The 72089-nt window shown below is 35.8% G+C and overlaps 4 protein-coding genes across 5 annotated transcripts; 2 read left to right on the top strand and 2 right to left on the bottom strand.

Annotated features, from left to right (window-relative positions):
- Positions 1-15215: 15215 nt before the first annotated feature.
- baalcb (BAALC binder of MAP3K1 and KLF4 b) lies at positions 15216-20617 on the top strand. Its single transcript, XM_067382945.1, has 3 exons — positions 15216-15399; positions 19605-19795; positions 20444-20617. Exons 1-3 carry the CDS (start codon positions 15216-15218, stop codon positions 20615-20617), a joined length of 549 nt encoding a protein of 182 aa, XP_067239046.1.
- Positions 20618-23101: 2484 nt separating this feature from the next.
- Positions 23102-33418, bottom strand: nme6 (NME/NM23 nucleoside diphosphate kinase 6). Its single transcript, XM_067382944.1, has 5 exons — positions 33025-33418; positions 28194-28293; positions 27722-27761; positions 25802-25962; positions 23102-23531 (listed from the first exon to the last, which is right to left on the bottom strand). The coding sequence occupies exons 1-5, from the start codon at positions 33100-33102 to the stop codon at positions 23383-23385; spliced, it is 528 nt and encodes a 175-aa protein (XP_067239045.1). The 5' UTR covers positions 33103-33418; the 3' UTR covers positions 23102-23382.
- Positions 33419-42479: 9061 nt separating this feature from the next.
- On the bottom strand, positions 42480-50597 carry nup43 (nucleoporin 43). Its single transcript, XM_067383573.1, has 8 exons — positions 50458-50597; positions 50247-50369; positions 49002-49079; positions 48733-48895; positions 46222-46357; positions 45609-45760; positions 44824-44940; positions 42480-43790 (listed from the first exon to the last, which is right to left on the bottom strand). Exons 1-8 carry the CDS (start codon positions 50575-50577, stop codon positions 43561-43563), a joined length of 1119 nt encoding a protein of 372 aa, XP_067239674.1. The 5' UTR covers positions 50578-50597; the 3' UTR covers positions 42480-43560.
- Positions 50598-51347: 750 nt separating this feature from the next.
- On the top strand, positions 51348-67788 carry pcmt (protein-L-isoaspartate (D-aspartate) O-methyltransferase). Of its 2 annotated transcripts, none has more exons than XM_067383574.1 (8): positions 51348-51529; positions 54181-54285; positions 54658-54689; positions 54770-54874; positions 56758-56878; positions 60470-60555; positions 62722-62891; positions 65316-67788. In XM_067383574.1, the coding sequence occupies exons 1-8, from the start codon at positions 51364-51366 to the stop codon at positions 65326-65328; spliced, it is 798 nt and encodes a 265-aa protein (XP_067239675.1). In that variant the 5' UTR covers positions 51348-51363; the 3' UTR covers positions 65329-67788. The 2 variants fall into 2 exon arrangements, with proteins under 2 accessions (XP_067239675.1, XP_067239678.1); XM_067383577.1 differs by having other exon boundaries at positions 62722-62939.
- Positions 67789-72089: the final 4301 nt, after the last annotated feature.

The raw sequence follows: 72089 nt of genomic DNA, 5'->3' as shown, positions 1-72089 counted from the left end.
CACCATCTGTTCTCTTGAACATAGACAATTGGAAACATATTGATTTTCGCGCTCTCCTGCTATGTCCAGTAATGTTTTATGATTGGAATAATTTACAGATTCAAATGAGTGATGCAGTAATCCAGCAAAGTACATGACTAGTAATAAGACACAACTAAAAGGTAATCTGTTCTTTTAATTTCTTCAAAGGGCAATACATTTTCTAAAAGATATGGCACTGTTTTGCAACAACATCTGCATTTCTATTCTGCGTGTGGTTTAAAGCTTGAGACCCTGAAACATAACAAGAAGCATTGGCTTACCAGGCCAAAGATGTTAGATATGGTTCAAAGATATGGTTGTTCACCTTTTGGCGTTTTATGTACCAGGGGTTAATTTCTGTTAAAACTAAGAGATTTACATTTTTAATTAGATTGACTACTTTGGTATGTTTCAAATGCCTTTTTCTAACCCTTTAAATCATAAATGTACAAACGTTCTGCAGTTGTGGCATCATTTCCGCCACACCAAACATTATTGACCCTAAAAAGAGGTTAGTGCTTACCAAGGAGACAACAGTGAAGATTCATTGCTTCAGATGAAATATGAGATATGATGTGTGAAGAGAAAAATCAAGGTTAATATCATTTGAGCATCATTTCCAAATCCAATTATGCAAAAAGTGTGTAAATATTTACATTATTTTTATATTTATGTATGTATTTGGGATACATAAAATGCTAGCTATGAAATTAGCCTTAGCGAGGTGGTCATTTTTATTCTAAAAAAGTTCAAAATGTCTTTTCCGCCACTCATTTCCATTACAGTATGCTAGAATGCAGAAACTGTGAGAAAAAGAAGTATTACTGGTAGCACTTTAATGTGGGGAACAATTCTCACTTTTAGTTTCTTATTGTAGCTTGCATATTGGCTGTTTATTAGTACTTATAAAGTACATATTAATGCTTTATTCTGCATGACCATATTCTATACCCCTTAATCCAACACCATACCTAAACTTAAATAATACAACTACCTTACTAACTATTAATAAGCAGTAAATTAGGAACTTATTGAGGCAAAGATCGTAGTTAATAGTGAATGTGTTCCCCATACTAAAGTGTTACCAGTATTACTTGGGTGGAAAAAAAATTAAAAAATGACACGTTCTCCGGTATATTCACCATTAGATAGGCTATTATAAGTAGATAAATTAAACTAGTGAAAGTGTGAAAAGTTTGTTTTAAGATATTTTTTCAAGTGATTCTATCACCAAAAGGCTCCAGATTTCTTCTCTTCCTATATCTATAGGAGCAGAGAACTGTAGATTCCAACTTTCCCAGTCACATAAATCAGCACTGACTTGTACTAAACTTGTACTAAACTCCCAGGCTGAGATAATAAAGGGCAAATAGAAGAGGAGGTCCACCAATGTCCCCATGAGCATTAAATCATCTCTGTCTGTCAGATCTCACTGATGACACTGCATATCAAGTTTAGCGAGGATCATTCACCCGTCAACCACGGCCGTCTCATCAGAGAATGGGCTTACCCTTCTTTACTGGATCATCGCACTCATTCTTCTTTCTTTCATTCTCAGTCTCTCTATCTGTCCCTATTCACAGTTTTTATTTTACACAAAACCTCATACTACATTTTCTAAGGTTTGCAGCCAAAACAAGACGAAAATAAGGCATGTGCTAAAGCTATTGTGGAAGAGGAGGTTAGCTAACTGGAGTGCTGCTGTCGTCAGCTGGCCTGTCTGTTCTAGTTTGGTCAAGCATTTATCAGCAAAATAGTCGCTATGTTGGCAAAACACCTGAAGAGCTCAGTGAAACAAACAATACTCTCTCATTTATTGCAAATACTTAATTTTGTCAAAAGTGTGGATTTTAAGGAATAGTTCATCAAAAAAGGCAAATACTGTCAATCTCATCTAAACGTGTATGATTTTCGTTCTTCTGTGGAACAAAGAAATATATTTTAAAGAATGTTTAAGGTCCATATTATTAAAGTGAATGGGGTCCAAAATTTTAGTTGAGCTCTTTATACATAAGTTGATCAATGATTTGATTTGATATGAAAGTGAATAATAATGTCTTACTTAAATTTCACTTGAAATGTATAGATTACCTTTACCAAATTGTTATGTCCATTTGAAATTTTTGGACCCCATTGACATTCATTGTATGGCTGAAAATATCTTTTTTGTTTTCCACAGATGAAAGAACTACATTATAGTGTTCAAATGATGACATAGTATTTAAAGAAACCATTAACATCATCTCCAACCTCTTTAAGAAAGTTCGAGAGCTAAAAGTGCAATTAAATATCTGATCATATTTTAGTTTTGTGCAAGCTAAGAAATCACGCTAATATTGCCATTTTAGCACCCAAGACAATGCAATGTTTTGGTTTTTTTTTACGCAGTTTTGCATAGTTTCATTAAGTGCATTGTTATCACCATGAGGACACATATAATTATAGTGTGTAAAACCTGTGGGTAAAGTAGAGCTCCAACACCACTAAAACATAATGATGAAATTGTAATAATAAACATGTATTAATTTCACTTTGGCTCTCGGGACTACAACTTTTTCCACGACCTTGTAATTAAAAATTACAGCAACACCTGCAGTTTTGCAAGAGTAGTTTGCAGCTTATTCCCAAAACCTGCCTTTCTGAATTCAGGTACAACATCTGGTTGAATAAGATCCCCCAGGGGAAAAAAAAAATAAAAAATTAGAAGATCATTTTAAATAGTCTAAAGATCATGATGAATGAGTTGTCATTCAGGATGCTGTGCTGTCCATTAAGGACTCAAATGTGTTAAGCTGCTACTGTTCTCCATTTATCCAGCATGATGTGATTGCCCTGCAGCAGGCTGCTTTTAGACATGCATTTTACTCTTTAATTCACACATGCTACTGATTCAATACATGTAATCCAATACATTCAGCACAGCTGACAAGCTTTAGAAAGATTGATTTCAGGCTGTATATAGGACCTTATACTGTCACTTATTTTAGGTTAATTTATCATGCAAAGGAGAGATCTTATTCATTACGTTTTCTGCTCCTTATACTGGATGAACACATTTATCACTGCTGATTCTAGATTTCATCTGCCAGTACTACAGTCTCACACTTACTTCTATACAACAAAATAGGCCCAAAACAGGCAAAAATTATGTGGAAAAAAGTGCTTCATTATAGTCTTTACTGAACAACTCTTAATATGATATATTGCAGACTAATTTTAAAGGGTTAGTTCACCCAAAAATGAAAATTCTGTCTTTAATTACTCACCCTCATGTTGTTTCTCACCTGTAAGACCTTTGTTTATCTTCGGAATACTTTTTTGTGTGCCACAAAAACAAATAACGTCTTTATTCAACAATATCTAGTGATGGGCGATTTCAAAATACTGCTTCATGAAGCTTCGAAGCTTTACGAATCTTTTGATTCAAATCAGTGGTTCGGAGCGTGTATCAAACTGCCAAAGTCATGTGATTTCAGTAAACAAGGCTTCGTAACATCATAAGTGTTTCGAAATTTCAATGGTTCACCACTGGGGGACACGCTCCGAACCACTGATTCTAAACAAAAGATTCATAAAGCTTCGAAGCTTCATGAAGCAGTGTGTTTTGAAATCACCCATCACTAAATATTGTTGAATAAAGTAGTAATTTGTTTTAGTGGTGCACAAAAAGTATTCTCGTCGCTTCATAACATTAAGCTTGAACCACTGTAGTCACATGAACTGTTTCAAATACGTCTTTAGTAGCTTTCTGGGCATTGAAAGTGTTAATTGTCTTGCTGGCAATGCAGGCCTCACTGAACCATTTTAACACCTATTTACCACCTGTTTGCCACCTGATGTCACCTGTTTGAGTATGGGTTCCTTGCCGCTGTTGCCTTTGGCTTGCTTAGTTGGGGACACTTGACATTTGACTTGACATTTGATATTCAAAAGTGCTTTGATCTGCCTGCATTGACACTATTCTTTAAGAGCTTCTGTGCAGCCAAAATTATATATCACTGTAAAGCTGCTTTGACACAATCTGCATTGTAAAAAGCGCTATATAAATAAAGGTGACTTGACTTGACTGAGCCATCGGATTTCATCAAAAATATCTTAATTTGTGTTATGAAGATGAACGAAGGTCTTACGGGTGTGGAATGACATTAGGGTGAGTAATAAATGACAGAATTTTCATTTTTGGCAGAACTAACCCTTTAACTGTGCAGCTGAGCATTATGTGCTACTCGTAGAGGAAATCATGTCACTAAGGCACAAAGAGAGCTAAACCAATATTGTCATGCCAAATCTGCAGCACATTTATTCAGTGAACTACTGTGAATCACTCTAAATGTTCATGTAATGAAAGGCTTTGTCTGGCCTTTTGTTTATAAGTTTTTTCTCTCAAAAATGTTCAAATGAATCTAATGGAAACAGACTTTTCTTTTATCGTTGCCTAACAAGCTATTGATAATGCTCAATTTGGAACATTCCTGGACTCTAAACCATTCACTATCTATTGTCTGTTGGAAATTGAAGCGCCACAAAGCTGAGAATGCAAAAGCCGAAAAATGTTATGGCTGTCGAACAAAAAAATCAGAAAGTTCCAGAAATATCAGGAAGGGCCAGCTGGCTTGTTGACATCCACAGGCTGCTTCCTTCTGTCAACATGTGAGCTCTTATTATGCTAATATGCTTGAGCTCTCTAAATTAAACATTACTTTTTATGCCAAGTCCTTTTATTCTGCTCAAAACCTTAGTCAGCGCAGGTGTCAGCATTTTTAAGTAAGCTGCCCACATTTCATTTACTGTAGTAAAATGAACCAGACGAAAGGTCCATCAACAAGAGGCCATCAAGGTTTAATGAATTCCATTGATTCGTCTACCCTAGTTAGATTCTACTGACAGGAATTTAACAACCGATGGTTCAGCGGACTGCTGATTTACATGTGCTGAAAGGTATACAATGAACATCTATTCATTAGTTATGTAGTGCCCAAATGAATAGTGAAAAATAAGTTCTTTATATTTTCGAGGTCCCTTTTGTCAAAATTAAATGGCATGTTTTTGCATGTTGTTTTTTGTAATTAAAGTAATAATGTTAGGGAGCCACTGATCTTAAAATTCTGGCCGATATCGATAAGCCAATGATTAAATAAACTGATGAACAGATTTAAAGGGATAGTTCACCCAAAAATGAAAATTTGATGTTTATCTGCTTACCCTAAGCGCATCCAAGATGTAGGTTACTTTTATTCTTCAGTAGAACACAAATGATGATTTTTAACTCCAACCGTTGCCATCTGTCAGTTGAATAATGGGAGTGAATGGGAACTTGGATCAATAAGAGTCGAAAAACCCTGCGGCTCGTGACAACACATTGATGTCCTAAGACACGAATCACGACATCACAACAGTGATGTCTAGCAATCATTGAAGTATATGCGCGAGACATCACTGCCGTTGTCAGAGCACGATCAGACCTCACTAAGCGAGTGCTGAACGCAGTTGGACATAGTGGTGTTTTAGAGGTAAAAAAATGATATAAAGACTGTTCGGTTTCTCGCACAAACCGATCGTTTTGTGTCTTAGGACATCAATGTGTTGTCACGAGCCACAGGGTTTAATTTGGATTTGTCTTTGCAAGGTTTTTCGACTCTTATTGATCCAAGTTCCCATTCACTCCCATTATTTGACTGACAGACAGCAGCGGTTGGAGTTAAAAAACATCATTTGTGTTCTACTGAAGAATAAAAGTAACCTACATCTTGGATGCGCTGGGGGTAAGCAGATAAACATCAAATTTTCATTTTTGGGTGAACTATCCCTTTAAACATCCCATACTATTTTGCCTAAATAGATTTAAAATAAAATCACTAAAACCAATCATTTAAATGCTACAAGTTAATTTAATATCATAACTTTCTAGCGTATGAAAAAATGAAAATTCATCTTGAGATTCGATAAATATTACATAATATTACATGTTTTAAAATATTGAATTTAGATGACAGTCAAGGTAATTTAAATGTAAAAGGAGGAAATGAGTATTCACAATTAAATATTCATTATCTATAAACACTAATGCAACAAAAAAATCAGCCAAGAACCAATGTATTTTACATCCCTAAAGATTGTTCACATCTAATCCTGTTTTATGTTCGTGAGATCATTTAGTTTGGGTCCTCCTCCTATATCCTATATGTGTGTGTGCCAACGGCATCAGGTCTGGCTGTGATGGATGAGGTGGATTTAGCTCCCAGCGTTATGTGGACTGAGCTTGGCTCGACTGAGCGAAAAATTGTGGGATCAGAAGAGTGGAGTATATTCTGCCAGGAGACGTTAGTCTTGATGGGAATCTTAGCTGACACAGGGACCTTGACAAAGCAAAATATAGAGTGGGCAAGTAAAGTTACTCTCACTGCATATAAAGTGGGCAACTGTGATTGTAAGAGCAGTAGATCTGGCCAGATGAAAAAAAAGAGAGCTTGTTTAAAATGCCATTGGCATGGTTTTCTCTTTCGTTTAGCAAGAAGTTTCCTATTCTTTTCAAAGTTAACTGCACCACTGCACTGAGTACAATGAAAGTGCTTTGAAAAGAGGGGGCTGCATTTGGAGGGATAACAACAAGCATAAAACAAGTCAGGAAAAAATACAATACAGGATGTCTGTGGGTAGTAGATATGAGCTTGAGTAATGATTTGTTGCTATTAAAGACACCAAAATGAGTTTTGTGGCTTGTAGTCCATGTGTGTGAGCTCTTCTAGTGCACTCTAAAACTTTGAAAAAAAAAAAATCAATTGGGAAATCAATCCAAAAATATTGATGACACATACGCACTACACAGATTTTTGTCCAATCAAATTATTTCTAGAATGAGAATGCCCCTCCCCCTATAACATCAACTAACAAGTAGCAAATTATGTTTACGTCTTGTGACATAAGCTAAAAACTACAAAATGTGTGGAATCAGTAAGTTTTTTTTTTTAAGAATTCGTACTTTTATTAAAGGGGTCATGAAATGGATTTTTTTATTATTTTATAATGTTTCCTGAGGTGCACTTATAATGTTAATATGATTTTTACATGAAATAATTGTCATAATTTATAAATAAATGGCTATTTTCTACCCTGATTTTAGTCCGATTTGAACGCTCTGTTTGAAGGGACGTGTCTTCTGTAAGACTTCAGTGTAAACACCCACTGCTGTGATTGGCTGACATCTTTGCAGTTGAAATAAGTATTACATGTTGAATCCTTTCTAATACTTTTACTATTTTATAGGTCTAAATAGCTCCACAGTATTTGGCAGATCTTTTAACATCTTACAAGCCAACTCACAATTTACAATCTTCTCAGCACGGTCTCTTAGCTGTTCCCAAAACATGGTTACATCCAAGGGTGACAGGGCCGTGCTGAGAAGTTTTTTTTTTTTTTTTTTTTTTTTTAAGAATTCATACTTTTATTAAAGGGGTCATGAAATCAATTTTTTTTAAATGATTTCATAATGTTTCCTGAGGTGCACTTATAAAGTTAATATGATTTTTACATGAAATAATTGTCATAATTTATAAATAAATGGCTATTTTCTACCCTGATTTTAGTCTGATTTGAACGCTCTGTTTGAAGGGACGTGTCTTCTGTAAGACTTCAGTGTAAACACCCACTGCTGTGATTGGCTGACATCTTTGCAGTTGAAATAAGTATTACATGTTGAATCCTTTCTAATACTTTTACTATTTTTACTATTACAGCCATCAAGATTAACAAATCGTGAAAAGTTTTGATTATTGCGTCATATTTATTAATAATAATAATAATAATAATACATTTATTTTGTATAGCGCCTTTAAAAGTTGCTTTCTCAAGGCGCTTTCCATGAAAGCTTACATAAAAGAAAAACACAACAATATAAGACAATATATTATACAAATCAAAAAGAAATAAATCACAAAGCAATACAATAAAAAAACTAATCAAATAAAAGCTTTAAAAAAAAAGCTAAAGAATTAGCATCCCTAATGTCAGTTGGGAGAGAGTTCCACAGTTTTGGAGCATACGATGAAAAGGCCCTGTCACCCTTGGACGTAACCATGTTTTGGGAACAGCTAAGAGACCGTGCTGAGAAGATCGTAAATTGTGAGTTGACTTGTAAGATGTTAAAAGATCTGCCAAATACTGTGGAGCTATTTAGACCTATTTCTATCACGAAGGTTGCAGTGATTAACATTGCATTCACATGATCAACAGACTGTGTCATCTGCTCAGTGATCTCTGCACTTTCACAAAATACTTTTACCCCACCACAACAAAGAGTGTCACTATAACGGGAGTTTTTTCAAGTGTCCAGATCAACTCGCGCTGCGTGATTGACAGCTTCAACCATTATAAAGAGAGCGTTCTTTGAAGTAAAAAGTACTAGAATTATTCATTATGAATTTAACTGTCATTATCGGTTTTAAAATGAAATATGTTACAGTTTGCGGGGTCCTTGCTGATTCCAGAACAGTTGATTCCTGACCTCTGAGCAATAGGTTTTGGGCAAAGCCACTATTGTGATTAGTTCTCAAACAGCTGCTGGTCAAATGTACAGTACAAAACATAGACTGTAAAAAAAGATGGACCTCACTCTCTTTTCCATTGTAGTAAGTGAAGCTGCCATTGTGTCAATATGGCGCTGACATCTTGAGTCTCGAGTCTGCGCATAATGAACTTGGGGCCAGAGTTTGCGCAGTAGTGAGCACGAAGTGGAGCAGCGATATCAAGGTCCCGCCCACACTCCCGCAGAATCCTGCAGAAAAAACTCATGTCGGTGTGAAATAATCAGTTCTGGAAATGTAGAAATTAAAGTTAAAGCTCCGATCTCCTCCCAAAGATTCAGAAAAAAGCCCATTGGTGCTTCAGTGACTACTTCGCTTAGAGAAGCTGTCAATCTCAGCTTCCAATCATGACGTCAAAACCTGTACTTTTATAGCATCAAATAACTAACTTAAAACAAACTTATTTAAAGAACGAACACTTTAACTAACATCAGCGTGATAAAAACTGGCTAAAATGACAGAAACCTTTGGAAATCTTTGGAAAAAAAATATTTGACATGTAATTTGACTATTTATTTTGTCTCATGTCCCATTACATTACATGGAGAGGGCGTGGTTTATGACCTATACTGCATCCAGCCACCAGGGGGTGATCGAGATGCTTTGGCTTCACTTTTCAGGACTCGTGTGGGACGCTTGGTACAAACATGCAAGTCAGTACTGACGTGACTAGGACATTCGTTAAAAATAAACTGTGATGTCACAAACAAAGGTTTTTTACAGCTTGATTATATAAATGCTTTTTATTGATGATGAGGACGTTTTAATTAATGGAACTGGCAGGATGTAATAATGATACAAAGACCTCTTATAGCACATCACATTATATCTGACATATCTCACCTTCCCCTCAGGATTTTCTATAGGGTCCCTTTAGCTAAGACAAATAGATTTAAATTTTCGTTTGTACCATGTGCCATTAATTTGCTTAATTCAAACAGGAAGAGGTCGTTTTTAAATTTTGTTTTTCTTAATGTGCTATTAATGATGTGTATTTGTCTGTCTTGTATGTGGTGTAAAAAATCTATATGCTGCAGAACAAATTGCCCCTAATGGGGACAGTAGAGTTTTTACAATACAATACAACACAAAATATGCCAAAAGACCAAAGAAAATTTGATTTCTCATGACCCCTTTAATCAAGGATGCATTAAACTGATCAAATCAGATCAAAGTCAGTAAAGAAAATGTGTCTATTTCTAATAAATGCTGTTCTTTTAAACTTTCTATTCATCAAAGAATACTGAAAACAAAATATCACAATTGCCACAAAAATAAGAAGCACCACTCTTTTCAACATAATGTATGATAATAATAATAAGAAATGTTTCTTGAGCACCTAAAAGATCAAAACTAGAGAGCTAAAACAATATTTGGATATTATAATAACAATGTCTGCACTGCCCCCATCTGGTGAAAGATGCCTAATATAACCAGGACCCGTAGTTTAACTGCTATGCTCACTTGCACCTTTTACTGGCTGTGTGGTGGATTTTAAAACCCAATTAAATTGCTTCCCATCAGCATTTTATGGCATCTTTTAGTGTTGCAGGTTACAGTGATTAATAAATGGTTTAGCACATTTTGCCCTTTATTATTCACAGTTATGATATGCAGTTCAGTGTAGAAGTGAAGTGAAGTGAAGAACATTCAGTGATTTGAATCACATACCCATAAAAGAGCTAAAAGAGAGATATGCATGTAATATACTTTCAGACAGATATTTCATGAATATAACATTGTAGCTAACTTTTATCCTTTAGTTTTTTATTTTGCACAATCGTTTTGAAAGCACATATACGTTTTTATGATTATTTTTTTTATATCCATGGTGCATTCACACAAATATTTGCTACTAGTGAATGGGTCTGGAACAAACAAAAACACAGTAATCATCTGAATCAACGAAACACACACAAAAATGGTGTAAGGATGGACCCTCTGCTGATTGGGGCATAATAAAGGGAGATGTCTTTTCTTAGAAGTTTCTCAACAGGGAAAAAGATCTAACCAGCTAAAGATAATTTAGCTATTAAAGCTGGTGTGGAATGGATTGAACCTTGTCTAAATGAGTGGAAACCCTTCATGTGGAGATATGGGCAACCGGAAATGGCTGATAGTGTTTGTAATGGTTGTTATTATTATTATTAAAACTGGCACATATCAGCTTTTTGTCCTTATTTTCTCTTTGGCTACTGAAGGAAAAAAAACACTGTCAGCTGTCAAATTTCTACTGCAGCATTCAACTAGTCTGTCTTCATTTTTTCTCCCTCATTTTTGTCACGTACAAGAGAAGGAAGATGAAGGAGCAGGGAAAGGTTGATCTTAATATCAGCCATTTTATTATTAATCTCAAAAAAGGGGGCATAAAAAAGGGTCCTTTGGAGGAGAGGCAGGAGGAAGAGTCTGTGGAGGAGCGGGAAGAAGAGGCCATGGAGGAATGGGAGGAAGAGTCCACAGCGGAGTCGGCAGAGGGAGGACCCACAGAGCAACCCAGATAAGGACTGAGGAAGACCCACAGTGGAAATGATGGAGGGAGGAGCCAGGAAGAGACCCAGATCCAAGTCATGAGGAGGAAAGCCCACAGTGAAACCAATGGAGGGAGAAGCCAGGGTGAAGCCTCTGAGGTGAGTCCGGGCGGAACCAAAGGGATTCCAATGGAGGTGGAGCCACGAGAGGTGGAGACCAGGGCTGAGCTGAAGGGCTGAAGACACAGGGATTCACTGCAGGTCTGGAGCCAATGGCTCATGGGACTGAGGTGGAAACAGGGGCTTAGAAAACCATGGTGGAGGCAGAGCAAAGCCTGGGAATGTGGAGCCCATTTGAGCCAGAGGGGTGGAGGGTTGAGGCGTACCCAGAGGCCTGGAAGGGACAAGGGACAAGCCGGATGGACGAAGGAGCCCGGCAAAGCTAATGGAATGAAGGTCCATTGTGGAAATGAGGGACTGTGGCGCTAAGGTGGATCCGGGGGGTTAACAGGCCGTAGTCGTGTTTGGAGGCCTGAGGTGGAGCCAGGAGGTCCTTACACCAAGGTGAAAAACACAGGAAACAAGGGAAAGCAAACTAAAAGTCTATGAATACAAACATAAACCTGACAATTTTGTTCCAAACCTATTTCACTCCTTTATTTTGTGGAACACAGAAGAAGATATTCTGAACCAAATGGTTACCATTGACTCACATTGTAAGAATGAACAAACTAGCAAAAAAACAAAGACATTTTTCAAAATATCTTTTTTTATGTCCCACAGAAGTTGCGCAGTCATACAGATTTGGAACAACATGAGATTGCGTAAATGAGAGAATTTTAATTTTTGGGTGGAATATCATGCTAATTTAAAAAGCTAAATGAATCATTTCTATCATTATTATTTAGTTATAGATGTATATAATTAAATATTTAAAAGGGAACCTATTATGTCCCTTTTTTTCCAAGATTTTCCAAGTAATTTAACTCTCAGGTGTCCCCAGAATGTGTCTGTGAAGTTTAAAAATACCTCACAGATCATTTATTATACTTTGTTGAAAATACCCATTTTTGAGTGCATGCAAAAATATGCTGTTTTCGTGTATGTGTCTTTAAATGTAAATGAGCTGCTGCTCTCCACCCCCTATCTATGAAAGCACTTCCTTCAACAGATACTCTGCCAAATACAAGACTGCTTGCTTTTGATTATCATCTATATCACGATGACGCTCACGGACATTGCAGTTCTTCATCATGAAAGTTTATTATCTGCATGCTTTTTAAAGCCATATCAGTTTAAACTTCTAATTTATTGTTTTCTGAGTGCACACACAGAAAGCTGGCTGTCAGATGGCACATCTTGTAAGTATTAAACTAACTCTTCTTTCATGTCTTACTGTGTTTAAACTGTCAAATACACACAAGTTTATGTAAAAAACAAAGTTCACAAACATAGTCGGTTATGTCTGTGAAAGTAAATAGCAGGGAAAGTAATCGCATGTGTATATTAGATCTGTGGCGCATTCCCTTCAAACACAAAACTAATCCACTGTGTCTTCAGACTCAGATGGCTCAGATGTCGGGAGTAAATGAAGACTGTTATGTTCACTTCACTCTTACATCCAACAACAAAACTTCAATCACAGCTGCTCCGGCATCAAGACAATGGCAGACTGTGAGCGACTCCCTCAGGGCGGAAACTATGCTAATACAGTGTAGTAACAAACTGGGTCCCCCCTGAAATCGGGTCTCCTTTAGTACCCCAAGCGATCCCATTGGTTCAGATTGCTTTTAATAGGTATTCTCTTTAGCAACTAATTATAATTCCTACAAAATCATGTTATGATAAATGCTGTTTCAACTACGTTATAATGACTGTTTATATCTGTGTTAGTTAGCTTATATACTAGCATAGCATACAGAAGCGATTAGCCTGATAGCATGGTTTACACACATTTGCACTTATCCTATATTCTCAATCATCTTTTATGTAATTATGTGTTAAATTAAGTGTTAAATGTCCAAATATGTAAGTTATAAATACAAATGTTCAGTTATTCACTTATTATTAGGCTATTTGTTAATTAACAGTTAATCAAGTGAAAGAAATTACATTCAATTGGTTTTATTATGCACTAATGTGTTTTTGCACACATTATGTAGTAAGCTATTCATACTTTAAATTAATATTATGCATATATACTTAGAATAATCATTTTCTGACAGTTTGGGGAGACCTGATTTCGAGGGAGGACCTGATTTGTCATGACAACGCAGTGTCCATCAGCAGTCATGGGCGGGGCCTGTACAATTTGACATCACATTGTACAGAAAATGAAAACACTTATTTTTTGACACTGTTTATTGGGATTAAAACAGGGGTGGGTGGATTTTTGGATCATTATAAGGTGGTTGTGTACACACTGCCAACACACATTTATGTTCAAACACTATGTAAAAGTGTATTTTTAATAGGTCCCCTTTAATGGCAATTTTTTTTATATTTTCATGATGGGTATTGTCATATTTTGATCACTTTATTTAAATAGGTGAAAGCAAAAACTTTTTTTTTTTTTTACTTTTCTGTACAAGCTGAAAAAGCTAAGCTATGAACAAATAACTGAGACCTCCATTGTTGCACATTACAGTCATAACCATTATCTATCTAAATCACATTATGAGGGCACTTGCCATTATCAAAAAGGCAGATCCTTTAGAAATGGAATCAAATGTTGATTCACTGTGTGTAATTTCCTGTAAATGTCATCGTGTTATACAGTAACAGCAAGCAAAGAGCTGTTTACAAACCTATTTTATTTCATGAGCAAACCCATGGTGCAAATGTGCAATTTTCTTCTTGATTTTAGAACAGCAGACTGCAGAAGAGCTGTACTATTTTGTTCAATAACAAACACACAGCTATGTCTTCAGTCTGCAGAGAGGAAGGAATATCACAGTACTGTTTAAACTGATAGGGTTAACAACAGGGGTGGATTTTTAAATGTACAAAATCACTTGTACCACATAGTACCTCGTTAATCTTAGCCAAAAGATGGGAGGGTCAGCATCATTCACATCGAGAGAGAGATAGAGAGAGAGAGAGAGAGAGAGAGAGAGAGAGAGAGAGAGAGAGAGAGAGAGAGAGAGAGAGAGATTCAGTGTTATCATTCAGTGTTTGTTTTTTTTCCCCCGTCGCGGTAGAGCTCCTCTACGAATCCTGGAAATTATGTTTTGAAAAGAGTAATACAGTGAACGGATACCGAAGAAAACTGTTCGACTCATGGAACTGATTCCTCTGTCGACTTATAAGGTAATATCAAAAATCTTTGTCGCGTTAAAAAGACCACAAGCAAGGCATTCAGCACATTTGGAGGTCTGAATACATTTCAGCCTACTGCATAAAAATGCATGTTTCTGCACATAATTATGTTCTCTAAATCTGTATGAGAGCAGCGCGCCGTCACCACAGTAAATACGACACGATGTGCTCGTATAATGAATTATCAATCGATTAATGATGGCATACTAGGGAAAACTAACTGTATATCGCTTTATTTAAATTAGGAATCTATTCTGAAAATATATTTTTATTTCTTTATTTTTTTGGACCATAGGAAATTTTAAACTCGTCTTTGTTTACATCATGTGCCTATTGCGAGTGCTGACTACTCAAATTGGAAACGGGTTTTCTTATTTCCCATTCAGATATCACTCATTAAGGTTATATGACGTGTTATGCGTAATTACAAACACAATTATATAACTACAAGCAAAAAAAAAAAAAAAAAGATAAATTTGAAAATATTCCTTACTTCCAATACTTTCAAATTTAAATAATATTTTAAATCACACTTCAGTCTTTATTAGGATCACAACAAACAGGCTATTCTTTCTCTTCCACAGAATTAGTCCCAGATCTCCATGTTTGCTCCATGTGTGCCTGACCAGCGGGAGACTACTGATATTTGCTACAAAATGATGGTGATATGGGTTGTTGATACTAAATGACATAACATTTATGGCTTGAAAGAAGATGGCAATGCCTCATGCAGTGAACAACATTTTTTATTTTTCCATTTGCCATTCGGGAGGTATTCTAATGAACCTAGAATCCAAGGCTGTGTAGGTGTGGATTTGTCTTTGACATCATGGGTTGTGGAGGCTCCAGGACAGATGTATTGGAGCCAAGATATATGGAGAGCTGGACCAAAGAGACAGAGTCCACTTGGCTGACCAGTACAGATACAGATATACCCCTGTCCTCCATCCAGAGCATCCCCTCAGAAAACTCTTCAGAGGTGGGCTTCCCATCAGAGAAAACCGCCAACCTTGGTGAGAATGGACTGAGATCATACTTTGAGGCATACTTCTCATTTTTGAAAAGCTTTTGAAATTTCAAAAATCTGTATTATGTCTTCATATTTAAGTAGTCAAAATTCCAGTTTAACCAGTCAAAACCTTCATATGACATCTCCTTGCCAAATGGACAGGTCAGCATTGCGAGTCTGCTGTACAATTCATTCAAGTAGGCCTCTTGTTGCCATGGCGATGGTTAAATCCCTTCAATACTTCAGTAGGACAGTATGAGCAAGGATGAACACAATAAGCACTCCTTACCTCTTTGTGCAGGAGTGTTACACTTGGTGTAGCTACAGTGATTAAATGATAATATTAAAATAAACTGAAAGCAGATTATTAAAATAGATAAACAACATGGTATTGACTATGACTACTAGAGTGATTTTTCTAGGTCTTGTTATGTTTCAAAATGTTTAGCCCTGTTAGCAAGACATCAGTATATACACCGATCAGGCATAACATTATGACCACCTTCCTAATATTGTGTTGGTTCCCCTTTTGCTGCTAAAACAGCCCTGACCCGTCGAGGCATGGACTCCACTAGACCCCTGAAGGTGTGCTGTGGTATCTGGCACCAAGATGTTAGCAGCAGATCCTTTAAGTCCTGTAAGTTGCGAGGTGGGGCCTCCATGGATCGGACTTGTTTGTTCAGCGCATCCCACAGATGCTCGATTGGATTGAGATCTGGGGAATTTGGAGGCCAAGTCAACACCTCAAACTCGTTGTGCTCCTCAAACCATTCCTGAACCATTTTTGCTTTGTGGCAGGACGCATTATCCTGCAGAAAGAGGCCACAGCCACCAAGGAAAACTGTTTCCATGAAAGGGTGTACATGGACTGCAACAGTGCTTAGGTAGGTGGTACGTGTCAAAATAAGGTTTCAAGGTACCAAGGTTTCCCAGGAGAACATTGCCCAAAGCATCATACTGCCTCCGCTGGCTTCTTCCCATAGTGCATCCTGGTGCCATGTGTTCCCCAGGTAAGCAATGCACACGCACCCAGCCATCCACGTGATGTAAAAGAAAACATGATTCTTCCATTGCTCGGTGGTCCAGTTCTGATGCTCACATGTTGGCGCTTTCGGCTGTGGACAGGGGTCAGCAATGGCATCCTGACTAGTCTGTGGCTATGTAGCCTCATACACAACAAACTGTGATGCACTGTGAATTCTGACACCTTTCTATCAGAACCAGCATTAACTTCTTGAGCAATTTGAGCTACAGTAGCTCGTCTGTTGGCTCGGTCCAGCCTTCGTTCCCCACGTGCATCAATTAGCCTTGGCCGCCCATGACCCTGATGCCGGTTCACTGACCACTGCAGATCGGGAACACCACAAAAGAGCTGCAGTTTTGGAGATGCTCTGACCCAGTTGTCTAGCCATCCTTAAGGCCTTTGCACACTGAGTCCAAATTTTTTGTATTCGTGATCCTAAAAATTCGTCACACACAGAGACCTTGCACACTGGTCCAGGCTCTGGTCATTTCTAGGCTTGATTACTGCAATGCACTTCTGGCTGGACTGCCATCATGCACAATCAAGCCTCTACAAATGATTCAGAACGCAGCAGCACGTCTCGTCTTCATCTCTCTTCACTGGCTACCACTTGCTGCTCGCATCAAATTCAAGGTGTTGACGCTTGCTTACAGATCTACCACAGGCTCAGCACCCTCCTACTTCCGCTCACTCTTACGAGTCTACACTCCTACCAGAAACCTGCGCTCATTAAAGGAGCGAAGGCTTATGGTACCATCACAGAGAGGCACGAAATCACTTTCCAGAACATTCTCATTCACTGTCCCTTGCTGGTGGAATGATCTTCCTGCCTTCATCCGGAATGCGGAATCCCTGGCAATATTCAAAAGACAGCTGAAAACCCATCTCTTCGTGAGCACTTAACCTCATCTAAAAAAAAAAAAAAAAAAAAAAAAAATCTTATTCCTATCCTTTCACTTCCTCTAATCCCTCTCTATTGTATCTTAGGATAATCTGAGCACTGCCTATAACTTGTATTATGAGCACTTCTTATCTATTTGCCTCGTCATGACGACTCGCTTGTTGTATTTCCTCACTTGTAAGTCGCTTTGGATAAAAGCGTCTGCCAAATGAATAAATGTAAATGTAAATGTAAATGTGAGTCCGATGCGTATTAATGAATCTGTTGTGAATAAATTCGCAAAACAATACACAATGGAGTCTTCAAGCAGTGAGCATGATTTATAGCCGTCCTTTCTATTCTTAAAAAGAGAGAGGAAAAAAAAGAGGAAATATTGGATCCATCCAAACCCGAGATTGCATAGAGAGGAAGGAGAGTTCCACCTCATCAAGGAGCTGAGTGATTATCCCGAGAATTTCAAAGTTTACTTCAGGATGTCTTTGCTAGCGATACTGGCACAATCAGTCTCTTTGTATTCCGCACTTTGTTTGTCATACCGTGCTACTGCTTTGTGCTGTAGATCAGTGGTTCTCAACTCCAGTCCTCGAGACCCACTGCTCTGCACATTTTGTATGTCTCTCTTATCTGACACACTCAATTCAGTTCATGCAGACTCTCCTAATGAGCTGATGATCTAAATCAGGTGTGTTAAATAAGGGATACATACAAAATGTGCAGAGCAGTGGGTCCCGAGGACTGGAGTTGAGAAACACTGCTGTAGATGACGTGGATCAACTCAGATGACATTCGGGATTTTGGCGTTCGCTTGTGCGGTGGCTCTGAATTGTCAAAACGTCTCCCAAAATGCATACCACAGATGCGAAAAACGCAGAAAATCGAACCTGGTCCGGAATTTTTTCTGACGGCCGAAAGTTCCGCAGGCAGTGTGTAAACGTGATTGACACAATGTGAGGTCGTATTTATTTTTTAACATGAAATTTTCACACGTTAAAAAATTAATACGCCCTCATGTTTACACACTGCCTCTCTACGCAATCTCGGGTTTGGATGGACCCAATATTTCCTCTTTCTTTTTACCTTTTTAAGAATAGAGAGGACGACCATAAATCATGCTCACTGCTTGAAGACTCCATTGTGTATGGTTTTGCGAATTTATTTGCAACAGACTCATTAAAGCGGAGCTCAGTAAGATTTGCGAAGCTCCCCCTACAGGTTCCTTCAGTGAATCGCACTGTCATAAATACTCCAAGTGACTACAACGCTCACCAGTGCAGTAGTTTTGCAAATACAGTACAAGAAATCTCGATGGAGGTGGGTAATTTTTGAAATTGTCTTATAAAGTCATAATATATACATTGTTTTTAAATTACCTTAAAGCATTTTGTCACTCTCGCGTGAACGTGAACATGAGGCGAGATTGTGTCGGGTCGGCGAAGCTCAACTTGCAAGTGCTGTTTTCTGGCGTAGACGTGCCAGAGGGGGTTTATGCACGCCTCAAACACACCACTACAAGTCAGTTAACCATCGTAAGGACTTAGAAAACTATTTATGAAGGTAAAAAAAGTTACTTAGTTCTGCTTTAATACGCATCGGACTCTCTGTGCATGACAAATTTTTAGGATCACGAATACAAAAAAATTTCAGGCCTTTACGCTTGCCCATTTTTCTTGCTTCCAACACATTAACTTTGAAGACAAAATGTTCACTTGCCCAATTTATCCCACCCACTAACAGCTGCCGTGATGAAGAGACAATCCGTGTTATTCACTTCACCTGTCAGTGGTCATAATGTTATGCCCGATCGGTGTATATACATTTATTTAAACTTATTTGAAAGAAAAATCTTGTTATTTTTCAGATTTTGATCAGATTAATACATTCCTGCTGAATAAAAGTATTAATTTCTTTACTTTTTTTCAAATCTTACTTATACCAAACTTTTGAATGGTTGTGTATCACTGTTTCCACAAATATATTATTCCGCCAAACTGTTTTAACAATATAAGAAATGATTTCTGAAGGATCATGTGGCACTGAAGACTGGAGTAATGATTCTGAAAATTCAGCTTTACTATCACAGGAATAAATTACATTTGAAAATATATTCAAATAGAAAACATTTCTTTTAAATTCTAATGATGGATGGATGGATATTTTATGGGTACCAGTATTTATATGTACCTCCTTCCAACTGATTGTGTAATATTTCTGGTATGATGATCACCATTACAGTGATTTTGTTAACAAAAGAATTAACTTCTATATTTCTATCTCATTTCATTAGATCTCTTTGATGATGGCTTGCCTGCTCCAGCTCAGGCATATCTGAAAGTGTGTTCTGCCATGTCTGAGGTGGGACTGAATGACATGAAAACTGGCACCACTCCTGCAATACTCTCTTCTCAAGAGCAGGAAGTGTTATCTTCTTCTGCTACCACAGTGCAGAGGAGAAGTGTGTTGCGAACTGAGGAAATTGTAAGTATTTTAATCCAAAGTAATGGTTGTATTTAGTACAATCTTCTGCACGTAGCATGTGTGAACAAGACACTGTAATATAAATCAGTGTTTCCAACCCTTTCTGTTTTATGTAGCCCTTCATCTACACCACACCTGAAATTATCGTTCATTTGATTAAAGTATAGCCTTTATTACAGCATTTGACTTTATTAAAGTAATTGACTATAAACAATTGATTATCGCATGAAAACAGACACGTAGTTCCGCTCACATTAATCAGACACTTGAGCTTGGCTTTCACATTTTTTGACTGTTTGGGGAACATTTTAGAGAAACTTTCTCTGAAATAAAACGTTTATATGACCTTTTGTTTAGGAAGAAATGTGATTGACACTTAAAAATAAAGGTTCTTTTTGGCATCTATGGTTCAATAAAGAACCTTTAACATCAATTGAACCTTTCTTTGGCATAAAATGTTCTTTATAGTCGAAATAATCTTCACACTAAGAAAAACATGGTTCTTTTTAAAAATTGTCCACTGAAAGGTTCATTGGGGAGAGTGTAGGTTTCATGAAATGTGTTAGCAATTGAGGGTAAACTATAATAAAATGTTAAAAAGACTGGTAATTGTCTTGTCTGATAAGCTTTAAATGCCATCTTTATTAGACCAAATGGCAGGACAACAGGATGTCCACCAAACAAGTGACCATCACTGTGACTCAAAGTATACGGCAGGTGGAAAAGAGCGGGAAGATCAAGGAGACATCGCAAACCACCTACGAGGTCATGAAACCGGCGGAAGGTCTGATGGACTCAGCACTTGACTTAGTGCCTCAATGAGGTGGATAAGCAAAAAACTCGTGAAGATGTCATGGACCAAAGAAGTAAAAAGCAGGGATGACCTAAATGAAGAAGTTCATCAGTGCTTAATCAGTGATTAACTGCTTTTATTCAAGGGTCAATGAATTGTTTGTTTCATCATTCAGTTACATTCGACTTCTTTAATAATGTCAATTTTTATGTACATCTTTCCTCTGTCATTGTCATAATGTTCTTTAATGTTTTTCATTTACTGATGCCAACAAATATAATCTTAGTAAAAGCATCTGCTGTACATACACCCAAAGCACAGGATAGATCAGGAAGAGCAATTGAGAGGTCGGCCTATTGAATGATTTTGTGAAATGTTTAAATCATTTAAAAACATAGGAACAACAAATGTTTTTAAAGAAGTTTTTCAAAGTTGATGGATTGTTTCAATGCTGATTTTGGATTTGAAAATCAGGGCTCTTTTGTACATCCCATACACTTACTACCACACTAATGTTGCCTTTTTATGACAGTTATGCTTTTTTTTTTTTTTTTTTTTTTTTTTAGGCACAAGTGCAAACATGTGTTCAAAACCTAATTACAGTTTCTGTAGCAAGCTAGCACTACTGTGAAACAGGTAAGAAGCTCTGTTCCATTATTCCAATACTGTTTGATACATCACTGCTTTACTGACTGGAAGATGCTATTTATTATTATTAAATATTTATTGTGGTAAATTGGAAGAGCATAACTTCTACTGTATTCTAACCTATTTCTGGGTGCAGTCTCAGAATTAATTGTTAACACTTTACAATACAAGGGTATATTAACATTAATGCATTAGGTAAGATACCTTACAATGAATACTATTACATATACTATTACAAGTCAAACTATTGCTGTATTCTCATCAATTTGATTTTATTTAATCATATTTTCAAAATGTATTTATTTAAATTCTTTAGAATCTGCATTAATTTGGTTAATTTTGAAAAATTTAATCAGGTAAAAAGTATGAACAGTTAAAATACGGCTAGTTGCAGAACAAGCAAGCTTCAGTTAAAATGTATGAGATTGGTTTACATTTTAAAAATGGATTTGTTAATGATAAATGTATGAATCTGGTTATTGTGTATTTAAAACATATTTGGTTTAGTTTTATTAGTAACGTTTCATAAATCTCATTCTTAATCGTTTCATTAATGTTTGACTGACAAATATGCATTACATTAGGTTTATTATATTAAAACGGTTTAATCCAAATCGTTGGAAATTTTATATGCATTTAAATTTTGAATATATTTTGGCCTAAAGTAGTTTATTCAAATTAACCTAAACTATCAATGTTATAAATTAAAGGGGTAGTTCAACAAAAAATAAAAATTATCCCATAATTTACTCACCCTCAAACCATACTGTGAGTATATTCTTCTTTCAGCTAAACACAATCTGAGTTATATTTAAAAATATCCTGGCTCTTCCAAACTTTATAATGGGAATGAATAGTACCCAAGATTTTGAAGCTCAAAAAAAAAAAAAAAACATCCATCCATCATAAAAGCAATCCATATAACTCCAGTGGGTTAATAAATGCCTTCTGAAGTGAAGTGATGTTTTTTTGTAAGAAAAATATCCATATTTAAAACTTAGTAATCTATAATCCCTGGCTTCCTGGAAATGGACGTACTTGTGTTAAAGAGAGAGTCGAGTTCTGGTGGAAGGGTGACCTTTGACCCAACATATGACGTAGCTCCTCTTATATTGAAATCCTCCAACATTTTTCTTTAAAACTTCTTGTTTTAGACTTCTAATTCGTGACCGGCATTTTGGTTTGCTTTATCCTCTGCGCTTCCATGTTCGTCACTGAGCTTATGCTACGCCATACGTCAGAACTCAACTCTCTCGTGAATGCGCGGACGACCGTTACAGGAATGATTACAGTTAAGTTATAAATATGGATATTTTTTTCTTACAAAAATGCATCGCTTCACTTAAGAAGGAAGGATGGATGGATGTGATTTTGGGTACCATTCACTCACATTATAAAGCTTGGAAGAGCCAAAATATGTTTTAATATAACTCTGATTGTGTTTGGCTGAAAGAAGAAAGTCATATATACCTAGGATGGCTTGAGGGTAAATAAATTATGGGATCATTTTCATTTTTGGGTGAACTACCCCTTTAACATTTGTTTTAAAATGCATTGTTTATTGAGCTCTAATAAATACCAAATCCATTAACTTTTGTTAATGAATTGAACCTTACTGTAAAGTATTAGCAGTTAATCTACAGAATAATGTGGTTGTCATTATATTTTTCATTTATTTTTGGGGTTAACAACATAAATAGGAATTTCATAAAGTTGAAATCAAAACCACCCACTGTAAAGGAATCTTTTGACAGTGTCCACTGAACAATCATTACAGAATTATATAGCTCTTGTTTGGATTCCATCTTTTTTTTTTTCCAAAGGAATGTTTCAAAACCTTTTATTTATTGTTTGTTTGTTTGTTTTATTGTTACCTAAAAAGTCCAAAGAATTGAGCTTAGAGTTTGCTATGCTGAGGAAAACATTTATTGACCTTTACTGCAAAGCTAGTACATATATTCATATATACATAAATATATAAAACACATACAGTACAAATGAATATATTGTTGGCAGAGCTGAGGTACAGATATTTAGTAGTCACAAAAGAGTAACGTCAAAATAAATATCACATGCAGCAGAAGAGAAACAGTGGGTGAAATCATATTCACGTAGCACTGCAGAAGTACCATCAGCCTAGTGATCATCACGTGTCCTGAAGAGTATGAATTTGTCTCTCCTCGTTATATTCAGTAAATCCTAACCTAAAACGTGGCTCCTCCCTCGCCATCCACTCATCTGCATTGAATTCTGGAAAGAAAAATGAAATCTCTCTCTTGGCTGATTCAACAGAATCTGAAAGAAAGAATAAGGCGATGTTGAATTTATATTTAGAATTGTTAAAAATTAGTCTTTATTTTATGGAGATTTAGGACAGGAATGGGCAAACTGGCTAGTCACTGGGCACATAAAACTACATTTATGATTACACTAAAATCTTAATTGTAATGTAATACATATTTAATTAATTAAAATATGTATTTATTTACCTTAATTCATTAAAAGGCATTATATTATCATCATTAGGCACACAGCAGTTAAAAATCATTACAATACAAGTCTAACCTGGCAGCAATAGAAAAAACACTTTTTATTTTCATTAAAGGGATAATTCACCCAAAAATGAAAATTTGATGTTTATCTGTTTACCCCCAGGGCATCCAAGGTGTAGGTGACTTTGTTTCTTCAAATGAATATTTTTAAGTCCAATCTTTGTGGTCTGTCAGTCGTATAACGCATGGCAGTGGTAATAAAATCTATGAAAGTAAAAAAACATGCACAGACGAATCCAAATTAAACCGTGCGGCTCGTGACAACACATTGATGTCCTAAGACACGAAACGATTGGTTTGTGCGAAAAACCGAACAGTATTTATATCGTTTTTTACTTCTAATACACCACTATGTCCAACTGCCTTGAGCGCGCGCACGACATCCGGTGCGCGAGGTGTTACGTGCTCTGGCGTAGTTTAAACATGGAGCCTGTAGTACAACAGTTGTTATACAAAAGTAAACCACTAAAAAACATGGATTTATTACATCAAAACGTTTTATTTTGTTACTTTTCATAAGGGCAGCTTTACAAATAAAAAGGACAAGTACAAAGATCTTGTTCACATATCTCAGTTGGATGTGGAAAAACCATAGGCACAGCTGACGGTTTAAGTTAGGGCTGGAAATGCGCATGACAATCGCATACGATATATCGCCTAGCCCTAGTTTAAGTCGTACGTGATCCTCTCCTGGGTATGTAAAATTACCAGGGAAAAAATGATCGCTGCAGACCCTCAACAACTTTAGTACGTTAAAGGAAGTGTTGACATCCAGCCGAAGAGCAATCAACCTTAACTTCAGGCAAGCAGGCTCAGAAGTTGGGAATAAGTGGAAAGTCATCACTCCCGAATGAGTTTGCGCGAGAGAACGTAATCTTTTAGTTTTAAGTCGGTTTGAACAATCCAGATAAGCGCAAGCAAGTATGATTTTGATTAGCTGTCGTACCTACAATGTTTGTGCACTGTGTAAACAATGAGTGACGTATACACGCGAGAGATCACTTCCGGCGTTTGCGTAAACTACGCCAGAGCGCATACACACCTCACGCACCGGATGCCGTGCGCACGCTCAAGGCAGTTGGACATAGTGGTGTTTTAGAGGTAAAAAATTATATAAATACTGTTCGGTTTCTCGCACAAACCGATCGTTTCGTGTCTTAGGACATCAATGTGTCATCACGAGCTGCAGGGTTAATTTGGATTTGTCTGTGCATGTTTTTTTACTCTCATAGATTTTGTTACCATTGCCATGCGTTATACGACTGACAGACTGCAACTATTGGAGTTAAAAATCATCATTTGTGTTCTACTGAAGAAACAAAGACACCTACATCTGAGATTCCCTGGGGGTAAGCAGATAAACATCAAATTTTCATTTTTGGGTGAACTATTCCCTTAAATAGCATACAATGTAACACAATATATAATTAAATTATTTGTTTTCTCTTTATTGATTAGCATGCATAATATCAGCATCATATGCATACATACATGCATGTCATTACAATTCAAGTCTAATCATAGCTGGTAAAACCTGAAAGCCAAAGAAAGAAAACATCTATATTTTTTACTCAATATTACTTTTAAATACTATGGTAATGCGTAAATGAGTCCTACCTGTTGTGACATTCCCTTCTCTGCCTTCTCTTATAAAATAACCCTTTTATCATAGTAAAATCTACATATCGTTCCCATCAAATGTATTGTTTAGCGAAGATTAGCGTACAGGCAGTCGATTCATTAAATGATAAGCTGTTTCCTCACAAAAGTGGTTTATTCAACGTAGCTAAGCCTCTTCTCCATTGACATCCATTTAAAAAGAAATGGCCTCTTGTCTCTTTCCCTGCATACCTCAGAGTTTGCAAGCATTATTCTTTTTTTTTTGCTAACCTTGCCTTGCCTTAAAGTGGCTTTGTTTGTGAAACAGGATTGGGCACCCCAGATCTAGTTTATTCAGCTAGTTAACTATTCGGTTCTGAAAATCTTCATCATAACAGGTCAGTGTAACTCTACCTGAACCATGAGTGGTGTTTCTGGTGTCAGTCAGACCGTACTGGCCTCGAAGGGTGTCTGGTGAAGTGAAACGAGCTCTAAACACTTTTGTTGGACCCATCATCCCCCTCCAGTGAGTGATAGCATCTTCCCTGGCAAGGATGTACGCTCTCATTGGGCCACTATTGTGGGAATAAGAGTTTGTGTAAACAGCAGGATTAAACAGAGAGCTGTGACAACCATGTCTTTGCCTAGATGGATAAACAGAATTGAATCCAAACAGAAAAGTGTGATAATTTCTTACATGACGTCAATCGTACATACAGCCAAGATGAGTACTGACTTAGCGGCAATGTCGGCACACAAATGGAATAATCAGCTGCTTATTTTTAAATTACTCTGATGTAGACTAAAATACGTGTGCTGCACTAATGTTTTATCTTCCACAGACAAAGAAATGTTCTGAGGACAGGGTGCCATGGTAACGTCGGTCTCGTCTCACTGTCCAAACAGGATCAACCGCTACATTAACAACGAGCATTGATGTCCCTCTCCACAGATCATATATCTGCATTAATTATTCCCCTCAAAAGAAAGACGGGTAGTACAGCATACAGCATCAGTAGTTTGGGGTCGATAAGAATTTTTTTATGAGAGAATTCTCTTATGTTCACCAAGGCTGCGTTATTACAGTAAAAACAGTAATATTGTGATATATTATTACAATTTAAAATAACTGTTCTCTATTTTAATATATTTTAATATGTAATTTATTCCTGTGACGGCAAAGCTGAATTTTCAGCATCATTACTCCAGTCTTCAGTGTCACATGATGCTTCAGAAGTCATTCTAATATGCTGATTTGGTGCTCAAGAAACATTTATTTTTATTATCAATGATTGTGCTGCTTAAAGAGTTCAAAAGAAAAGCATTTATTTGAAATTTATTTGAAAAAGTCTTTTATAAGAATATAAATGTGTTTATTGTCACTTGAAAGTAATAATTTCTTTTTTTTGCTTTTTGAAGAATACGGAAAGCGGAAGCACGTGCAAGATGATCATTTGTGTTTATAAAGCATATACATTTGTATTATTTTTTAGAAAATGACCAAATGTTTCACTAGATAAGACCCTTATTCCTCATCTGGTATCATTTAAAGCCCTTTGAAGCTGCACTGAAACTAATTTTGACCTTCAACGGTGGAGACCAGTGAAGTCCACTATAAGGAGAATAATCCTGGAATGTTTATCAAAAACCTAAATTTATTTTCGACTGAAGAAAGAAAGACATGAACATCTTGGACGACATGGGGGTGAGTAAATTATCAGGAAAATTTTATTTGAAAGTGAACTAATCCTTTAAGTGAAATAAAATATAAGAATACTTATTTTATATCAGCTAGTTGCCAAAGCAACATTTCCCATTTTCATTTAGTTTAACTTGATGCACTAAAATAACAAAACTAAAACTGTAATAAAAATGAATAAAAATTTTTTTTTTGATATATTAAAAAACAATACCATTTAAAAATGACAAAACAAACAAAATTACTAAAATGTTAAAAATGTTATTATATATATATATATATTATAAAATAGTGTCTTAATGATAATACTGAGAAGTAGTTTTTGTAAAGAGGCCTGGGCCAGAAATCCTCCTAACTGATGTATAGCGTTTATCAACAGAATTTGTTTGTCTGAAGTCATATGTATTTGCCACAGAGGATCAGCCACTGAATACTAAACCCAAAGATGCTGAATGCTGTGTATTTTATAAAACACGAAAGATTTGATTTTATATTTATTACTATAACTTATAATTTTAAATTAATTACTGAATACATACAAATAATTGTCCACAAACCTGTATAAATAGTCTTTAACTTTAAGTTGCATTGTAGGCACTTTTATGGTTAGTGAGAAAATGATGATAAACATTTACCTTGACATGAATTCAACCAGTCTTTGATAGAAAAATCGTCCTGTAAAATAAAAAACAGGGATGATGACAAAACAAACTGCTGACTGTTTTGATTTATCTTTTGATCAATTTATCTACTAGGAATGAACCAGCAAGGGTGATGCGGTTTATGCAGCAGATTTTTGCTGCAATCTGTTAATATGGTCTGGGCAAGCTTTTGCACAGATAATACAGACATCTGAATGCGAGGCAGCTGCTTTTCTTTGTATACAGGGTATGATAAGCTGAGACTGAGTAACATGTTCTCTCTCCACATGCTGTCTCAACATTATATCTCCAGGTTGTGTGAAGCCTTTACCATGACTCACCCTGTTTATAATCACGCACCACATAGACACCCACCCACACATGTACTTAACCATTCAATCTGTTACAAACACAGACCATTTTCATTCATGCAGTGTATTTCAGAGAAAGAAAGATCCATTTCTACCTGCATGTTCAGCATAAAACTTTTCTGAATCTTCTGTCCTCCACATCAGATCTTTCTTTCTGATTATAATGAAGTTTTCGAGAATCTTCTGATGAAGAGCCTGAAATTAAAAGAAACAAAATATTAATATGTTTCTGTGCTCCAATGGCCATCTGCACTTCTTTAAAGGATTAGTTCACTTCTGAATGAAAATTTATATCATTTATATACATTTTTATTTATTTATTTATTTTTAGAAAATGAACAATCGTTTCACTAGATAAGACCTTTATTACTTGGCTGGGATCGTGTAGTGCCCTTTGAAGCTGCACTGAAACTGCAATTTGGACCCATTGTACCCCAGTGAAGTCCACTGTATGGAGAAAAATCTTGGAATGTTTTCCTCAAAAACCTTAATTTCTTTTCAACTGAAGAAAGAGAGACTTGAACATCTTGGATGCCATGGGGGTGAGTAAATTATCAGGAAATTTTAATTCTGAAGTGAACTAATCCTTTAAACCAAAACTCATTGTTGGTGGTTAAACAATTTTATGCTAATGGAACCCTGTTGCAGTTTTGCTGTAGGCTTTTCATTTCATCTTTTCCCTCAACAAAAAGATGACAAAGGATCACAGCAAAAATTGAAAAAAAAAAAAAAATTAAATAAAAATTGAGTTAATTAAGAGTTTTAATCAACCAGAAAAAAACAAGGGTACAGGCTGAGTGATGAAAGTACATCTTAGACTAATGAAAACACAAACTTTTAATTTAGAATCCGCTGGTGTAAATTAAAGCAGTCCAGGCTTTAGTTTTCAAACCACGCTGCATGAGGAAATTGTCGCTAATTAAAGGCACCTTTATCTCTTTGAAGCAACACACAGCGGAAATTAAATCAGGCGAGACGTTGGCTTGTTTTAATAGTAAAGACAAAGTATCATGTAGCCTTAAGCCTCCACATATGAGTTACATGCCATCCATCTTTATTCATTAAAATAGTAACATTGGAGAGACAAGTGTTAGCTATCATACTTTTTTTTTTTTTTTTTTTTTTAAAGAAGGATAAATAACTATATGGGGTAAGCCAAGGATTCCCAACTTTTTGTCAGCTGAAACTCTGACCTAAATTAGTAACAAAGTTCCTCCTGAGATTTATGGATTTATTTTAAAAATGTATATAATATTTCAATAATTTTTGCATTTTAGTTAATGGTTGGTCACATGATATGCAGGTAAACATAAAATATTTCATCTTTCTGATTGTTTTATTTTTATTGTTTTTATTTTTATTGTTTTTTATTTATTTAAATCTGTATTAATCAATTCATTATGAGCTTTTGGTAAACCCCAGTTTGGGGAACCCTGGAGTAAGCTATCATGAAGGAACAGACAAATTATGGGCTTTTCAAGAAATTTAAAACAGTGAAACGGTAATGGTAAAATGATTAAAGATAACATGCAGAAATATCAAACAACCATTTGGTCAATGTATTTAAAGGGATAGTTTACCCAAAATAAAAAAAAGAAAATTCTGTTATTTACCCTCATGTCTTTTCAAAACCCAAATGACATTCCTTCTTTTGTGGAACATAAAAGAAGATATTTTGTCTTAATTGTTTTTTGTTTATAGATCACTAGAAGTCAATGGTCACCAAAACCAAAAAAAAATCTAAATATATTTTGTTATTTAGAAGAAAGTCAGTCATGTTTGGAACCACATGAGTGAGAAATTAAAGGGTTAGTTCACCCAAAAATGAAAATTCTGTCATTTATTACTCACCCTCATGCCGTTCCACACCCGTAAGACCTTCGTTAATCTTCGAAAGACTAATTAAGATATTTTTGTTGAAATCTGATGGCTGAGTGAGGCCTCCATAGGGTGCAATGACATTTCCTCTCTCAAGATCCATTAATGTTCTAAAAACATATTTAAATCAGTTCATGTGAGTACAGTGGTTCAATATTAATATTATAAAGTGACGAGAATATTTTGATGCGCCAAAAAAACAAAATAACGACTTATTTAGTGATGGCCGATTTCAAAACACTGCTTCAGGAAGCTTCAGAGCACAGATGAATCAGTGTATCGAATCATGATTCGGATCGTGTGTCAAACTGCCAAACTGCTGAAATCACGTAACTTTGGAGCTCCGAACAGCAGATTCGACACGCTGATTCATTATGCTCTGAAGCTTCACGAAGCGTTGTTTTGAAATCGGCCATCACTAAATAAGTCTTTATTTTGTTTTTTTGGCGCTCCAAAAATATTCTCGTTGCTTTATAATATTAATATTGAACCATTGTACTCACATGAACTGATTTAAATATGTTTTTAGTACCTTTTATGGATCTTGAGAGAGGAAGTGTCCATTGCTCCCTATGCAGGCCACACGGAGTCATCGGATTTCAACAAAAATATCTTAATTTGTGTTCTGAAGATTAACGAAGGTCTTACGGGTGTGAAACGACATGAAGGTAAGTAATAAATGACAGAATTTTCATTTTTGGGTGAACTAACCCTTTAATGACAATGACGGCATTTTCATTACCACAAACTCAGCAAAAAAAAGAAACGTTCTCTCATATTCAACTGCTTTTTTTTTAAACAAATTTTTTAACATGTAAATATCTGTATGAACATAAAAAGATCAACATCTGAGACATAAACTGAACACGTTTCACAGACATGAACAAAGTTTCAATATAAAAAGTAGCAGTCAGTATTTGGTGTGTCCACCAGCTGCTTTAAGTGCTACAGTAAATCTCATCCTCACGGATTGCAGCAGATTTGCCAGTTCTTACTCTTGAGATGTTACCCCACTCGTCCACCAAGGCACTTCTTGAACATGTCTGGGGCGAACATATGGTTTCGTGTGATTTGGCACTGCAAAGATGATCAGTTGTCCTTCTTGTCTCCCTATAGCAGTGTCTTAGGTGTCTTACATTACGGGAGTCATTCTACAAAATGGGTGCCATTTCCACTTTGCATTTTTTTAAACAAACCTACAACTTGAAATATATGTTAATCCTCCAAAAAACATATTTTCCCACCTCAGGCACAAAATTTTCTTTATTAATATTATACTTTTCATTCAGTCAAGGAAGCTATTCTTGTACCACCCCGTCACGAACAATATGTATGCCATTGGAGTAGTAAAACAAGAAATAGATTTTTAAAATCTAATGTTTTCCTAATAGTAAAATGTCCCTGTTTTGGAAACCATCAATAGAAAGTCTGTAATTTTAGATTTTTAATCTTTAAATATGAATACGAAATATGAAATACGTTTCAATGGCCTCATTGTTTGTACTGAAAAAATGAATTCACTTAAAAAATACAAATAAAGTTACATTTATCTGATTAGTCCACACAACAAGAACATCATTCAACATTAATTTATGTAATATTTAATTTTCTTTCCATAAACTTTTAACAAAATGTCCCTGTGACAGGGTGGTAACTGATGTGTTGGGGTGGTTCACTGTGACAGTGTGGTATGGACAAAGTGTTTCTCTATATGATCTGCTGGTTTTAAACTTTAAAAACTGAGGGAGGGGGAGACATTCAAATTGAGTAAAAAGTGTGTGAGTAATATAGTGAGTGAGTGGGTGAGTGAACCAAACAGTGTTGCCATGTCTGCGTTTTTTTCTGCAGAATTGGGCTACTTTTACACTGTTGCCGCAGGTTGTTTTTCATGTCCACGGGTTGAAGCGAGCCCAAATAACATGATATTTAGCCATTGGAATGTACATTTTACCAAGGGAATCCTGCCAAAAAAAAAAAAAAAACGCTTTCCCCACCAGAATGTTATCGGGGGACATTTTGGGATGAAATTTACCACCCCGTCATCTCCCATGTGGTCAAGTCTCTCACCTAGCATACATGCATTCAATCTGAAATATAATTTTCTTTGTATTAATAATGTAAATAATGTAATAATGTAGTGTAATGTAATGTTTTCCCCATCTATTTTGCGTGACGGGGTGGTAGGTTTGAGCTTGACGGGCCCTGCCTAACATGAAAAAGCAACAAATAAACAATGTAAAAAAAAAATGTACATAGTTGCCAGCTTCTGTTCTTGGTGGCTATAAGGCTCAAATGATGTCACTTCAGCTTTGCGATGTCATTTAAAGGAACAGTGCATTATTTATAGATAAAACAAGTTAGTGTGACGGGGTGGTAAGTCAAATCGAGGGACGTGCACAAATCATAAAATATTTACAAAAAAAAAAGTTTATTGTAAATAAATATATCTTATGTAAACAGGGACACACATATAATCCTGAAAATAGCATATGTTTGGAAAAAAATATAACTTATTTGGTGATATTTTAGATATTTCACACGGACATGTGAAATTGGCTATGTAATAATGAAAAATTATTAAAAATAGCATGCTAATCTTCAAAAAAAGCATTTTATCATATATCATGTTAAAAATAACACTTGAATTAATAACTTTCAGCTTTGGAAACAGACTTTGGGACATTTTTTGTGCCTTATGCATCTGATCAAACGTTGCGGACCCAAATGGCACCTGTTTCGTAGAATAACTTATGGACATTGCAGTTTTTTCCTATTTTTCCTGGTGAGTCAGTAGAAACTGTTCCACAGGTGAATGTGCAAAAATTGTTTATGGTTCATTCAATAAGTATGAAAGGCATTGTTTAAACCCTTTCCAACAAAGATATTTGAAGCGTATTTGAATTCTACAAAATTATCTTTAATCCTGGAACAGGGACGTTTCTTTCTCTGTTTTTCCCCCTGAGTTTAGTTTGTTGCCATTGAATTTTTCATTAATTATTTATAATCAGACAGCTGTCCATTAGAACAGGTGTAATGTCATCATCTCACCTCCAGAATGAGCGGATGGGCCACAGCATCTGGTTTGACGACCGCGAGGGTGAGCTGCAGTGCCTTCACACACCGCATGCCTTCAATTTCCTGATTTCACTTCTACTTAAAGGCATTAATGGACTTGTATCTTCCCTTTTGTCTACGGATCGACCAGATGAATATTTATACGTTAACCAGCAGATCAAACACGAATGGTCGTGAACATTTCACAGCACAGACCAATAATGCGTGGTACAACAAGATAAATAAACTGATACAATGTACGCGATCCACCAAAATAAACGTTCGGTAGATAAGTTGGTGGTTAAATCAGTTTTCAAACTGAATACAGCTCGAAAAACTGCTTAATTTATAAACTGTACGTGCTCCGTGCTGTGGGTTGTATGGGCGCCGCCATCTTGCCCGGTAGTAAACAAAGGAAGTAACAGAGCGCGCAGCAAGCTCTCGTGAAAATTCTACCAACTCTGTCTGATATTAACATGCTTTGTTGTCAATAAATTTAGCCTACAAATAACCAACACAATAGCTAATATTCGATTTTTTTAAACAAAATAAACAGTACCTCGAATAATATAATATGCTTGTTTAAAGACATCTTAATATAAAAAGCATGGTTCAATTCCAAGAAATATTGGGATCTCAAAAAAGCTCTAAGAGTAAATTGTTAAATTATACATTGTTTCAGCAGTTAAAAACCAAATTCGGGTCACTTTTCATACAGCTGATACTTTTTTTTTTTTTTCATTCAAAGAGGAATAGCTGAAGATCAAATAATGTTGAAAGTAACTTGTGTGCCCTTTTATGTTTAAAAAAGTTTGTCTTTGTATGTGCAGGATCTGACATCAAGTTTTTTAGACAATACTGAATGATGCATTAAATCCATTTGATGACAACTGTTGTGAATTATTTTCTTAACACTGATGTGGCTACACCACATATATTACTTTTTATTGTCACATGTCACAGCTCCTGCAGTAAATAGACCTTAATGTAGAGTCCTTGGTTTTCACAAGGACTTTAGATTATCTTATTATCTTTTGTTCATTTGTCAGTCGGTGTAATTATGCAATTTTTGACCTAGTTACCCCAACTTTACCCTGACCACCACCATGGCTCACACGTTCATTCAGTGGCCCTTTTTTTTTTAATGAGTTTGCTAACACCAGTTGAACCAACACATCCCATTTTATCACCCTGTCTGTTTCATGTAGGTCTTTTAAGGAGTGACAGGATGGGGTCAGAGGTGCATTTCCTGCCATATGACCATTTGGTCTGCTGTTCAATAATACCTAGCCTTCAGTTACTAAAATTGAAGCCTACTTGTGATTGGAAAAATGCATGTGAAAGAGTCCAAAAGCTAGTCAGAGTTTTATTTATATATATATATATATAATATATATATATATATACACTGCCCTCCAAAAAATTGGAAACACCCCTGGAAAAGTGTGCTTTTGGACGATATCAGCATGAATCCTTATCATTTTTTGGTGCAAATACATTAAAGTAACTTGACATTACCATTGATCATAATCATTTTCATTTTGATTACATAATAATGGCAATATATACATGTCAAAGTCAGACATGCCCTTTTGCCAGCTGTGATGCCTGGTTACTGGTTTAAACTTATTTTTGGGTCGGCACACCTTAATAGCTTCAACAAGTGATTGCCAATTAAGTTTAGAATACAATGAACCAATTAGAACCCAGTTTAGGTCAGATAGCTGCTAATGGTGGATATTTTGATGAATCGAAAACTGTTTATGTAATAAAATATGTTTTCATAGTTTGTGTTGTCCCTTATCGGTGCAAAATTATCACAATTTAAAAAGGATTCATGCCAATATTGTCCAAAACCCCGCTTTTCTGGGGCGTTTCCAAACTTTTGGAGGGCAGTGTTTACATTACTTCACAGCAAGTCACATACTGAGTCAGAAATGTTTCTCACAGGAAACGTAAATTAACATCATACAAAATTTCTTCAAAGAATCATTTTGAGCATCTTTGTGGGACAGGGAATAAGCTGTTTACTTCTCAATTGCTAGCACCTGTTTTGACATCTACTGACATGCAAGTGTCCTTTGACCTTTTCTATTCCCATGCTTCACAGAGCAGCACCAGACTCCCACAGACAGCTGTGTCAACCTCAGCCGGAGCAACTGTCATACCTAAGGAAGGACAACGCTTTTAAAACTGAAGAATTATGGTGTGCCTTGGTGTGTATTGATGTCTTTCACATTAGACAAGATGCACTACCCTGAAATCACATGTATTATAAAACAATGCAATTCTGTCATCATTTACCCACATTCATCATATTCCAAAATTACTTTCTTCCGTAGAACAGTACATTCTACTTATTTAAATAAGTGTTTTGTCCTTGCAATAAAAAAATCAGTGCAATTCAAAACAACATTGGAGCCTTATTGATTCTTTATTGTATACAAAAAAACAGACCTTATAAAGTGCTGAAGAACAGAGGTTTGAATTAAAACATGAACGAACATTGTGATATTTCTTTTAATAAACTGTATTATTATTGTCATTATTACTTTACATTCTACTGTACAGTAGTAATATATTTCTCTGAAAAAATTCTTCAGTTAAACCAAACTAAGTTATCCTACACAGGACTAAGAATGAGCCTTCATCTGTCAAAAAACCTCTCGAGTAAGTGAATTATTTGTCACCAGTAGTAATGTGTGTTCATACTGTAAAAACTGTGGTTAAATGTTTAATAAGCTCCATTCAATATCATTGATTCTCTAATTAGAGCAGAATTATAACCCAAAAGGATTATGGCTAGCTACTGGTTATCTATGCTTCAAGTCCTGTGCTGTGCATCTGTGTCCTGGGAATCAGCTGTTTAAATTGCACTGCCTGAAAAATTAGATGTCAGCCTCCGGAAAAAGAGAGAGCTATATAACCTCTTAGAATAAACTTGGATGCTGCTGGCCAAATGCTAGTGACAGAGAGGAACAAAGTTATTAGCACTGTGGGGCCCATTTTGACTGCCAGTATTAAAAATAAATCGAGCGGTCGGATTTGGAGCTTACGTTCTCCTCAAACACTGAGCATTCTCTCACTCTCTCATTCTCTTTTTTCCCGTTGACCCAATTGAACACTAGCTTTGTATTGTTTCCGTAGTGCATTATAGACACACCCTTACAATTGTTTCACAGCTTCCATTGGATTAGCTATTGAAAATGACAACCAAACATGGTGGATTTTTTTCAGTTTTTATATATTTTTAAAATGTAATCAAACCCAAAGTTCATTTAAACAGTAAAACGTTTAGGATTATGGGAAATTACAACAGATTCATAGCTTTAGAAGCAAAAACATCTTCACTGACAGGTGTATAAGGACCTGACGGCACATGTTGTAATCCTCAGTAATGATGAAGATGGAAATGTCTAATTTGTTACTGTCATGTGCAGCCACAGGAAACAGTAATTGTTGAGCATGCATGGTGCTATTCCTGAGAAGAGCAATGCTGCTGGCTATTTGTGGTGGTTTAATGCTGTTAAAAGGGTGCAGAGTGTTGGGTTTCAGAGTAAGCCTCATCTCTGGCCCGAGGTCTCTGTGAATAGGGCTGGGTCTCCTGTTGCCTGCGCTTCTTTTAGAACACAGGTGCTGACTTCAGGGGTACTGGCATGCTTGTTGCAGGGGAAAATGTACCCAGACCTCTCCCATTTCCTCCATAGAACTAGGTCGGGTTCACTACATGGCTGGCTCAGCCTTAAAATCATGTGGTCATCAAGCATCATATAATGTGTAAGACTGAATTGTTAGTTTTATATAGTAATGTAAATAGGTATACTACCACTACTTAATATAGTTTTATAACATATATATGCTCAATTATCATCACTTTTGATAGAGGTGACGTTCAGTGGGTATATATATGCTTGTGTGTGTGTGTGACCCTGGACCACAAAACCAATCATAAGTCACACAGTATATTTGTAGCAATAGCCAACAATACATTGTATGAGTCAAAATTATTTTATTAATTTTATTTTATGCCAAAAATCATTAGAAAATTAAGTAAAGATCATGTTCCATGAAGATATATTGTAAATTTCCTAGTGTAAATATATCAAAAATTAATTTTTGTGAGTGGATATGCATTGCTAAGGACTTCATTTGGACAACTTTAAAGGTGATTTTCTCAATATTTTGATTTTTTTGCACCCTCAGATTGCAGATTTTCAAATAGTTGTATCTCGGCCAAATATTGTCCTATCATAACAAACCATACATCAATTAAAAGCTTATTTATTCAGCTTTCAGATTTATAAATGCATAATGATGTATAAATCTCAATTTCAAAACACTTTGACTCTTACTACTGGTTTTGTGGTCCAGGGTCACACACACACACACATTTTATATATATATATATATATATATATATATATATATATATATATATATATATATATATATATATATATATATATATATATATATATATATATATATATATATATATATATAATGTTTTCAACATTGATAATAATCAGAAATGTTTCTCGAGCAGCAAATCAGCATATTAGAATAATTTCTGAAGGATCATGTGACACTGAAGACTGGAGTAATGATGCTGAAAATTCAGCTTTGACATCACAAAAATAAATAAAAAATATTATTGAAAATTTTGTTTTAAATTGTAATAATATTCACAATTATTACATAAATATAAATTAATATTTCATAAATAAATTATTTAAATCATCTCGCTAGATAACATGATCATTATTAATACATAATTCATGTTTTCAACAGCATTTTTCATCTAAATTGTTATTTGTGAAAATTGTTTTAAGTTAGAAATATTCAGTAGGTACATTAGGCATATATATTTATATGTGTTTAATATTTAATATGTGTTTAATAATATATATATATATATATATATATATATATATATATATATATATATATATATATATATATATAGTACCAGTCAAAAGTTTGGAAACATTACAATTTTTAAATGTTTTTGAAATAAGTCTCATATGCTCATCAAGGCTGCATTTATTGACCAAAAATACAGAAAAAAAAAAAAACAGTAATATTGTGAAATATTATTACAATTTAAAATAACAGTTATCTATTTGAATATACTTTGAAATATAATTTATTTCTGTGATGCAAGGCTTGATTTTCAGCATCATTACTCCAGTCTTCAGTGTCACATGATCCTTCAGAAATCATTCTAAAATGCAGATTTATTATGAATGTTGGAAACAGTTGTGCTGCTTTAAAAAAATTTGGGATTTATTGATGAATAAAAGTTTAAATAGAACAGCATTTATACAAAATTGATTTTTTTTTTAGATAATATAAATCTTTACTATCATTTTTTATCAATTTAACACATCCTTGCTGAATAAAAGTATTAATTTCTTTCTAAAAAAGAAAGAAAAAAAATTACTCACCCCAAACTTTTGAACGGTAGTGTATATTATTACTAAAGATCTTTATTTTAAATAAATTCTGTTCTTTTTTAACGTTTTATTCATCAAAGAATCCTGAAAAAAGTATCACAGGTTATAAAAAATATTAAGCAGTAAAACTGTTTCCAACATTCATAATAAATCAGAATATTAGAATGATCTCTGAAGGAGTAATGATGATGAAAATCAGCATTTCATCACAAAAATAAGTATACTAAAATAGAAAAAAAAAAAAAAAAAAAAAAAAAAAAAAAATATATATATATATATATATATATATATATATATATATATATATATATATACAGTACAGTCCAAAAGTTTGGAACCACTAAGATTTTTTATGTTTTAAAAGAAGTTTCGTCTGCTCACCAAGGCTACATTTATTTAATTAAAAATACAGTGAAAAAAGTAACATTTTGAAATATTATTACAATTTAAAATAACTGTTTTCTATTTGAATATATTTGACAAAGTAATTTATTCCTGTAATGTCAAAGCTGAATTTTCAGCATCATTACTCCAGTCTTCAGTGTCACATGATCCTTCAGAAATCATTCTAATATGCTGATTTGCTGCTCAATAAACATTTAATGTGTACAATTGTACAAAATATTTGTGTACAATATTTTTTTTCAGGATTATTTGATGAATAGAAAGTTCAAAAGAACAGTGTTTATCTGAAATCTAATCTTTTGTAACATTATAAATGTCTTTACTGCCACTTTTGATCGATTTAATGCATCCTTGCTGAATAAAAGTATTCATTTCTTTAATTTCTTTAAAAAAAAAAAAAAAAAAAAAAAATTCTTACTGACCCCAAACTTTTGAACGGTAGTGTATAATGCTACAGAAGCTTTGTATTTCAGATAAATGCTGTTCTTTTGAACTTTCTATTCATCAAGGAATCGTGAAAAAAAAGTACACAACTGTTTTCAATCATAAATGTTTCTTGAGCAGCAGATCAGCATATTAGAATGAAGGATTTCTGAAGGATCATGTGACACTGAAGACTGGAGTAATGATGCTGAAAATTCAGCTTTGCATCACAGGAATAAATTACTTTGTCAAATATATTTAAATAGTACACAGTTATTTTAAATTGTAATAATATTTCACAATATTACTGTTTTTACTGTATTTTTTATTAAATAAATGTAGCCTTGGTGAGCAGACGAAACTTCTTTTAAAAACATTAAAAATCTTAGTGGTTCCAAACTTTTGGACTGTACTGTATATATATATATATATATATATATATATATATATATATATATATATATATATATATATATATATATATATATATATATAGTAAAGGCAGTAAAGACTAAACTGAAGCATCTTGAACACAAATCATTCAAGCCTTGAGCCTAAAGCCCGCTGGCTTACCAAATCCCAGACAGTAGTCACACTAGCTTGTTTCAGCTGTGACTACTAACCCACTTCTGTACAGAAGTCACTCGCCCACAGTTGTTTCCAGGTTTCCCTTCTCTCTCCCTAAAGGAGCCATTGAAATTCGGTGTAAAAAGGGGAGCAGTGGGTGTAGGGTGTCTCGAGGCGAGTGCGAACAGCTGAGAGGTGTGATTTCACAGGCTCGCTCTCCGCTGTCATGGCCCTGATTGGGTTGGACAGCAGGCATAGGAGAGGCCCTGGCTTCTAAAGGACACCAACAGGTGGGGGACCGCAGGGGCAGAGGGGGGAGTATAAGGGAGGCCGAGCGCTTGAAAAGGCCGGGAGCATGTGGCCATGTCTGGGCAGAATCCACCGGTCATGCAAAGAGGACGATACATTGTAGCACTCAGCAGAAGAGGAAAGATGGGAACAGAAAGGTGTGGGGAGAGTTTTCATTTATTGGTAGATTGGGTTAACTAGTCAAGGAGTGCTTTTTAGTTTTTTTGCATAATGTTAAAAAATGGTACTTTTTATATATTTGGAAAAAAAAATTCTCATTCTTTAATTAGCGAAGCAGTCGAGATTAAATATCTTCAAATTATTTCAGATTTAATGAGAGCAGCCAAACACTTGTTCCTTCCATGTCTGGGATGAACAACCTGCAATTTATCAGAATCAAAAGGATGTCTTCTTTGAAATGTTTTATTTCTTTCTTAGCAGATATGAATGAAGATATATATGTATATTATATATAGCTCCATTTTGATTTGGACTGAGATGCTGGGTGACATCTCTCTGTTTTATGAGGCAGCAAATGGAAGATTTTACACCTCTGCCACTGGAAATGGTGCTGTTAAAGGAAATGGAGGTATGAGATGGTTACTGGGTTTTCACCTGAGGTGTCATAGTGCCTCTTTGATCTACTGTAAATCAAGTCCAACATCAAGGAGAAAAAAAAGGAGCAGTTTGTGCATACTGGACTTGCGACATGGCAGAATGAGGAACCATCTGGTCTATTTAAATGTGAGAAAGATGTTCGAGTGCTAGATGTGCTAGTCCTCTTCTGCTTGGCTGGCTTTCCTCCTTATACTTCCTTGTCTACAGATACGTGTCAACATAAAGAATGATTATGGAAAGAATATCTACATACAGGTAAATGAGCTTATTATTATACAGTGTGCCATTTTTTGTTTGCTTGCTTTAGTGAAGGACAAATGTTCTTGAAAATTGCTTTTTTATCATTCTGGCCAATATTTTAAACATTTTGCTGTTACTTTTTATATAATTTAATGTAGTTATGAAGCAGAGAAAAATACGAATTGCTAAAATAAATACAAAGCTGTAATATTATCAACTCTCTGTATGACCATTGCATTTTTCCTGACAGCTTTGTCTATTGTTTAAGGGAGACTGAAATTTGCCCCTTGTGAAGACATGCTTCCTTATATGCCCATATGAATACTCAAGTTATGGAATGTAAGGAAGTGTGTGGTTTCAGGGGGAATCTATCATCCTGCAAATAAAGCACATTGTGATGGATAAAAACTGATAAATTAAACATAAATACAGTTTTTGAGCAGTTTTAACTCGAAGTTGACATACATGTGTGATTTTGTATTCTGAGATGTATACTTCATTTGAGCTGCATTATTCATGTACATAGAGTTGATCAGGTGGTAAAGCTGTTGCTTCTGTGAGTTGGCTGGCCGCAGGCCTCCACTGCTCCACACCCTGATCATCTCTCACTGACCCGTAGCTACTGAAGATCAGGGCAGATTGACAGAGTACAGCTGACCCTTACTTCACTAATCCATATGAGAGCTATACAAACCTTATGGGGTTTCCTAAAGAAGACACTAGAGGCTGAATTCTTTCCTCAGCTTTCAGCACATTAAATAAAAAGATAGTAATTAACAATGCTAAACTCATGTTCATCAATTCAATAGCGCAGGAAATAAAAATCTTATTGAAGAAACAATTTGTAAATGAGGCAATCTGTTGCCAATTTGATTCCGTTTTATTTTTAGAGTATTTAAGTTTTTTTTTCTTTGTCTTCTCAACAGGTAAGCAACAAGAAGGATTTGCTCAACATTGTCAACATAAGCTCCGTTCTCTCTTCCTGAAGCAGCACGCCTTGCTGTGGCTGGTCAAATGGAACCAAGTCAGGTGTTTCTGCGAGGTTTGGTCCCCTTCAACCAGCTACTGCGTCGTGAATACAGCCAACCAATGATTATAAGAGAGTTATTCAGTAAAGTGTGCTTTTTTTGTAACTTAAAATGTACGAACCTTTTTTAAAAATAAATAAATATAATTCAATAAACTATTTTACTTTTGCAATGTTGTGTTCATTTTCTCCTTTCTTAATAGAATTTTTTTTTTTTTCATTCAATAATGAATATTCAATCATACTGAATGTGAACTTGCAGATCTTGCAGATAATATTAATGAAATAAAAGACAACTTAAGTGACTGTTTCTTAACACGTTTAGGTTTAAAAGTGCACTTTTTTAATAATGTCAAATTAAAGTTTTTCTTTAGTCCTACATTTTAAATCTTTATGTTTTAAATCATATTTTAAATCATTGTTTTAATCTGATACTCACGTTTCAGTAAGCGTACAATATGTTATGGACTTCTCTAGGTTATTGATTTTTTGCTTATTCTTTATCTTTAGGGTTGTGGATAATAGCAGGCAGCTACTATGACAACATGAACACTTCACAGGTATTATTGTACAGATGCCCATTTGCTCGCCTTTTCTCAGGGGAACACAAATGACGTAACTTACTACGCATTATAACGTAGGATATATCATATTGTGTCATGCCGTAGCATAGAAAGTCATGGCATTGTGTACTGGTGGCTACACCATACAATAACACCATAACCATCGTATCTCTGCAAGGCCTATGCAATAATTTCAACAATAACATAAAAATCTGGATTTAGTAAACACCACTTATAGGTTAAAGGTGCTAAAGAGGATGTTTTGTTTTATACATTTTTGCAATATTACTTGAAACTGTCTTTACTAACTGATAAAAGACTATTTATTAGGTGCACTGAAAGGAATAATATTAATATACATCATCTGTGCACGAGGTAGAGCCTTAAAAACATCAGCCAATCGTTTACGTGATCATCGCGTAAACGATTGGCCCTCTGGCTTGTCAATCACTGCCGTGACATTCCTTGTGAGAGACGAGCGCAGCTGCGCGCTCCAGTAACTTTCCACACTCCACAGGCGCCGCATGCAATGTTTTTGTCTGGAGACAGGAGTAACAACTGCAGATTATGAGTTACCTGCGGTGAGTCCAACATAATGAATCCACGAACACGATACAGTGAATGCCGGTGGTAAACACTCGTGTTCCAATACTCGTGCACGAGTTTTGGGAGGCGTTCCCTCGAAACGAGCTGTGAAGAACGAGGGTTGTTCTTACGTATGCGCTCATTTCAAAAACTCAGTAACAGTCTTTGGTTTCTCAGTCGACGAAAAGATCCTCTTTAGCACCTTTAAGTAACTCAGAGTACTTCAACAGAACTTTAATGAAACAGAAATACTGTACACACTGCAATTTTAATTGTTTACTTTTAAATCAATTGAACAAAGAAATTTAATATATAAAAATATTCCAAGCATTCTCTTTGATACGTTTTAGGTGAGTAATCAAACAGGAAGTTGTCTGTGGATGTACACAGCTTCCCCATCAGTCCCACATACTAAACACTGCTCAAGCACATCAAGACTGTTGACAGACAGTGTCTGGCTGGGCAGCATATGAGTCGCCTCCAGTCTACTTTTGCTGGAGTCCCCAGCAAGCCAGGCACTGACCACAGAGTCATTCTCCCCTGCCTGCGGAACAGCACTATGCGAGATGACCCGGCTGTTCCAGCCCCCTGGAAAAAATACAATAAAATAAGTAAATAAGCAGTAAAAAATAAAGTTTCTGTGTACCAGATAAAAATTAAGAACAAAACCTTTATAGTCGTACTACAGCCTATATGTTCATAGCAACCTGTTCAGCATTGCTTCTTGTGCAACATAAGTGAAATTCAAATTGTAATAAAATTGTGCAGCAAACAATCCTTCAATAGGATTGAATCCAAGAAAGTTCATGATATAGATGTGTACAATAGGAAATAAAGTAAAAAGCAACAAAAGATACACAAACAGCTTTGCTGTATGTGAAGTCTTATGCGTCCAGGGCAATAGGTGTCAGTACAGAGTCCAAAACCACTGGTAATATTGGCAAAAGAGCCAGCAAAACATGAACAAAAACATATTGAGTGCATCTTTAAAAATAATTTTTTTTACCTTTACAAAAAAAAAAAACTGGTTCACCAAAAGCAAAAATTATTTTGATTCCAATAGCATGGGCCTGCTTCCACTTTTAAGATGTGTTTTCAGTGACCTACTCACAAACAGTCAGCCGAGATGCCGGGTATTAACATGCATGTAAAATGCATCTCCCGTGATCACTTGTGATCAGATTTCACCAAGAAAAAAAAGGAGGCAAATGAAAAGGATAAAGAGAGCTTAAATGATTGTTTTTTTAAATATTCAACTTTCTTTAGTGTGTAATGTTGCGGTTTGAGCTTGAAAAAGGTCTGTGAAGTTCCAAAGCACAAAGTCACTCTAAAGGAAGTTATTCTCTATATCAGTGCGCACTGTTTCTGAACTCCCTGAAATGCCTCCATTGTAGTCTTGAGTTTTCTTCTGGGAGCAAATGCGTCATAATATTAATATAACATTTCCGCCACATGCTCTAAATAGTAGACCTATAACAGCAATTTAGTTTTGCAGTGTAAATGCAACCTGCATTCCAAATCAGACAGTAATCCGATTTACACAAATATTTAAGATAAAAATCAGATAGGTAGATCTTTTATTATTATTATTATTGTAGATGTGAAAGAGTGTTTGTCTTACTCTGGGAGACGACTTCAGGATCAGACATGAGCACGCTCCTACAGTGTAGCAGAGACCCATCCTCTGAGCATGTAAACAAGTGATTGGGGTTTGATGGATGAAAATGTACTTCCCACACTGAAGAAAACAGAAAACCGATCAGAATCACTGCCAATGTTGTCGATTTTTTTTTTTAGGTTTATGACATTGAAGCCCAAAGTATACTCTTTTTTCTTTTTTTTTCATACGTGCACATACTCATTATGACAACCTGCACTGCCAGTGCCTGGGCAATCTCTCGCCATGCATCTTTATAATCTTTAGGCTAAAATTGTACAAATGCAGGTACTTTCTGACCTCCTCGCACAATCTCTCATCCAAACAGCCTGAGCCATTCGTTGTTGTAGCTTGCATGTGTTTCTGTCTTTTCCGTTTATTCAGTTTTTTCCAATTAGTGCAAAAAGAAATCAACGTACGTGTGTCAATACTGTGCTGAAGACGAAATTCATGTCACACGTACCCTAGTGAAGTGAAGTATTCTTTGGGATTTAAGCTTTGACATCTTCAAATATTGAAGGACAATTTCACAAATACAAGATGACACAGTCCATTTTCTTTGGTCTTCATTAATGATACGAATTCCTTGCAAATTTCAACTTTTAAACTTGCTAAGACCAAACTGAACTCATGAATAAGATCATTCCTACATTAATATCTTATAACGTTTTTTTAATGCCTAGTTTGTATGTTTACAGAACTCAAGTATATTTATTTTTTAAAAGTTAAATAATTCAAAGGGTACTGACTTTCTGCTGAATGGGCCTCTATGAGAGAGAATGGTGTATTGCCCTGTCTCACATCCCAGATACACAGCATCCCATCCTGCCCTCCTGTGGCCACTATGTGCTGCTGGTTTGGGTGTTTATCCACACAGTGCAAGGGCACTCTGTCCCCGGTGCTGCATGAACAGAAAATATTTGAAACAGAATAAGATAATAGAAAAGAGAGCAACTTACGGTCCAACTTTTAGATGTTCTAGAATAAATACAGATAAATTGTGCCACTTATTGATATCGAGATGACTGACACGAAATGCTGGCAAATAAGCTTGGGCAATTTCTTATCTTAAGAAGTTAAAACATTGCCAGAAAAAATCTGTATCAATGCTGTGTTTATTGTAAAACGTAATGCAGCAATTTGTGAAAGTGGCTAATGAGTGGCTTTTTTTTTTTTGACAACTTGGAAATTAATGAAAATGTCTCATTGGTCCTAAAAATAGGCATTTTCTTCTTGCAAAATATTTCTTTTTGTACTATGATTTTGATGTGAATGGATGTTTTCCCGAAATTCAAATGAATACAGTTTTATTCAAAGAATAATATTAATATGGTTCTTTAATCTAGTATGAGCAAATCATACAGAGAGAGAATTTGTGCAGGACTGTCGCTCTGCTGTCTGAAGTCCCACATCTTCAGTTGACCGATGGAGTTAACAGTGAGTACTTCAGTCGTCCTTAGAAATGTCACAGCATGAATCGTACTGCTATCTGCATTTTCTGTTGAAAGACAATAACACAGTGCTATAAGTCATAATCATAGGATTCAAAACACATATACATGCAGGTCAAATTTAATTAAAGGATACATTAACCCGAAAATGAATGTTCTCTCTTGATTTATTTCTTTATTTCTGTCATTCCAAACATGTATGACTTACATTCTTCACTAGAACACAAAAGTTAAGCAAAATCTCAAAGCATTTGTTCATACAAAGAACTACTTTGACAATTCATGCCATGAAGCTCAACGTTGATGAATCTGGGGGAATATTTTGAAGAATGTTGGTAAACATTGACTTCCATAGTAGGGGAAAAAATTACTAATACTATTGAAGTCAGTGACTAATGTCAACTGTTTGGTTACCAACTTTCTACAAAATATCTTCTTTTGTGTTCAACAGAAGAAAGAAACTCATACAGGTTTGAGAGAGTTTTCATTTTCAGGTTAATTATCCCTTTAAAAAACAAATCATTTCAGACAGAGGGTTAAAATGAGGGTTGATGAAAATAATTTTTCCGCATGTATATATTTGTTTTGTGCAAAAAAAAAAAAAAAAAAAAAAGATTAAAGGTCCCGTTCTTCGTGATCCCATGTTTCAAACTTTACTTAGTGTGTAATGTTGTTGTTAGAGTATAAATAAAATCTGTAAAATTTTAAAGCTCAAAGTTCAATGCCAAGCGAGATATTTTATTTAACAGAAGTCGCCTACATCGAACGGCCAGTTTGGACTACATCCCTCTACTTCCTTCTTTAATGACGTCACTAAAACGGTTTTTTGACTAACGTCCTCCCACAGGAATACACAAAAAAGGGGGCGTGGTCTTGTTGCGCTCCCACGGAGAAGAGCAAGAGTTGCGTTTGTAGAGTGTGTTTGTCGCCATGTCGTCGAAACGCTGTTATTTTCATCCCGCAGTCCAATCACCTTTGTTTGGCCTTCCCAGGGACGCTGTACTTAGAGATCAATGGTTACAATTTATGTTTAACTCGGTTCCCGAAAATTATAATTGTGGTATCCTTACTGCAATAGTTAATGTTGGACTGCAGTGCACATAATGGCCACAAGAGGGGACTATGTTTATGTATATGGCTGTTTTCCGTATGAGGTACTCTTCTGAGTGAGTGCTAACGTTGTACATTTTCTGTCGCTGCTTGTGGAGATTAAAGAGTTCAGTCTCTCGGGAATTACTGTCTTTTGTGTTAATTCGGCACAACACCACAATAATCCACATGTAAAACTATGTGCAGCACACGTTATGGTAAGAAGCGTGACCTTTCCGGGCAAGGTTCGCTAAGCTGCTGTCGAATCACAACACAGGAACCGCTGGCACAATCAGAACTCGTTACCTATTTCTGAAGGAGGGACTTCATAGAACAACGAAGTCATCAGCCCATTTTTATGACAGTGGAAACAGCGGTATACAGATAAGTAAATTATGTGAAAAATACTGTGTTTTTTTACACGCAAAACATGAACACGTTATATTGCACACTATAAACACAATCAAAGCTTCAAAAAAACACAAAAAACGGGACCTTTAACATAAGTGAACATCAAGGAACATTAAAAAAAAAAAAAAAAATCCATGTCATGACCCCTTTAAAGCAAATTGTCACCATCCACTTTCAATGTATGTAAAAGCATCTTTTGTGTTCCATGGATGAAAGTAAGTCATACACATTTGGAAGTAAATTATAACAGAATAATCATTTTAGATAAAACCATTTTTGCATTAAAATAACGCAAAAATAAAATTATATATACAAGTTCATTTTCATTTATAGCTACACGAGTAATCGTCAAAAGATTGCGGTCTCGATTCAAACACCCACACAATCCAATTCCTAAATGACGTGATTCACCTGTGTCTATTAAAACTTTGACAATCACAGCGAACATTCATATCTGCATTGGCGCTGCCACTGAGCCAGAAAGAGCAGTTATCATGTATAGGTATGAAACAACTTCAGTCTTTTCAACCACACATTTTTGTGTTACAAATATTCATATAATAACAGAAGTACTGAGCTAAAAGTTTATAGTTTGGATATAAACACTGATGTCTATGGTAGCGATCAAATTAGAGCAAATCACCTTTTGAAAGCAAGTAATAAATGTATTTGTCATTGAATCTTTCATTCAAGAGATTTGTTCGTCTGATAATTAAATAATTAAAGTCTTTATGAGTGTGTCACTGAATCATTCAATCAAACCATTTTTTTTTATTATTCATCCAGATTAATTAAATATTTTAAATAGACCACAGAAACTCTTATTATGTTTATTTGACTGTTCAGAATCGTGGGAGATTCTCAATTTATCCAGAATCGTGCAGCTCTGTCTATGCAACAAAGAAAACCACAAAACACTTACCAATAACGCGTACAACTTCAGTCTGATCTGCCTTGTAAAGAATAACTCGACCGTCCTCACCCACTGACACTATTTCAGGGCTTCTGCACACAATTGCAGTGCAGGGTGCATTATCACAGGAGTATTGATGAGCTCTCTTCCACACATGAGCCAATGACACAGCCTAAACATCACAAAAAATGCATTATTACAATAGACAGTTTTTGCTGTGCACAATTAAATTTATCAGATGATGCAAATATCATGAAACAAACAAACATAGCAAATACCTGACAGTCAGTCTGAAGCTTAAAAATCGTCACAGCCCCACTTGATGATGCAGAAACGAGCCTGTCTTGATCTAGAAACTACACAGATTATGCAGATGACAGGTTTATTAATCTCAAACTAGTCCACAAACGAAAGATATCGTTCTCTTTTCTCCCTGCATTACATAGCAGATTTAAAGGGTTAGTTTACCCAAAAATGAAGATAATTTCATTAATTACTCACCCTCATGCTGTTCCACACCTGTTAGACCTTCGTTCATCTTGGGAACACAAATTAAGATATTTTTGATTAAATCCGATGGCTCAGCGAGGCCTGCATAGACAGCAATGGTACTTCCTCTGTTAAGATCCATAAAGGTACTAAAAACATATTTAAATCAGTTCATGTGAGTACAGTGGTTCAATATTAGTATTATAAAGCGACGAGAATATTTTTTGTGCACCAAAAAAAAACTAAATAACGACTTTTTAACAATATCTAGTGATGGCAGATTTCAAAACACTGCTTCTGAGCATTGTGAATCTTTTGAGTCAAATCAGTAATTCGGCTTGGATACCAAACCACCGAAATCACGTGACATTGGCGCTTCGAACCACTTATTTGATTCGATTCGAAAAGCTCAGAAGCTTCATGAAGCAGTGTTTAGAAATCAGCCATCACTAGATATTGTTAAAAAGTCGTTATTTTGGGGTTTTTTTTGGCGCACAAAAAATATTCTCATCGCTTTATAATATTAAGGTAGAACCATTGTACTCGCATTAATTGATTTAAATATGTTTTTAGTACCATTATGGGTCTTGAGAGAGGAAGTACCAATGCGGTCTATGCAGGCCTCACGGAGCAATCGGATTTCAACAAAAACATCTTAATTTGTGTTCCGAAGATGAACGAATGTCTTAGGGATGGAGAACAACATGAGGGTGAGTAATAAATTACATTATTTTCATTTTTGGGTGAACTAACCCTTTAAAACATGGCATGGAACTGCTCCCAAGAGGGCTTGGCTTAAATTTTAAGTTTAGATTTAGGCAGATAATAAAAAAATACATGAGCATATGTGACTGAAAGAATTAGTAGAATATAAAGGTGATTCAATAATGTTCTCAAGCAGTGGTACTATTAGTCTGAGCTCCTATCTGAGATACAGTGGGTAAATATAATAATATTTGGGGATGAAAACATATTTAAATTTTACAGTGCATGCATACAATATAACGAATGAGCAGGAGTGTTTTGACACTCACCTGTAGGTCCAATACATCCCCCTCATGCTGGGAGTCACACAGTAACTGAGGCTCTTCATCAAACTCTCCATCTATGTTTGAGACTCCATGATCTCCCACCGACCAGATAGACACTTTGTTATTCTGAAAACACACAATGAATGACGATTAACAACAAAACATCAGTGTGAGACGTGATGTAACTCATCTGAAGTAACGTTAGCGCTCTTGCCTCGTTGTCCCAGGATCCTGTAGCGAAAACGTCAGGCTGCTGCAAAGAAGCCGAAGAAACGGGCCGCCACCGCGCCTTACTGATTTTCTGTGAGATGTATTTGGCGTTAATGCAATCCATTGGGTCTCACTGGTGTGGTGTTTTGTTGTCGTGATGTTGTTCAGTTTAGCGTGATTCACATGTAGCAAAATATGTCCCGCCACCTCCGACTGCCTTCGCCTAGTACGGCGGCCTCAGAAGACCAAACGCGATTGTGTTTCATAAAATCACTATTATGCTGATAAAATATGAATATATATATTTTTTATAATTATAAAATTATAAAAGAGAATTTCAAAAAGATAAAATACTTGTTCCCCAAGTAGTTTTAGCTTTGCACGGCGCATTAATAATGTAATATTTTTATTTTTAATTTATTATTATTAGTTACATTTTAAGTAAAGCTTAATAAAGTGAAGATAAACAAAGAAACTTTTTTCTTGTGGTGACCATAGACTAAAAAAAAAAGTAGTGACGTATTAAGTTACGCATAACTTCTGCGTCATATCTGATTAAATTAAAAACCAGAGAACAAAGAAGACACTCGTATGTTTACTACACTGCCTTACTGATCCCTTATGCGAATAGCTCAGCTTAACCAAAGCACTTACGTCATTCCACTACTGGTTTTAGAAATGTAACGTTATTTCGTTTCGCATTTAGAAAACGTACCAAATCTGTCACCCTGATAATGCCATACGTCACCCTGATAATGCGCTCGTGCTTTCCTTCTGCTGGCAGCGCACAGCAGAGAGAATCTACTGATAGAATTGCCAAACCCTGAAAATGCACACAAATGTGCTCATATGGGAAAACATCGTACAAAATGAATGACGCAGCAGTGAGTTGTTAAGAGCGTTACAGGACATGTCTGGTGACGTATCCGTGCTAGAAGTGGTAACCGTCGTCGGAAGAGCGGTGTGCGCAGGCGCGGCGCTGACAGCCGCACTCTACCTGATCCGCAGAGTGTGTTCAATAATGGCCTGGAAATCAGGAGGAGCGAGCCATGCAGAGCTCGTCAACAACCTCCGCAGTGAGTTTAACCCGTTTTTCATGATAATAAGAGCAAAAGCAGTCATGCTTACTGTTTTGCTTAGTAACGGGGGTTGTTTACGTCAGCGTAGTGAAGGAAAGTGCGCGTCTGTGTGAACTAGCATTGCGTTACATCTGAGGGGAAAGTGCGCTGATGCGTGTTACAATAGCATGAGATGACTTCATCTCACCGTTGTTCGTGCGTGTGTTGTTATTTCAGACAAGCACATGACTGCTGTTTAAAACTTACAGTGTGCTTCTGTGCCATTTTGTTAGCTAGCTGCTAGCAGTCTTAATATGTGATCGTCACTCTCACCACCTGCAAATTGTCTGTTCTTTTTTATATAATCGTTGTGATATATGCATTATGTCGGTACATATTTTGCATTGCTTTGACTGAACAAATACATATGGTGGGTTTTTTTCACATTGGTTATACAGTAGCAACCTTTAGCGTTTGTCTATTGAATCTAGAATGTACTCGTTCCTGCAGGTATATGCAGTTCATTTACAATAAGAAAGCAAGAAACAGTTTCCAGATGGTTAATATCCGTTTTTTAATGCTTGCATGTGCTGTTTTTATTTGGAGTTATTCAGTGGGCGTGGCACACCACATGCTGTTAATGTCACTGTATGATGACGTCACTCAGTTTAGTACTTTGAGCTCTGATATTAATGCTACACACAACATGCCTTATATAATATTTAGTTATCCTGAAATCAAGAATGTGATTTTATTTTGTTATTATAATTGTATGCTTTTGGCTCAATCTCAGTGAATGTATCTAATCTATTCATAAAACTAGTATTTTTAACTAATCTAACAGTTGACCATTGGCCTGAGAGACTAATAATACTCATCTGGCATGTAACCCGTCCTCCTGAACTCCTGGCTTTATTCTGAGGTCAAGTGGTCAGTGTGCTATATTTAGTGGTGCTTGCTAAGACAAGTATCACTGTTACTGTCGCTGATACTTAGGGTTAGCGATTTGAAAAAACTCCTAACCTAAGAATTAAACTTGTAACTGCCAGTTGATTGTTTCTCTCAGCATTATGTGCTGGAACATGTTTTAATTCTTTGTTGCACATTGCAGTTTGTATAATTAAGGTCACTTTGGATTAAAAAGGTAATTAAGTATTTGGTTAGATTGGTTGCAGATTCTCCAAGAGAATGTAGAGTTCGTAGATTCTAGCTGTTTTTCCTCTGTGGGGCTGAACGGTTCTAAGAATAGTTCCGGTTATATTTCCACTTGAGCCTGGTAAGGCACAGCAAGATTACAAACCGTTCTCGGCCCGGTTGGCTAACCACACCCAGGCTTTCCTCCCTGACCAGCATCCATAAGTGTTTAATAATGTGCATTGAGTGATGGTGGAAATGCAGTGTCACTACTGCAGCTATTGATTTACAATGCTTAAATGCCTGCGGATAATCCAGGTCAGAGGTTTAGCTTGGCATTTGACAGAGCTGCAGTGCCTAAATATACAGTTTTCACCCCCATTGGACTTTTACAAATAATTAGCCTGGCACAGCTACATTTTGTCTCCTGAGAAAGTGAATTAAGTTAAATAAATGTGTTAAAGGGTTAGTTCACCCAAAAATGGAAAATAATGTGATTTATTACTCACCCTCATGCCGTTTCACACCCGTAAGACCTTTGTTGATCTTCAGAACACAAATTAAGATATTTTAGTTGAAGTCCGATGGCTCTGTAAGGCCTTCATAGGGAGCAATGACACTTCCTCTCTCAAGATCCATAAAGTTACTAAAAACATATTTAAATCAGTTTATGTGAGTACAGTGGTTCAATATTAATATAAAAAGCAACGAGAATATTTTTGGTGCGCCAAAAAAACCGCCAAACTGCTGACTTTGGCGCTCCGAACCGCTGATTCAACACAAAAGATTCATAACTTTCTGAAGCAGTGTTTTGAAATCGGCCATCACTATATAAGTCGTTATTTAGTTTTTAGCGCACCAAAATATTCTTGTCACTTTATAATATTAATAATGAACCACTGTACTCACATGAACTGATTTAAATATGTTTTTAGTGCATTAATGAATCTTGAGAGAGGAAATCTCATTGCTGGCTATGCAGGCCTCACTGAGCCAAAAATATCTTAATTTGCATTCCGAAGATCAACGAAGGTCTTGTGGGTGTGGAACGACATGAGGGTGAGTAATAAATGACATTATTTTCATTTTTGGGGTGAACTAACCCTTTAAGGGCTCTCAACTTAGTATGAGAGTGTAAATATGTAGTATTTACTATGTTTAAATAGGCACAGACTGTTATTAATAGTGTGTAAGTTTTGAATACCAGTGTAGGATTTCTGGCGTGCCGCAAGGTTTTATTGCTCCATCATTTCCGATACCTCAAATGAATGACTGACTGACCAAAAAAAAAAAAAAAAAAGGAACAGATTAAGAACCTTTTTCCGTGGAACACAAAAGGAGATATTTTTAAGAATGTTCACACTGCTTTTTTGACACAATTAAAACATACAATGACCAAGTGTTGTGAAGCTGCAAATGAATAAGAATTCACTTGGAAGTGACATTGAAAAACAATGGACATTTTACATAAATAATTATGCATATTAAACGGGTATAAACCTTCCAGTGTGAATGTGTTTGTGTTTTTTGTCCAGAGAATGGGATCATTAAATCGGACCGTGTATATGAAGTTATGTTGGCCACAGACCGCGCCCATTTCTCCAGATGTAATCCATACATGGACTCGCCACAATCTATAGGTAAGTTCCTGGTCTTGAGTTATCATTTTGTTAACGCAATATCATCTACAGCTGTATTGCTTCCAATAGTCTGCATTTCTTGCATTCAGTGTGGTCAAAGCACATTTAGACACATTTAGATGGTTTCTGTTTTTGGTGATATGCACAGCTAATCCAGATAATTTATTATCCTTGAATGTCTGAAATAAAAGCATTTTATTTAATCATTGGATTGCTTGTCTCAAGCTGATGTTCAGAGGTGATATGCAGCAGTCTTGACGTCTTTAAGCTGTTACAGTGCAGTGTGCTGTCTGTCCCTTCCAGTGTAGACACAGGTTATTCTGTTGATGTGTTTCTTTTTGGGATGAAGGTTTGTTTTGTAATTTCGTACAGGTTACCAAGCAACAATCAGTGCACCACATATGGTAAGTTAAAACAGCTTTATTTGAACAGTCATTGGCCTGTTTGAGGAAGGTGCTGATAAACCCTTATTTGTGTGCTGTAGCACGCATATGCTCTAGAGCTCCTCCATGATCACCTGTATGAAGGAGCAAAGGCTCTGGATGTGGGATCAGGCTCCGGTATCCTGTCCGTCTGCTTCGCCAGAATGGTGAGTCACTTCACTTCCAAAGGCATACATGGGATTGCTTAGGATTTTCACATTTCTGTTAAATTAATTGTATAGTAATGGAATGCAAACAATCATAGCATATAAATTACTTTCCTACATTAAAACAGTTAAAGGGATAGTTCGCCCAGAATGAAAATTCTGTCATCATTTACTCACACTCAAGTTTTTCCAAACCTGTATGAATTTCTTTCCTCTGCTGAACACAAAAGAAGATATTTTGAAGAATATGGGTAAGCAAATAGTTCCCCATAGACTTACATAGTACTTTTTTTTTTTTTTTTTTTAGTACTTCCATAGTATATATATATATATAATATTTATATTATATATAGTGTATATATATATATATATATATATATTTTTTTTTTTTTTTTTTTTTTTTTCTTCAGTGGGGCCAATCAATTGTTTGGTTACCCATGTTCTTTAAAATATTATCTTTTGTGTTCAGCAGAGGAAAGAAATTCATACAGTTTTGGAACAACTTGAGGGTGAGTAAATAGTGTTTTCATTTTTGGGTGTACTATCCCATTAAACGTGTGTGGTATGGAGGGCCAAATCTGCGAAAATAAATGAACACATGGCTAAATACCAAAAAAAAAAAAAAAAAAAGTTTTCACAGAAGTTAGTGCTGAGCTATTATATTTTTTATTATTATTAAAGTTCTTCTTATTGATATCTTTAAAAATTCAATTATTCCTGCAGTTATATATTATTGTTTTTTTTTATTATTTATTATATTATTTCTTTATTCTTTAATTTATGTAGTCTATAGTCCTTTTTATTTTCCTTTTATGTTTCTATATTGATTATTACAATAAATAAATACATACAAATAAATACATATTCATGCATATAGTGATCACGGAATCATTGTTTCTACACATTATACGATAGCAAAAACATAAAATGATGGAGGGTTGCAGAATCAGAGCTGCACTTTTGTTACTCATTATGAATGTGCAAGTTGTAAAAGCAACATGCAAATCTAAGACAATCATTGCACTTTTTTTTTTTTTGTGATCAAATGTTCATTGAGGGAAAAAAAGAAACAACAATATAATAAGGCATTACAAAATTTACAACAAAACAATAAAAAACAAAGGGAGAGGGGTGGCTACAATCAAAACCTCCATCCACCCAACCAACCCATATACTATTAGACAATTTGCACACCATAATATCCAGCCACTCCCATAATACCCACACTAATGCAATGGCGCGCACACACACACACACACACAAGCAGGAATATGCACACGTACACAAAGGAGAAAACTCAAGCCATTGCTTTTTAGGAGCTGTGAGGCCAGCTAGTACTCTATGCCTAAGCAGATTGTTGATGTTTAACTTCATTAACTTGTTTAATAAAAAGATAGTCAATGTTACAGGCACCGCTGCTGAAACCACAATTGTTGCATCCTAGCAAGTCATATTCTCTCTGGATTTGCTCCATCAAGCAAATGCTTAATAATGCTTGTACCTCACTGTCTGTCCATTTGTTGGAATGTTTCTCCATATTTAGTGGTATAAAATTATCCTAATCCTCTGAGTAACAAAGTTACACATTCTTTTTTGGAGTTGTTCACCATGTGTGTTTGACCAATCACAGGCTGCAGCCACTCCAAAAAATTTTATATGCAAAAACTGAGTAGTTCCTATGAAGTTCCTGAAATGGAAAAGGGATTCATGTAAAAATTAATAAATGTAATAATTCTTTTATTGGATATAGATGAAAAAATAGGAATTCATGCCTGTATTTTGTTAAAAAAACATTTTTTTACTTCTGGCATTTTGGATCTCCATAGTGTGACAGTAGTTTTGTTGTGTGTGCATTACAGCAGATGTGTTGTGGTGTGTTACAGGTTGGGCCGAGGGGGAAGGTGATTGGCATTGATCACATAAAGGAGCTGGTGGAAGATTCTGTAACTAATGTAAAGAAGGACGACCCTAGTTTGATCTCTTCAGGGAGAATCAGACTCATTGGTTGGTCTACAACTTTGTTTTTGGCTGTTTTACATGATGTGCTTTAAAATGTGTTAACTTTTTAGATATGCAACAATATTTAAATTCTGGCTGATATTGATTGGCCAACAGTTAATACTGTTTTTCTGTTTAAATATAAGTTCATTTTATATTATAACCTAGTTTAAACATCAGAACATTATAATGTACTACAGCTGCAACTGTACGTGTATCTGTATCCCGTACTAAACTGAACAAATACAGGACTTTTTGTATGTGGGTCAATGACGTGATGGATAATTTTTCTGTCCAAAGGCCTTAATGATAAGAACAAAACAAAAAAAAAGATATGACTTCCAAAGTATGTAAGGTAGTACAACTAGGTCACTTTTATTGAATACAAAAGGTTTTAATTATATTTTGCTACATATAAAGGTTTTTTAAAGATTTTGAAGTGTCAAAAGATCATTCGGTTTAACCTTTCAAAGGCCAATACAGCCATTTCATTTGTGATTAAAATATCTTAAAATGAAATGAATGTATATATTTTTTTTATTCTGACATATTTTATAACATCATATATTAACAAAGTGCAAAATTGTATTACAATTATGTGTAGAAGTCGTTGCTTTGTTATGAGAAAGAATGTCCGGAAAAAAATAATTTCATTCATGTCATTCGGAGTAACCAATAAGGGACCATTTTGGATCAAGGCATGCGGTCAATATCATGTGACAAGATGTGACATCATTCAGACACCTGCACAGGCACACATGGTCGTGAAACAAAGTAACTAACTCTCTCTTAACTATTTGAAAAATTAATGTTTTCACTTGCTCATACACATATACATCAGGTCATTCGGTACAACCGCTATAAAACATGGAAAATGTTGTAATATTTTAAAAACTTGTACTAAATATAAAATGTTTGATTGTTCTTTTGCTAGCTAGCAAACTAAATACAGCCTGTTAGCATTGTTTAAAAATTTTGTCATTCAGTATAACCAAAAGTTTCATTCGTTAAACAGGGTTCCTACGCGGTTTGGAAAAGTATGGAAAAGTATGGAATTTGATTTGAGTTTTTTCCAGGTCTGGAAAAGTATGGAAAAAAGAAATCAGAGTATGGAAAAATATTTGTGTTTCCATACTATTCTCTCTGTTCAGTTTTCTAATTTATTATACCTGCAAACTAGTCACTTTGTGGCGAAATTAGCAGTTTTGAATCAAAATACATCATTTATGTGAATCGTTTACATCCGAAGAGTTATTTTTTGACTGTGTGACACAAGATTCTCATAAGAATTGCAAATGGGGTTACTATTTTTCCATAGACTGGAGTTAGTCACGATCTTTCTTGGCGCTCTGTGGCGTGACAGATTGCTGTAGCGCTCGTGAACCAGCCATCTCTTTGACTAGTTACAACACAAAATGATTGAACATCTGAAGGCATGTTGAAAGATACAGTACAACTTACCAAAATCTGTCATGTCACAAGCAATCGATTAATCAGCGTTTCAACCGCAGAAAGGCGTCAATAAAACAGCTTGTAAAAATGTCACATTTAGCCTACCTCAGAAAAGCCTTACAATGTCCAATAACTCATCATTTAGCTACAAAAATGAACTTTGAGAGGAGCATTTTGCTAAATATATGCTCTATAGGCTATTACATATTCATTGTATTTGTACTTAACATGTGCTTCTATATTGAATACATAAATCTGTTTTATGACACACCATTTAAATGTTTAGGCCTACATAAAAAGAGTAGAAAAATAATTGTCACTTTTATTATAACGTTATTATAAAAACTTCCTTATGTGTAAGTTAGCCTATATGTAAGTAAATTACGATCAATTTAACCTAATATTATAATGACGTACCAGCTGTGGTTCCCTGTATTGTTTACAGCATTAGTTGAGAGATTTTTTTTCTTTGAGGAAATTTGCCATGTACTGTACCTGATAGGCCCAAATTAATCAATACTGAATCAAAGGTAATCAAATCAAAATCAAATCGCAAGCTTCTGAATCAAAATCGCATTCAATTTTTCAAAATTTGTCAATGCTCAGCCCCGGTGCCAAAATGTTTTATTTTTTATTTTTTACTTGAAGCAAATGTTGTTTTTTCCATTTATGTTCTTTTCAGAGTGCTTCCTTTACATGTTAAAATCACAAAAATCTTCTCCTGGGGGAGGATGCCCCCAGACCCCCTACAACTATCTACTTTCTACATGTCACCTTTTTCACCTCTCTTCACTTTGCAAATATGTTTATAGAGTTACGAATTTCTAAAATATTACGGAAACTGCTTGTGCTACTCATACTTGTAGGCTACTCTATAAAAATACTTTGATACATATAATATATGAAACATATAATGTTTCATATATTATATGTATATATGATATATGATAATATATGATACATATAATGTCGAGAACAGAGCAGATGGATAAATCACAGAAGGATCTCTATAAAGGAAATGTATCGAATTAATAGACAAATTAAATATTCACGCCTATGTAGCGAGTGGTATGGCCGGAAAGGGAAACAAACTAAGTCATGCCAACTTGTTAAACGGAATATATTAGTACTTGTAGATTTTATCCCCAACAAAAGTTACACAGGTATGTGGTTTTTAAGAAGAGAAGGGCCTAGACATGAATACTAAATACAAAACTTTATTTCAACAATCAGACACTAATTTAAAAATCACTAAAAGACTGTAGGACCCGGACTACAAACATGAAGCAGTGACATTTCCTCTCTCAAGATCCATTAATCAGTTCATGTACATGTACAGTGGTTCAATATTAATATTATAAAGCGGCGAGAATATTTTTGGTGTGCCAAAAAACATAGAAAAGGAGACCGAGGCTCACCAATGGCAGAAATCGTTTGGAAGGAGGTCTGGAAATTTGAGTATGGAAAAGTATGGAATTTTGAAATGGAAAATGTGTAGGAACCCTGGTTAAAACCGAAATGTTGGTTTAGTTGTTAAACTGAATGACTTTTTTGGTGACAAATTTTGTCCATCTTGTAAAAAAATGACCAAAGCAGTGATAATTGATTATTAAAAACCACATAATCTCATTGTTAAAACTTAATAAAACTTCAAAAATGAATTATATCTCCATTGTTTTTTTGCACTTTTAAAAACTTTATTCATCAATGACCCATGTACACATAAATGAATGCATATATTTTACAGAAGCAGAAAAAAAAAGGTGGACAAAAACAGTAATAAGAAAATACAATTTTAATTTGAAATCCTAAAATTTCGCTTAAACAATATACTGAAAATAGGATTTGTCATTGAAAAGTGAAAATAAGACTTGTAGCTAACAAAGAAATATAGCACTTTCATTAATTATTTCTTTTTTCATATTTGATATTTTCATTAAATCTATTCGTCAGTTTTCTCTCATAGTCATTGCAGACAATTTCAAAAACAGTGCACAGATTCAATGTGGTATTAGTTATTTATTTGTTATTTAGCAGACAGTTATATTCAGAAAGAGGCAGTACACTATAGGGCCAGAAGAGAATAATTATATGGGATCAACTATGTTGTTGTGTAATGTTGTCTGTGTGTATATGTGTGTGCAGTTGGAGATGGAAGAATGGGCTTTCCAGAAGAAGCACCTTATGACGCCATACATGTCGGAGCTGCTGCTCCCACAGTGCCACAAGCAGTATGTTTCCTTTGAATACACTTTGATACCAAGCCATATTTGTACCTTAACTTTAAAGGAATAATTCACCCACATATTAAAATTCTGCCATCATTTACTCAGCCTGCATCTGAGACATGTTCCGTAATTTTGTCTTTTTTGTTCTTCTTCGGAACAGAATTTAAAAAAAAAAAAAAAAAAGTCCATAAAATGAAAGTCAGTGAAGTCTAATGACTTCCAAAATCTTTTCTTTTGTGTTCCGCAGAAAAAAGGATGTTATACAGGTTTGGAGCAATATGAGTATGAATAATTAATGTTCATTTTTGGGTGAACTATCCCTTTGAGGTCTAGCGTATTCCAACAATATTCTAAATACAAGGTTTTTTTCTGTTTGAAATGAGTGGGTTGCTGTCTCTTTCCTGTGTGGTTAAATTTAAAGAAAAAGTATCCATTTCATATTCCACCTCAAAATAAAAAAAGAAAGAAAGAAATTTTGCATCAAGGAAATAAAGCCTTGTTTAGGACCACAACGATTTTTGGCTTTGTGATTATTATTTTTATTATTATTTTTTCTCTCTTTCCCTGTCAATTAAGCACATATTTCCCCAAAATTCCCATTTTGTAATGCCTCTGGACATTTAACTTTTTGTGTGTGAGTGTGTGTGTGTAATTTCCATTAAACCAAAGACTTTAGATATACAGTGTTGGGCAGAATTATTGGCACCCTCGGTAAATATGATCAAAGATGGCTGTGCCATAAAAAATAAATCTGCATTGTTTATCCTTTTGATCTTTAATTCATAAAATTAGCAAAAATCTAACCTTTCATTGAAGGAAAAGAATTGAAAGTGGGGGGAAATACTTTTTGCAACCTCCTTTTGCCAAGAAAACAGCTCTGAGTCTTCACCTATAAAGCCTGATGAGTTTGGAGAACACCTGACAAGAGATCAAAGACCATTCCTTCATGCAGAATCTCTACAGATCCTTCAGATTCCAGCTCCATGCTGGTGCTTCTTCTCTTTAGTTCACAACCCAACTGGTGTGTTTGCTGCCAAAAAGCTCTTTTTTTAGTTTCGTCTGACCATAGAAGCTGGTTTGAAGTTTCAGTCTTATCTGACAACTGAATATGTTGGAGATTGTTTCTGGATGAGAGCAGAGGATTTTTCTTGAAACCCTCCTGAACAACTTGTGGGGATGTAGGTGCTCTTTGATATATATTTTTTTTAAATAGACTTTTAGATTTTCTGAGACTCAAGACTCAACTAATCTCTGCAATTCTCCAGCTGTGATCCTTGGAGAGTCTTTGGCCGCTCAAACTCTCCTCCTCATCGCGCATTAGGACGCTGTAGACACATGTCCTCTTCCAGGCAGATTTGTAACATCTTCAGTTGATTGGAACTTCTTAATTATTGTCCCGATGGTGGAAATGGGGATTTTCAATGCTTTAGCTATTTTCTTACAGCCACTTTATATTTTGTGAAGCTCAAAAATCTTTTGCTGCACATCAGAACTGTATTCTTTGGTTTTACTCATTGTGATGAATGATTAAGGGAATTTGGCCTTTGTGTTTCCTCATGTTTATACTTCTGTGGAACAGGAAGTCATGGCTGGACTCATTTCATGTTCATGATCACCCTGGTGTGATAAAAAAATGTAAATATGAATGGGAATATACTTCAGAGATATTTTACTCAAAAAAAATTCTAGGGGTGCCAATAATTGTGGCCAACGTGTTTTGGAGAAAAACGTTTCTTTCATAATGTGATTTCCCCCCCCACCCAAGGGTGTCAATAATTCTGACCACCACTGTACAAAGACGGTACACTCATTTTACTGTGAATGGGAGAAAGTGCAACACACAATATGGCTAAATAAGTCCCGCCTTCTAAATAAAAAAGCCAGTCGGTCATTGGTAAAGCTCCAGTTGCTATAGAAACAGTCATTGTTCAGAGATGCACGCTTATGACTGCACTTGCGCATTGGCTGGTCCCGAGAGGCGTTTCAGAGATGGCCGCTGAGTGAAATGACTCGTCTTAAAAGAATTTTGATTATACTCAGTAGTCATTCTCATTATTTTTCCATCAGTGTTATGCATGTATTTCTTTCTTATGTTTTAAGGGTTAAATATGACTTGTTCTTGTGAGGTTTGGTGATATTCACGTGTATGTGTATTTGTTTGCGTTACAGTTGTTGGACCAGCTAAAGCCAGGTGGCCGTCTCATTCTGCCCGTCGGCCCAGCTGGAGGAAATCAGATGTTGGAGCAGTATGACAAATTGGAGGATGGCAGTACCAAAATGAAACCACTGATGGGCGTGATTTACGTGCCTTTAACAGACAAAGACAAGCAGTGGTCAAGGTGGAAGTGATTTCCTGTCCTCTGTCCCCTCTCTCTTCTAGGGCACAGGTGAAACGGTGTGGTACGGAGCAGACAGAGGATGTGTTTGCCGCTTGTCATCTTTTTTGCTGCTCCATTCCATGATGAACAGCTGCACAGTTTTTGTGTTTTTTTTTTTTTTTTTTTTTTTGTTTTTTGGACTTTAACCCTCCAGCCTGATTTGACCAAAAACCATATTATAATATTTTAAATTTCCAGTTTGCCATTAACTGCTGGAATGGGCTTGAGTTTGTTTTTGTTTTTCCCCCTCAAAAATGCTTTCTGAATGATGAGACATGAAAGCATGAACACATCAAAACCCGTTTAGACTTGGTATTATGGCTTTGTTTACTCTGGCGGCTCAAATCCGTTTAGTTTTTAAGGCAGATCAAATCTGTCAAATCTGGTTTGGTTTTTGTAGTCTGAACAGCAAAAAACCCAGAGAAATCTTTCATTAAATATAGTATTGGCAGCGTTAACACTTTAACCCAACATGACATCACTTAAATCTCAATGAGGGAAGCTACAAAAGTCTGAACATTTCTGAAATCAGTTACATTTTAATTAGATCGATTGCAGTGTTGTCATAATTTGAGACATTAGTTATTGACCCTAGCACAATTGCACAATTAATTTGGTGTTCAAATTTCCCCCCTTTAAGCCCAAAGTATACTTCACTTTTTTACGCACACGCAATTGTAGTAAGTGAAGCTGCGAGAGTGCCAATATGGCACTGACATCTTGAGTCTCGAGTCTGCGCAGTAGTGAGCGTGAAGTGGAGCCGTGATATCAAGGTCCCGCATAATCGGTTAAAGGGTTAGTTCGCCCAAAAATAAATTCTGTCATTTATTACTTACCCTCATGCCGTTCCACACCCGTAAGACCTTCGTTAATCTTCAGAACACAAATTAAGATCTTTTAGTTGAAATCCGATGGCTCCGTGAGACCTCCATTGGGAGCAATGGACACATCCTCTCTTAATTTGTGTTCTGAAGATTAACGAAGCTCTTACGGGTGTGGAACGGCATGAGGGCAAGTAATAAATGACAGAATTTTCATCACGTTGGAACAACTCATTATGTCGGTGTGAAATAAACAGTTCTGGAAATGTAGAAATTAAAGTTAAAGCTCCAATCTCCTCCCGAAGATTCAGAAAAAAGTCTGTTGTTGCTTCAGTGACTACTTCACTTAGAGAAGCTGTCAATTTCAGCTGTCAATCATGACGTCAAAACCCACATTTTATGGCATCAAATAACTAACTTAAAACTAATTTAAAGAACGAACACTTTAATCACACTAGCGTTATAAAAGACTGCCTAAAATGACAATCCATCTTTGGAAAAGAAAAAAAAATACGTGTAATTTGACTGTTTAGGTTCTCATGTCCCATTACATTACATGGAGAGGGCAGGGTTTATGACCTATACTGCATCCAGCCACCTGGGGGTGATTGAGACGCTTTGGCTTTACTTTTCAGGACCTGTGTGGCACACTTGGTATGCAAAGGTCAGCGTACAGTATACGCGACATGAATTTTGTCATTGGAAGAGTACACACGTACTGTAAATGCGCAGGTCACACATTTAATTTTTTTGCAATAATTAGTTTATCAACAAGGTGGCAATTGTGCCCTGGGGGTGTCGATTCACAAGGTAGTCAAAGAAAAACTGCATAAACAGAACACATGCAAGCTACAGCGACAATGGAGGCCTACGTAGACGAAAGATTGTGCAAGGAGGTTAGAAAGTACCCTCATTTGCACAACTCTAGCATGAAAGAATACAAAGATGTTTACATGGGTTTTAACTCGTGGCGAGAGATTGCTCAAAACTACGCATACACCGAACGCCTGTGTACGCACACAAGTTAAATGAAGTATACTTTGTAAGGCTATGCATTCGAACTGTTACTAAAAAAACGTATAAAGTATAGTATACTATGTAAAGCATACCCAGGGCTCTTAAGACATCTTTAGACGTCTTTTATATACAGTAAGCTGTAGTGTGTAGAAGTGAATGTGTAAAATATTGTGTCCTTTGTTGGATGATGCAAAAGTAGAGGAAAAATGCAATCAGTTTCTACTGTCAGCTTTTGTAGGAGGAAGTCTCTTGGCATCGCATTGTCGCCTACATCATTACCATAGCGACCAATGTAGATACACCAGTGCACTCTCTGTATCCTTTCATCAGAGTCCTAAAGATCGGATTTGAAAAACGAATTGCCTGCAGTTTGAACACAGCCTATATTGCACCTTGATACCTCCAAGATTGCTGAAACTAATTTTTGCACGAGTTGTGTTTATACAAGTATGCACATGTCAGTGGTGATGTTTTGTGTTATGTATCTTTATGCATCTTTGATGTTCGTAATAACACTTTTTTTTTCTGTTTTTTTTTTTTTTTACAGGGATGAACTTTGAAAGGATGATCTGGCAATACTCATCGCACCACATGCACGCACACACACATACACACACACACACACACACACAAACATCCAAATGGACTTCACTGAGGAGAGCTTGTATAAATGCTCTATTTCCATACCCGTGACAGTCTGACGGTCGTGAAAGATGGATTTATCGATCAGATTCTTTTATTTAAAAAGGAAAAAAGTGGAATTGGGCTTTGTGCTGAGATTTTCATGCCTGCAGTTTGAGAATTGCGTGAATGCATTTTTTTTTTCTTCTTCTTATTTGATGTGCAGGTGCTTATTCTTGTGATGACTTCAGTATTACAGTCAATTGGATTGTTCATGCATCTCAGCGTATTGTAAACGCAACACAGAGTCGGCCTTTGTGCTGAATCCAGCCTGTTATTAAAACATAATTCACTGCTACATAATGTGTAGGGATCTCTTTGCTCTACAAATTCATTTTAATAGTAGCGGCTTGTGTTTTCAGCTGAAGCATGTGCTGCCCAGGCAGAATAAACCACTGTGCACTGGATAATTCTAAAGATTCTAGAGTAAAGCAATATGCCATGAGAGGTCATGTGTTAGAATGATTTAGAAGGGATGTTCTTAGGTCTGATTCAAAGCAAACCTCTTTAACCGTGGTCTCGAATGGCTTTGTGTGGGTAATGTGCAGTCAGCTGGCAGAACTATTAATCCTGGATGATTGCTTACCAAATAAATGGACAAAGTATTGAAAAGTTGAAATTACTTTAATTAGTGAGAAGTGCAGAACATGAGAAATTGGTTGTCTGGGTCAATTATTCACTAAAATATGTAGAAACCACAGAATGCTGCCATTAACCAATCACAATCGGCTATTCCAGAGAACACAATGTACAAATTGTTTATAGAGGCAGCAACAGCAATATTGTAAGAGACACCAATGTTCAAAAAATAGCTACATTTATTAATTATATCAATTTAAAAAGAAAATAAACTCTTCTGGCAAGTAATATAATCCATTAGCTCTAAATATTAAGCTGTTTACGCTTGCCAAACAGCAACATTAATATAGACTGATCAGCTACAGGTGTGCGTTTATGGGAATTTTGCAGCGGGTGTTTGTAAAAAATATTCCAATCAGACTTCGCAGTCTGAACTAGTTTACATGTATGAACTTAAAATTTAGAAATCAACTTCAGAGTGAAAAGGGGTAGTTCACCCGAAATAACTATTTTGTCATGATTTACTCGTGTCGTTTCTACCCCGTAATATTTTCTGTTCTGTGAAACACAAAAGGAGACGCTTTTCCACATTATGAAAGTGGATGATGTTTTATACTGTTAAGATTTTAAAAGTTCTTGTTAAATTCAACATTGCAGCCTTAAATCATACCAAATTTGATGTTGTTGGCCCCAAACAACATTGGTCCTCATGCTCTTGGCAAGTATGATAAATGTGAGACTTGAGAGCTGTGGCAGAAGGGGAAGGTTACATTTTTTGAAGACTTGGATTATAGTGCATTATTTGTATGGACTGCTTTTGTGGTACTTTTTCAGGGTTTCTGCCAGTTTTATGAAGACCAATTTTAAGACCAAGTAGAGAAAACAATACATCAATATGTTCCCCAAATGTAAATGTCTTGGGAGAAACACAATGAGTTCTATTAGCAACACTTCAGAGTTTGAAAATACATCTTCCAACAGATATTAGCTACTTTTTAATTAATTTTACAAAGCGAAAGTAGCTTCTATCACTCTGCTCCCAACCACTAGAATGTATATTTTACTGTACCTTCTGATCAAACAAAAAAGTGGTGTTTTTCTATAGTATTTTTGTCGTTTTCCAGTGCAACTGTATAAAGATTCTTAAATGCAGATACATTTGCTTGAAATGCAAAATGACAAAATATAGTCTTGTTTTCTGTGAAATTAAAACAAGAACAAATATCTGCCAATTTGCTCAGAAAAATAAAGTTTTCATAACTCATTGACAGATGTTTGTTCCTGTTGTGTAAGTTTGCATCTCAAGTAAATGCAGTGCATGCAATATTTAATGCCATAACTTTATGAATTCAAGACCCGCAGAAACCCTGTTTGTCCTTTGAGCTCGCCAGCAAAAATCACCATATGGAAAACACAAGCTTGCACATTCTGCCAAACATCTCATTGTGAATTTCACAGATGCAAGAAAATCACACAGGCTTGGAATGATATGAGCAGAGTTGGGTCACAAGTGTAGCAATGCTTACTGCTCACTCTTATGAAATGCGTTTCACATCACTGCAGAACTCAAAATAAGCTTGTCTCTATTATCTAACGTGTGAAGCAAGTAAAGTACCACTCAGATCCACACTTGCATACAGGATTGAGCTAAACCTTCAGTGGTCGCTTTGATTGTAAGCGGTTTTCAATGCCAATTCTCTGTGCATGTTTGTGTGTTACCTGCACGCACAAACGGCTTTTAATGAATAAACTCACTGCTAAGCAATGATCGGTTCATTATCTTGTCTCTTCTTTCACAGAATCTCACAGTATGAAATGTTTCACGGTTTACAAACAAATGATGATTATGCTACTTCATATGATTCAGTTTTCATTGTGTTGATTGGCTTAACATGTTCCTTCAGGGTGTGTTGAACCTGAATAGAGTGCAACAGTTGGGATCAAGAAATAAAATTCTATTTGTTTTCTCCATAGAGAAGTAGAATTTTAATTATCATGTTTCACTTATTTAAAGTGCTTATACAATTCTCAAAAGATTAGTACAGAGACCTGATTCTTGGAGACTTCAAATTTCACAAAAATCTGTATTCTTTGACATCCTCAGACCCACTTATCAGCATAATTATGTTATTTCTTTATGGACTTGAGATGTTGAGAATTCAACCAGATTTGTTTTTACGTCTCAGTATGCCTTGAGGAGAATCTGTCAGATTGCCACCACAATTGTTTCTATGAAGCCAAAAAGTTCTATCTTGGTCTCATCAGCAATGTTCCCTCTAAGCAGCCGCGCACTTCTGAAGCCGAGGCCGCGCAGAAGAAATAATTGCCGCGCAGAGAACAGACATGAAAATGATTGTAAATGATTGGAACCGGTGAATGCGGTTTACAGGTTTCATAGAAAAAGAACGATTGAGCACGTGTGAGCTGGCTGGCCCTAAGCCAAATCAGTCGCGGTAAGAATACTGTAATGTTTGCAGACGGTGTTTAAAAACATCATTACGAGAGGCAACGCGAAACAAAAAGAAATGTGAAATAAAACGTCATGTTTTAATGAAAAGTGGTGGAAATAACGACTGCGGTCAAGCCAGCCGCCACCCAGAAATGAGCGGTCAATCTAGCCGCCCCTATATTTCGCGGTCCGCGCATACACTTGGTATTACGGTAAGACTGTCTGTGAACCGATCTGAACGTGATTTCACATTCATTCATTTATTCAGTCAGTCAGTCAGTCAGTCAATAAAAATAACTAAAAAAAAAATATTTCACAGCTCAATTTCACCTGAAAATGATAGTAAACCTCAAAGCCTGACATTGTATGCTGCTGAATTCCAAAATGAAAGCCCTCCAATACTCATACGCTGTTTTGTCCATACATTGTGAAACTGAATACATTTCACAGAACTATTTTACCTCGTGTGGAGAGGACACCTTATCACAGTGTTAACGGCACCGTTTCAGCAGGATATTCTGATGTTGGATTCCAAAATAAGAGCCCCCCCAAAACTCATGTTTGTGCTGTTTTGTTCATATTTTCAGAAATTCATAAAAAATAAAATCCTAGTTTCCACAGACTAATTTCACCTCAGCTGGAGAGGACACATTCTCACAGTGTCAACTGCACCGTTTCAAGGCATTCCGATGTTGCATTCCAAAATAAGAGCCCCTCAAACCTCATGTTTCTGCGGTTTTGCTCATATTTTCAGAAATTCATAAAAAATAAAATCCTAGTTTCCACAGACCAATTTCACCTCAGCTGGAGAGGACACCTTCTCACAGTGTCAACTGCACCGTTTCAAGACATTCTGATGTTGCATTCCAAAATAAGAGCCCCCCCAAAACTCATGTTTCTGCAGTTTTGCTCATATTTTCAGAAATTCATAAAAAATTAAATCCTAGTTTTCACAGACCAATTTCACCTCAGCTGGAGAGGACACCTTCTCACAGTGTCAACTGCACCGTTTCAAGACATTCTGATGTTGCATTCCAAAATAAGAGCCCCCCAAAACTCATGTTTCTGCTGTTTTGCTCATATTTTCAGAAATTCATAAAAAATAAAATCCTATAGACAAAGTGTATATATGAGATTTTGGGGGGCTCCTATTTTGGAATACAACATCAGAATGTCCTGAAACAGTGCAGCTGAAACTGTGAGAAGGTGTTCTCTCCAGCTGAGGTGCAATTGATTTGTGGAAACTAGAACTTTTATTTTTATGATTTTCTGAATGTATAGACAAAACAGCCGAAACATGAGTTTTGGGGGGCTCCTATTTTGGAATACAACATCAGAATGTCCTGAAACAGTGTAGCTGAAACTGTGAGAAGGTGTACTCTCCAGCTGAGGTGAAATTGGTCTGTGAAAACTAAGACTTTTATTTTTATGATTTTCTGAATGTATAGACAAAACAGTGCATAGATACGAAGTTTGGGGGGCTCTTATTTTGGAATACAACATCAGAATGTCCTGAAAAGGTGCAGTTGACACTGTGAGAATGTGTCCTCTCCACCTGAGGTGAAATTAGTCTGTGGAAACTAGGATTTTATTTTTTATGAATTTCTGAAAATATGAGCAAAACAGCAGAAACATGAGGTTTGAGGGGCTCTTATTTTGGAATGCAACATCAGAATGTCTTGAAACGGTGCAGTTGACACTGTGAGAAGGTGTCCTCTCCAGCTGAGTTGAAATTGGTCTGTGGAAACTAGGATTTTATTTTTTATGAATTTCTGAAAATATGAAAATATGAGCAAAACAGCAGAAACATGAGTTTTGAGGGGCTCTTATTTTGGAGTGCAACATCAGAATGTCTTGAAACGGTGCAGTTGACACTGTGAGAAGGTGTCCTCTCCAGCTGAGATGAAATTGGTCTGTGGAAACTAGGATTTTATTTTTTATGAATTTCTGAAAATATGAAAATATGAGCAAAACAGCAGAAACATGAGTTTTGGGGGGCTCTTATTTTGGAATGCCACATCAGAATGTCCTGAAACTGTGTAGTTGACACCGTGACAAGGTGTACTGTCCACCTGAGGTGAATTTGGTTTGTGGAAACTAGGAATTTTATTTTTATGATTTTCTGAATGTATAGACAAAACAGCACATAGATATGAAGTTTGGGGGGCTTTTATTTTGGGACACAACATCAGAATGTCCTGAAACGATGCAGGTGACACTATGAGAAGGTGTATTCTCCATCTTAGGTGAATTTGTTTTGTGGAAACTAGGACTTTTATTTTTATGATTTTCTGAACGTATAGTCAAAACAGCGCATAGATATGAAGTTTGGGGGGCTCTTATTTTGGAATGCAACATCAGAATGTCTTGAAACGGTGCAGTTGACACTATGAGAATGTGTCCTCTCCAGCTGAGGTGAAATTAGTCTGTGGAAACTAGGATTTTATTTTTTATGAATTTCTGAAAATATGAGCAAAACAGCAGAAACATGAGTTTTGGGGGGCTCTTATTTTGGAATGCAACATCAGAATGTCTTGAAACGGTGCAGTTGACACTATGAGAATGTGTCCTCTCCAGCTGAGGTGAAATTAGTCTGTGGAAACTAGGATTTTATTTTTTATGAATTTCTGAAAATATGAGCAAAACAGCAGAAACATGAGTTTTGGGGGGCTCTTATTTTGGAATGCAACATCAGAATGTCTTGAAACGGTGCAGTTGACACTATCAGAATGTGTCCTCTCCAGCTGAGGTGAAATTAGTCTGTGGAAACTAGGATTTTATTTTTTATGAATTTCTGAAAATATGAGCAAAACAGCAGAAACATGAGTTTTGGGGGGCTCTTATTTTGGAATGCAACATCAGAATGTCTTGAAACGGCGCAGTTGACACTGTGAGAAGCTGTCCTCTCCAGCTGAGTTGAAATTGGTCTGTGGAAACTAGGATTTAATTTTTTATGAATTTCTGAAAATATGAAAATATGAGCAAAACAGCAGAAACATGAGTTTTGAGGGGCTCTTATTTTGGAATGCAACATCAGAATGTTTTGAAACGGTGCAGTTGACACTGTGACAAGGTGAACTGTCCATCTGAGGTGAAATTAGTCTGTGGAAACTAGGATTTTATTTTTTATGAATTTCTAAAAGTATGAGCAAAACTGCAGAAACATGAGTTTTGAGGGGCTCTTATTTTGGAATGCAACATCAGAATGTCTTGAAACGGTGCAGTTGACACTGTGAGAATGTGTCCTCTCCAGTTGAGGTGAAATTAGTCTGTGGAAACTAGGATTTTATTTTTTATGAATTTCTGAAAATATGAGCAAAACAGCAGAAACATGAGTTTTGAGGGGCTCTTATTTTGGAATGCAACATCAGAATGTCTTGAAACGGTGCAGTTGACACTGTGAGAATGTGTCCTCTCCAGCTGAGGTGAAATTAGTCTGTGGAGACTAGGATTTTATTTTTTATGAATTTCTGAAAATATGAGCAAAACAATTTTTTTTTAGTTATTTTTATTGACTGACTGACTGACTGACTGAATAAATGAATGAATGTGAAATCACGTTCAGATCGGTTCACAGACAGTCTTACCGTAATACCAAGTGTATGCGCGGAC

This window comes from Chanodichthys erythropterus, chromosome 4 (genome assembly GCF_024489055.1).
Source record: "Chanodichthys erythropterus isolate Z2021 chromosome 4, ASM2448905v1, whole genome shotgun sequence".
NCBI lineage: Eukaryota > Metazoa > Chordata > Actinopteri > Cypriniformes > Xenocyprididae > Chanodichthys > Chanodichthys erythropterus.
This window is presented reverse-complemented; position numbering and strand designations above follow the sequence as displayed.

What these genes read in the sequence shown, in the direction of transcription:
- baalcb (XM_067382945.1), top strand. Translation starts at nt 15,216, where the DNA reads ATGGGTTGTGGAGGCTCCAGGACAGATGTATTGGAGCCAAGATATATG. An exon ending in AGAGAAAACCGCCAACCTTG is followed by an intron (nt 15,400 to 19,604) that starts GTGAGAATGGAC and finishes TCATTTCATTAG; the next exon opens with ATCTCTTTGATGATGGCTTG. An exon ending in TGTTGCGAACTGAGGAAATT is followed by an intron (nt 19,796 to 20,443) that starts GTAAGTATTTTA and finishes CATCTTTATTAG; the next exon opens with ACCAAATGGCAGGACAACAG.
- nme6 (XM_067382944.1), bottom strand. Translation starts at nt 33,102, where the DNA reads ATGCGGTGTGTGAAGGCACTGCAGCTCACCCTCGCGGTCGTCAAACCA. An exon ending in CCCATCCGCTCATTCTGGAG is followed by an intron (nt 28,294 to 33,024) that starts GTGAGATGATGA and finishes TTTTAATTTCAG; the next exon opens with GCTCTTCATCAGAAGATTCT. An exon ending in CTGGTTGAATTCATGTCAAG is followed by an intron (nt 25,963 to 27,721) that starts GTAAATGTTTAT and finishes TTCCCACAATAG; the next exon opens with TGGCCCAATGAGAGCGTACA.
- nup43 (XM_067383573.1), bottom strand. Translation starts at nt 50,577, where the DNA reads ATGGATTGCATTAACGCCAAATACATCTCACAGAAAATCAGTAAGGCG. An exon ending in CAGGATCCTGGGACAACGAG is followed by an intron (nt 50,370 to 50,457) that starts GCAAGAGCGCTA and finishes GTGTGTTTTCAG; the next exon opens with AATAACAAAGTGTCTATCTG. An exon ending in AGAGGCCCATTCAGCAGAAA is followed by an intron (nt 44,941 to 45,608) that starts GTCAGTACCCTT and finishes TGTTTTCTTCAG; the next exon opens with TGTGGGAAGTACATTTTCAT.
- pcmt (XM_067383574.1), top strand. Translation starts at nt 51,364, where the DNA reads ATGTCTGGTGACGTATCCGTGCTAGAAGTGGTAACCGTCGTCGGAAGA. An exon ending in CCGTCTGCTTCGCCAGAATG is followed by an intron (nt 54,875 to 56,757) that starts GTGAGTCACTTC and finishes GGTGTGTTACAG; the next exon opens with GTTGGGCCGAGGGGGAAGGT. An exon ending in AGGGAGAATCAGACTCATTG is followed by an intron (nt 56,879 to 60,469) that starts GTTGGTCTACAA and finishes ATGTGTGTGCAG; the next exon opens with TTGGAGATGGAAGAATGGGC.